General features: G+C 49.4%; 2 protein-coding genes and 1 long non-coding RNA gene across 3 annotated transcripts; 2 read left to right on the forward strand and 1 right to left on the reverse strand.

The window, feature by feature from the left end:
* Positions 1 to 326: 326 nt before the first annotated feature.
* LOC135288462 (TOG array regulator of axonemal microtubules protein 1-like) lies at positions 327 to 17369 on the forward strand. Its single transcript, XM_064401852.1, has 13 exons — positions 327 to 528; positions 1718 to 1932; positions 2777 to 2937; positions 4251 to 4294; positions 4497 to 4708; positions 6275 to 6327; positions 6866 to 6912; positions 8799 to 8887; positions 9851 to 10001; positions 11100 to 11261; positions 13396 to 13528; positions 15136 to 15241; positions 15980 to 17369. Exons 1-13 carry the CDS (start codon positions 489 to 491, stop codon positions 16217 to 16219), a joined length of 1653 nt encoding a protein of 550 aa, XP_064257922.1. The 5' UTR covers positions 327 to 488; the 3' UTR covers positions 16220 to 17369.
* Positions 17370 to 26602: 9233 nt separating this feature from the next.
* LOC135288581 (uncharacterized) lies at positions 26603 to 27688 on the forward strand. Its single transcript, XR_010351640.1, has 2 exons — positions 26603 to 26999; positions 27455 to 27688. It is a non-coding gene; the product is annotated as an uncharacterized LOC135288581 (long non-coding RNA).
* Positions 27689 to 47883: 20195 nt separating this feature from the next.
* On the reverse strand, positions 47884 to 54699 carry LOC135288585 (maestro heat-like repeat-containing protein family member 6). The gene is made up of 14 exons (XM_064401962.1): positions 54162 to 54699; positions 53803 to 53867; positions 53051 to 53697; positions 52646 to 52793; positions 52247 to 52437; positions 52027 to 52164; positions 51632 to 51746; positions 51323 to 51460; positions 50915 to 51091; positions 50628 to 50783; positions 50368 to 50469; positions 50050 to 50152; positions 49719 to 49775; positions 47884 to 48236 (listed from the first exon to the last, which is right to left on the reverse strand). The coding sequence occupies exons 1-14, from the start codon at positions 54277 to 54279 to the stop codon at positions 48196 to 48198; spliced, it is 2196 nt and encodes a 731-aa protein (XP_064258032.1). The 5' UTR covers positions 54280 to 54699; the 3' UTR covers positions 47884 to 48195.
* Positions 54700 to 69709: the final 15010 nt, after the last annotated feature.

Here is a 69709-nt window from a genome sequence, read left to right on the forward strand (position 1 = left end):
CCAATTCCCACACCAACCAGCTGCAACCCAGAACTGAGTGGGAATTCCAGAAATAAAGGACTTGAAAAGTAGCTTTGGAGAGGGTTTACTTCCTAGACAGTGTGAAACCCTCAGCTGTGGCCAGGCTGGGCTTAAGGCTGGCTGCCCTTGGGAAGGGAAGGGAAAGGGATGGAGTTGGGGTGGGGTTTTGCAGCCATGGAAATGAGAGAACCACTGGCTATTGCATCACAAAGGGGCAGCCCCATGGGCTATTGTGTCACAAAGGGGCAGCCCCACGCTGGGGCTGTGAAGGCTGTGAAGGTTGTGGCTGGCACGGCCGCAGCGGCAGCAGACGCGTCTGGCTCTGCCTCTCTGTGCCGAGCGCTGGCGATCGGAGTCACCCGGCCTTGTTCTGAGGCTGGGCACCAAGCTCCTGTCGCTGGCTACACTGAGAGTGCTCCCAAATTCAAACCCAGATCCTTCTGCCAGGCAGAAGCACGGGTTCAAACATGGAGTTTACTGGAAAAGGAAAAACCTCTGAAGGAAAAGGTGAGGATAGGAAGGAGCTGAAAGGCTGAAGCCAAATGGAAAAACAATCCCACCATATTTCAGGGAAAACTGCTCCATGGTGCTCAGTTCTGGGTCAGAGTAGGTGGCTGACAGATACAGATGATCCTACAAGGATGCCCATGGCATCACAACATTCTGTCATTAGTTTACTCTGCTTTCTCCTTTTTGACAGCAGCCAAATCACTCATACTGTCAGCCAGGACAGGGACTGTGGCCACAGCTGAGCACAGATTGGACATGGTCATGAGACGCAAGTCCTGTTGCTTTCCTTGCCATCAATGTCAGGTCTCACTACAGATAAATTTCCCGTTCTTCCTCTGCTTGCTGGTCAGGTCCAACCCTGAGGATGGTATTACAGTGCTACAGAAACACCAATAAGGCCTGCCTGTTGCTGACAGGACTTGGTGGTTTACAGAAATAGCAGTCACAGCTGTGTGGGTTTTTCCTGTGGATTCACAGGCCAGACTGAAGAAGGAATATCTTCTCCTCTTATCATTGGAGCCTTCGCCTTTTCCCTTCAGACTTGCCAGCTCCATACTGTTCATAGGAATTAAATGCAGGCTAGTTCCATGAAAAATGAACCCAAATAAATTTTCTCTAAAATGAAAAATTCTTCCCCTTGAGTGCCACACCCATTAGATATGTTAATGATAAAGGTGGGAATTCACCTAACTCACTTCTTCCCTTGTGAGCATGGCTCAGCCTCACACAGAGGTGAGGGGGAGCTGGGCCAATCTCTGTTGGGAGGAAGGGTCTTGTGGCAGCCCAGAGAGCCTGTGCACATTGCCAGGGAACAGCTGTGCCCTGCATGTGGCCCTGCAATGAGCTGTGCTGCTGCCAGTGCCTGTGGAGCTGGAGGGCTGCTCAGCTGTGGGGCAGGGAGAGGAGCAGGAGGGTGCATGTGCAGCTGAGCCATTGCTGGAGAGCACAGGGCTCTGGGCTCCCTGCTGTCCCAGGGCAGCCCAGAGGCCAGGGTGCTCCTGTGGCAGCCCTGTGGAAGTAGGTCAGGGTTTTCCCTTGGCCTGCCTCAAGTGTCTGCCAGCAAGAGAATGTAGCCCTGTGCAGCTGTTTAGAAGTTTGCAGGGAATGTGTCCCACGAGATATGGAGCTTCAGATGCTTTGGGTTTGCATTTTGGTTTCTCTTATATTTTGTGTCTCCACTTTGCAGGCCTGTCTGGCTACCCGCTTGCCAAGACGTTTTCCCTGGCCAGTCCCTCTATGCTCCTTCCCTCCAAGCCATTGCCTCCCATCCAGAAGAGCTCTCCTTCTACCAAGCCAAGCCTGATATGCAGCAGAGAGCAGGAGAATGGGAAAGATGGCATTGGCTATGCTGAGGGCAGGAGAAAAGAAGAGGAGCTGAGTTCAGAGGGACAAGGACATAAGGTAAGGAGACCAAGCTAAGTGCAGTGTGGTCAATTTCCAGTTTCTGTGCTGTCAGCAGAGCTCTCAGACCTTTTCCCTGGCTGGAACTGTCCCTTTCACTGAAGTTGAACAGGTCCTGATTTGGTTCTTTAGGTGGTCCAAAAATGATGGGATAGAAACAAAGGGTGTGCATCTGCCCCTGCTGCCTCCATTCCCATTCCTGGCCATGGCATGGGGGCCCTGGAGGAACTTGGGCAGGCAGAGACCTTGCAGAGAGCAGCAGGGCAGGGAGCTCTGCTCAGCATCCTAAAAGCCAGTGAGGCTGAAATGGTGGATGTGTGGGGGCTGGAGAGCAGCGAGCATCCCGAGAGCTCAGCAGCAGCATCTGGGCTCAAAGGCTGCTGGGGAAGTGTAGGAGGGAAGGGCAGCAGCAGAAGAAATGAGGGGCTTGGGAAGAGCAGGTTTTGGCCTCCTGCAGAATGGCTTTGTGGGGACATGACTGGAGATCAGCACTGGCTGTGAGGTACCTTAGAGGCAGGGAGTTATAAAGCCTCTCCCATGACATCTAAAATGCCCGTGGAGGCAGTGACACCTCAGAACACCTTGATGTCAAATATGTGAATGCCAGCTGGGAATGAAGCCACTTTTGGAGAAGAGTGAGCACAATGGGAGAGGTGCCAAATATGTGCCATGGTCTCTCCCTCATCATCTCCCTTTCCATTCCCCATCCTGGGCCAAGCTGCTCCATCAGTTTTCCTTGATTTTTCCTGCCAGGACACAGTTAAATGCATTCCTGAATATCTTGAGGCATGAATGGGGACAAGGCTGCATGCTTGATCTGAGCACTGTGTTCTACTCTTTGCAGGCTTCCTTGCTGTGTTCCAGTGGAGGGGATATGAAGAAGGGGTCATTGGGACCACCTCTGATCCCCCCCATAGGCAAGGCAGTAAGTCCCTCTCTTGGCAGTGCTGCGGGCTCTCTGCAAAGCTCTCTGCAGCTGGAATTCCAGGAGTCCCAGGGGATGAGGTAAGCCAAGGTGTCTGCTGCTGCTGCAGTGTGCTGTTCATCTCTGTGTTCCCATCCCAAAGTGTGGTTATTTTGCACAGCCAGGTGTCCCATGTATTTAGGCAAACCTCTGTGTATTCCCCATTTTGCCGATCTATGATGACCCAGCACAATGTCAAAGCCAGCACCAATGTGCCAAGAGCAGAGGTGGTGGTGGGGAAGAGGAGGCAGGGCTTCAAAGCACCTCAGGATTGGTCCTCTGCTGGACTTGGCTATTGATTCCCTTTGTAATGGTTGTGCTCTTTTTTGGGAAGTGAATTGCTTGGGTCTGGGTCCTGCAGATATTTGAATGCTGTCATTCTTGACTGTTAACTTCTGCACCCATGAGATTATGTATGGGCCAATACTGGCTACTGGAGAGGGGTCTGCAAATTCAGGTGCTGCTTCTGTAAACATCAGGAATATTTTCTCTGTGCCTGGGCCTCCACTGTGAAATGAGATGCCAGAGAAGTTTTGGGGTATAGATGTATAATCTGATCAATGTTTAATATTTTGATCTGGGCTTAAGATCAAAGCGGGCAAGGTGGTAGACAAGAGTTACAGGACCGTACCTGATGGAAAGATATTGGCTTGGATATGGGAGAGAAAATGTAGCTGTCAAGCTTATCCGAGTGATAACAATAAAGAAGGAGACACAGAAGTATCATTTGAATTGGAAATCTTTGGGAGGGCTTTTAAAGTGCAATCTGAATATCCTCCCCTAGCAGCTGAGTTGGAAAAAGCCTTTTTGTTCTTGAAAGAGCCAGGAGGTGTCATAGCATTCTCGGAGACAGCAGTGCTCTGACCACATGTAGCATGAGACTGTCACCAGGTTTAGGCACGAGCAGGCAAAGTAAAGCTTTGGCACCTGTACAAAAGTAGCTGCCCTCCATACAGTCTCGTGTCTCAGCTGAGCAGCTCTTGCTGCTTCAGTGTGGCTGTAGGAACCACTTGGCTCCAAAAGGAGAGACGGCAGAATTGGGGAGTTAGGATGCAAGTTGAGGAATGACTGATGGTGGTGAGGAAGAGGAGGCAGGGCTTCAAAGCACCTCAAGATGAGTCTTCTGCTGGACTTGGCTATTGTTTCACACAGAGCTTGGCCAGCTCTCTGTGACTCCCGCAATGGAAAGCTTAAGGAAAATTATTCAGCTTTGCATCCTGGTGTGTTTCTGTGCTGCATTTCCTCATTCATCAGAGTGCCCACGCTAAGAATGTTTACATCCTTTCATGGTACAGCCATTCCCTCCCTTCTCTTTCTACCTCCTCACATGTTCATTGTCCTCCATTATCTCCAGGTCAGGATGCAGCAGCAGAAGCAAGGAGAACTCTGAACATGCAGGTAGGTACAGGGCATGTCTGTCCTAAAATGACCATTTTGGTCTTGACTCAGAGGTGACATTTGGAATGTTTGGTTAAAACCCATTCTTTTTTTAATTTCTTTAAATGCATTTCAGTTTTTTGACGGGCTCAGTGGACTCTCCCAGAGCCCAGTCACTGGGAGTGTTCTCTGGTGGTGCAGTGAAAATTCCTCCACTTTGCAGGCGTGACTAGGTTCATTTTCTCCAAGTCTTTCCGGCCATGTCCCTCTTCGCTCCTTCCCTCAAAGCCATTGCCTCCCATCAGGATCAGCTCTCCTTCTTCTAACAATAATAAAATGTACAGCATGGAGAAAGAGAACAAGGACATTGGCACTGGCTATGATAATGACAGTAGAAAACACCAGGAGCAGAGTTCAGAAGAAAAATGTTATAAGGTAAGGAGACCAAACTACGTCCTGTGCAGTAGATTTTCAGTTTATGTGCTGGAGGCAGAGATTGGAGATCTTTTCCTGTGGTGTGACCTCAGGGAAGCAGCTGAGCCAAAGAAGAGCTCAGCTGGACACTGTGCTTCAGGCTGTCTCTGCAGTGGCTGTGGAGTGCAGACTTCATATCCTCAGCATGTGTCAATAACAGGAGAGGTCTTTGAATGGTTTCTGGGCTCTGTTGTGGTTCCTCCTCTGGCTCATGGCTGAGAAAACACCAGCAGCAGCTAAAGTTGAGCAGCTAAAGTTGTCCAATCTGGACAAGCTGTCCTTCTAGATTTAGTAACCTATGGGTATCTGTGAGCCATGTCTATGTCTTGGTGGTGTTTTTTGTCAGCTGTGTCTGGTTGGGATGGAAAAAGGTCTTTGCTGGAGCAGGCAGTCCTGCAAAGTCAGTTCCAGGTTGTCTCAGCTTTTGACTTGTACAGCCATGCCCTCTGCACAGTTGTCTCTGCTGCTATTTCTAGACATCATCAGCTTCTGCGCAGCTGTGTGCTGTGGCATGGCTTTGTCCAGAGGGAAGGGGTGGGAAGTGGCCATGGGGAGAGCAGCCCAGAGCCCAGGCACACAATTGCCTTGGCAGCAGGGCCAGGAGCTGCAGTTGTTTTGGGTTTGCCATGGGTTGCAGAGGAGGCAGATGAACAAGAGTTTTGGTAGACAAAATGTCCAATCAAAGGCTTGGATACTTGATTTCAGCCTTGCTGAGAAAGGGCCCAGTGTCTCCGTGACAGGAAGTGACCCTCTCACTGAAGCTGAACAGGTCCTGATTTGGTTCTTTAGGTGGTCCAAAAATGATGGGATAGAAACAAAGGGTGTGCATCTGCCCCTGCTGCCTCCATTCCCATTCCTGACCATGGCATGGGGGCCCTGGAGGAACTTGGGCAGGCAGAGACCTTGCAGAGAGCAGCAGGGCAGGGAGCTCTGCTGAACATCCTAAATGCCAGTGAGGCTGAGATGGTGGATGTGTGGGGGCTGGAGAGCAGTGAGCATCCTGAGAGCTCAGCAGCAGCATCTGGGCTCAAAGGCTGCTGGGGAAGTGTAGGAGGGAAGGGCAGCAGCAGAAGAAATGAGGGGCTTGAGAAGAGCAGGTTTTGGCCTCCTGCAGAATGGCTTTGTGGGGACATGACTGGAGATCAGCACTGGTTGTGAGGTACCTAAGGGGCAGGGAGAGAATAGTGATCTAAACCCATTCCCATGACACCCTATACTCCAGGTGGAGGCAGTGGCACCTCAGAACATTTTGATGTCAAATATGTGAATTCCAGCTGGGAATGTAGAAAACTGAGCACAAGGGGAGAGGTGCAAAATGTGTGCCCTGGGATCTCCCTCACCACTTCCCTTTCCTAGGTCAACATTCCCCATCCTAGGCCAAGCTGCTCCATCATTTTGCCTTGACTTTTCCTGCCAGGTCCAGTTAAATGCGTTCCTAAATGTCTTGAGGCATGAATGGGGACAAGGCTGCATGCTTGATCTGAGCACTGTGTTCTACTCTTTGCAGGCTTCCTTGCTGTGTTCCAGTGGAGGGGATATGAAGAAGGGGTCATTGGGACCACCTCTGATCCCCCCCATAGGCAAGGCAGTAAGTCCCTCTCTTGGCAGTGCTGCGGGCTCTCTGCAAAGCTCTCTGCAGCTGGAATTCCAGGAGTCCCAGGGGATGAGGTAAGCCAAGGTGTCTGCTGCTGCTGCAGTGTGCTGTTCATCTCTGTGTTCCCATCCCAAAGTGTGGTTATTTTGCACAGCCAGGTGTCCCATGTATTTAGGCATTTTGCCGATCTATGATGACCCAGCACAATGTCAAAGCCAACACCAATGTGCCAAGAGCAGAGGTGGTGGTGGGGAAGAGGAGGCAGGGCTTCAAAGCACCTCAAGATGGGTCCTCTGCTGCAGTTGGCTATTGTTTCACACAGAGCTTGGCCAGCTCTCTGTGACTCCCGCAATGGAAAGCTTAAGGACAATGAATCAGCTTTGCATCCTGGTGTGTTTCTGTGCTGCATTTCCTCCTTCATCAGAGTGCCCATGCTCTGGCGGTTTTCCTCCTTTCATGGTACAGGCATTCCCTCCCTTCTCTTTCTACCTCCTCACATGTTCATTGTCCTCCATTTTCTGCAGGCCAAGATCCAGCAGCAGAAGCAAGGAGGAGAACTCTGAACATGCAGGTAGGTACAGGGCATGTCTGTCCTAAAATGACCATTGTGGTCTTGACTCAGAGGTGACATTTGCAAAGCTTGACTAAAACGCATTCTTTTGAAAATTTCTTTAAATGCATTTCAATTGCTTGACGGGCTCAGTGGACTCTCCCAGAGTCCAGTCACTGGGAGTATTCTCTGGCAGTGCAGTGAAAATTCCTGCAGTCTGAAGTGTTGAGTGTCAGGAGCTGGAGTGGTACCTTGTGGCCCTGGAAATGCAGTGCAGGAAAAGGAAATATTCCTCTCCATTCTGCACATGCCTTTTATCTCCCTGCAGCCTTCCTAATGTCACAATTAGTAAGGAAAACAAGGCATTTAGCACAAAATGAGAAATGTTCCCACTTCTTCTTCCTGCTTTTGTAGCAGAAAACCTTTCATTGGGGCACTTTCTGAGCTGAACCCTTTGAGACGGGATGGACATTAATGGACATTGCCTGGTTTTGTATTGGCAGAAATAGAGAAACCTGCTGTGACAGAATGTCCTTATAAATTTTCCTATCAGGGAGAAGGAGCCTTCCAAATGGATGCATGCTATGCAGGGTCTGAGTTTGTCATCCTGTGACAGCACAAGCCCAAAGCCACCTATGGCAGGTTCACCATGACAAATCTCTTCCCTGGCTCTCTGCCTGTGTCAGTGTTGCAGGCTGAGGCTGGGGGAGGAGATGCCTTCTGCCTTGTCCTCCCTCCCTGCCTTGCCTGATCCCTGACAAGTGGCATTGTGCCAGACAAAATGCAGTGTCTGGTGCCTCTGGCTCAGCCAATGCTTTCAAGTTGAAAGCCCCAATGACACTGTTGTTGTTCCTTTGCCATCTCTGGCTGTATCATGATAGGACAGATGAGACTTGAAGAAATAATTCTGCTGATGCAGAAGAAGGGATCAGATGCCCTGGTCCCTTTGCTCCGGGTTAGTTCTGCCAAATCCTGGCTACGGCCCCTTTGGAATGACTCCTTAATTGCTGATGTGCAGCTGGAATGCTTAATGCAGCTAGGGAGAAGTATTGCTCAGTAAGGAAGGTGACTTTTTTTCTGGACTCATTCTGGACTAGAAATGACTTATGACATTAATCCTTAGCTGTCTCACTTTTATTACTGACTGAAGCATTCTACAGGGTGAAGGAATCCCATTTTAGGACAGGGATTCCTCTCAAACTGCTTGGCTGCTGTATGAATTTACCCTCTGTGAAGCCATGTAAAGAATTAGTTATCTTAGCTCTAACAGCTCTGTTGGAGAGTATTTCAGAATGAGCTCCATTGTTCTTCTTGCAATTAGAAAATCAGCCTTTAATCAGGCTGGCCCAAAATTGGCCCACTCTCATACAGTTCAGAAGGAAACCCTCGGGGAAAATGAATTATCTGGTGCCAAGAACACAGTTCATGTTTGGGTAACACTGCTGCAATGCTAAGTTTTTCTTTGCATGTCCTCTAAAATATTCCAACAAAGAGAAGAAAATGTTGATCTAAATGCATCCAGGTATTAGAACCTGGGACTTTTAAGAACCAAAAGAAGATGTTTACTAATATCAGCATGAATAAGAGCAGATAAGAATTGCTGTCAAGAGCAATCTCCATCTCTGCCCTTCTCTATCACACAGAGGCTCTCCAGCATCCAGGGGTTGGGGCCTTCATCATGCAGCAGGTTTCAGTCTGCTGGCCACCAGAGTAATGTCATGTCTGCTGCCAGTAGCCCATCCCTTGGGAGAGGCTCTAGGCATTGTACCTTGCTGCTCTCAGTCACAGTCTCTGTGTCTTCTGAGGGCTCTGCAATCTGGAACCTGTCTTGCCTGTTGTCCAGCATTGTGGTTTTGGGGGCTTGACATCTGCCAGAGATTTACACAAACCTTTGCTTTCATTTCCAGGCCTCCCACTGAGCCAGGCCAAGGAGATGGATCATCACACCGATCCTGGTCTTACGCGTGACACAGACCTGAGGGAAGGTTTTGGAAAGGTAAGGGAGAAGGACAGGGATGAGCAGATTTCCTTTCCAGTGGCTGTTTAGTGCTTGGCCCAAAATGTCACTGAAAATCATAATCATCCTCTCCTGGGCAATGTGGATTCTCTTGGGAATATATTTGACAACTAGAGAGGAATTGCTTGGCTGTTTCCAGTGGTGTCAAGGTGCCTGGTTTGGAGATGGTGCTAAGGTCATGTCAGAAGCATTCTTTATGTGCAAAGGCTGTTTTAGAGAAGTTCTGAATGACAGAATAAGCTACACATCAGTGAATGTAAGCAAAGTGCATCCTCGGAAGCAGAGAAGCAAAGATTCTAATGTTGTGTGTAAGCAAGGCTGCAAAAGAAAATGGGAGAGTTTGATTTTTCCTGGTTACCTTTCTGGCTGTATGTCACAGCCCTCTCATTCTCAAGTTTTCTGCTCATTAACAGCAGTGTTTCTGCAGCTTGTTTTCATATGACTCCCCATTTTGGTCTCCTGATGTCAGAGACCAAGTCCTTCAGAGTCCTTCAGAGCTGAGTCCTTCAGAAGCCAGGAAGTGAGAAACAGCTGCAATTCCTGGCCATGAGTGTTAAGCAACAGCTAATTACCCCTCCTTGCTGGATATTGCGCATGGTTTTTATTCTCCTGCCATGGCCCGTAGGAACTGAACTGCCTGCTCACTGGCCGTGTCAGCTCTTCCTCTGTCTTGGAGCACTCCTATGACCTTCATGCTTCAAGCAGGGCTTCCTGACATAGGCTGCAGTTGGAGCAGTGTAAGGTTGTGGCACAGAAATGTTCCACCTGGCTGTGTGTAATTGCCAAGGTGAGGATGGGAGTCATTCCTCTGAAACTTTTGGAATGGATATGGAGCTGCATTGAAATCTATGGCACTCTGTGGACTCTGTGCTCCTGAGGAGATGTTGTGTCTGGTTGATGTATCTCTCCTTACAGTCTATGATGCATTTTAATTGCACCTAGATCCGTGCTGCATTGTGCATGTTGGCTCAAAAGAACTTAGAGCGGAAGGATGCAGAGCTTTTGGAGAGAGACATGAAGAAAAGGAGGCAAAGGAAAACATCCTTGCAGCCCATTCTGGAGACAGTTGAGCCCAGGGATGAAGCTGAAGCAAGTAAGTGGTGGCTACACTTGTGGTGGTCCTTTTTGACCACTTGCTTGCCCTTTGCAGTGTTGCAGTCAGACTGGGGGACTGTTCCACTTGCATTTGAGTGGAAGCTTGCTTGGGATTTAATTCTGTTTCTGAAAGAAAAATACAGGGGCATGAAGTGTCTTGCCCATGGCCTCAGTGAGTCAGTAACAGAATATCAGTTTCCCCCCTTCACCTCGAAAGTCTTTCAGAGTAGAAAATTCTGTCTTGCAAAGCACACTGGAACTTCAGACTCTCTCCTGGAGAGCAGTCTTCAGGCAAGGTGAATTCAAAAGAATGCTTTTCAGCCAGGGTGCAACCTGGAAGAAACAAAATGCAACTCCTTCTCATGAAAACACCAGAGATCCTTCTCCTGCCACTCCCTGCTGAGGAGCTGGTGCTGTAGAGCTGTGCTGAAGCCCCCAGGCAGTGCTTCTGCTGTAGCCCTGGGAGCAAGCAGCGTTCCTGACTGAATCCCAGCCGAGGGGCTCTGCCTGCAGGGCTGTGAGCGCTGCCCGAGGGCGGCAGCAGGGCCCTCAGGAGGCAGCACTCAGCCCCAGGGCAGCACGCAAGGTTATCTGCACTTTCTCTGGTAACTTCCCCTGCCAGCCTCTGGAACAGGAAATCAAAAGCAAAGCAGTACTGGGTTTCCTTGTTTCTTAGGGGAAGCATTGCTGCAATTTGGTTTGAAGCTAGAAGAGAGTAGATTTACATTAGATATTATAGGGTTTTTTTTTTTAAAGGAAGGGGATTAAAAGCTGGAAGGGTTTGCCCAGAGAAGCTGTTGTTGGTCCATCTTTGAAGGTGTTCAAGGCCAGCTTACATGGGGCCCTGGGCAACCGGATCAGGATGAAGATGTCCCTGCTCACAGGGGTTGGACTAGATGGTGCCTAAAGGTGCCTTCCAACCCAAACTCTTCTAGGAATCTGTGATTCTTTTTCCCATATTAGTGTGCCATTGTTATATGTGAAGTTCTTTGGGATAACAAAGAGATGTTACCCAGCTCTGGCAAGTTTTCTCACCCTTTCCATCATCACCCTGTCTAGTGCCTTCCACTTAGAAGCTCCTCTTCGGTCCCTGCAGGCTTTAGCCTACCACCTGTTGATGGCACAGCTTCTAGAGTGCAGAGAAAACAGCCTGGTAGTGCCTTGAAGAAGAAGGTCTTGAAGAAGCAGGACAATGTGTCCTTACTGCCCAATAGGCCCATCATCCATGGGGATGGCAGCTTCCCATGCAGCTCCTCAGGTAAGCCTGCTCCATGGCAGCTTTCTCCACACAGGTTTTCCCTTGCACAAGGAGTACAAACTGCCTCCTGCCTCAGGCAGCACAGCTGGGATCTTGGGTCCATAGTCTGTCCTGAGAACGAACAGCAAATCTACTTTTGAATTACTCCAGCTTGGGAGTGCTGGAGCAGTGGTTCTTAGAGCTCTGTTGGAAAGTTGAGCTGAATCAAGTAGTGTAAAGGCCTGAGCTCTGGCTTTTGCCCATCCTGATAGTCCAAACTACAGCACTGGTGCCAGGAGGCAGCACTGTTGGCTGCAGGGTGAGCTGCAGGGCAGTCTGCCAGAGTGTGCTCACCGTGCACCTGCGAGAGCCACCACCATCAGTTGCTCACTCACCATCTGGCCCTCTGCCTGTGCTGCTGTCCAGTTCTGCAGCCAGCTTTTCTGCTATCCCAGCAAGGGCTGTCTCTGCAGGGCAGTCAGCAGCTTGGTGCAGTTGTGCTGCTGCTGCTCCCAGAAGTGCCCGAAGGCTCCTCGCTGCTGCCATCCCACAGCCTGCAGTGCCAAGAGGGAACAAGCAGTGCCTCCTGTGTCACCCAGCAAATACAGCGGCCGTGTGCAGCCGATGACACCAGGAGGGGCTGCCTGCTGCTCCCAGGCTGTTTGCTGCCTGCAGGAAATACACAGCAGACAGTCCCTAGTGGCTCCTGTCTCTCCTTTGTGGGCAGCCTGCCTGTGCTGTGATCCCAAGCAGGGTGAGATAAGAAGATGGCAGCTAGGAGTGATACTTCAATGCTCTTTTCTAGTGATGCTACTTCCATGGTCAGAATTGACCAGAACTAGCCTGAGGTGGCTCTCCATTCATACTGAATCCAGATGTGTATGCCTACATACTTCTGCAGTGACATCACTGGTGTCAGTGGCTGGGGTACCTCAGTGACATCCAGATTAGCTCCTGTCTGAATATTTTTCTTGTTATGGTTCCTCCATACTTGGTGAGAATATGCAAGGTAGCACAAAAACCCTATAAAGTCTAGGGCAGTTCATCAAGATTCTGTGCAATATTTATACTCCATCATTGTAGACAGCTGAAATGTTTTCATCTACACATTAGAAAAGGAGCTTTTTAGTGCACAACATGAAATTTTTGATTGACAGTGCTTTTGATGACAAATGGGTTTCATAAGAAATGCATTTATCATCTGATTTTCTTCATACCCTGTAAGTTTTTTTCCTTACCATAAAATTTAATTAAGGCAAACCCAGGTCAACTGATCAACAAGAGAGTGTGTCTGCCAACAATGTGGATCTGTATTTGCATATTTTTATCCTCAGAGTGCATTTGGAAACCTTTTTAATCAACTGTCTAGTCTGGAAGGTACATTTTTCCACAAGAGAAAGCTTAGAACCTACTGAGTTTGCAAACACATCCATTAGATGACAAATTTCACCTCAGCATCTTTGAAATACAGGCAGTGTGCACCTCTGAAAGAGTACAGATTGATGATGTTTGGAAAGAACAACATCCATAAAGTACTCCCTTCCCAATAGTAGGGATACTAAAATGTATGTGCACTCAGCTGCCTGCTGTCTAGAATATTTGCAGTCCGTGGGAACAGAGGCGCTGTCAGGTGGGAAGGGTCAGGTATGGCTGTTCCCTGGTAGCTGCTCCGTGAGGATTGAGCCGGGCCCAGCAGGGCTGGCCTGTTCAGGCTTGGCTTGGTGCTGTCTCCAGGCAGCTGCAGGTCTCTCCTCAGGGAGCTGCAGAGTGCCCCTGTCCTCAGGGCTGGGGAAATCAGGGTGCTGAGACAAGAGGGGCACTGAGGGGTTCCCTCCTGGGCAGCGAGTGCTGCTGCTCAGCGCTGTCTGGCAGGGAGCGGGAGCTCTGCGGGCACAGGAACCTGCCGCTGGCCGTGGTACCTGTGGCCCTGGGGAGCTGGGGCTGCGGGGCAATTGTCAGGTTTAGCCTGGAGCTGTGCCCAGCTGGGGGGCTGGGAGAAAGCAAGGAGCCCCAGGAGCCAGAGAGCAGGGAAGTCTCTGAGCCAGTGCCAGTTGGCACCACAGGGAACCCTGGCTGGGAGATGGGGCTGCAGGCCGCTCCATGGCGGGGTGCCTTGCCCGGGCCGCAGCGCCCATGGCCGACCCTCTCCTTGCAGTGACCTCGCAGACGGCCACTGGTGCCCAGCGCCGAGAGGAGCCGCTCCGTGGGCATGGGCAGAAGGACAGAGCCTCTCCAGACCCACAGCACTCCTTGCTGGAGGCACTCTCCTTGCTCGGCAGCGATGACTGGTAAGAAAGGCCTTGTTCACTCTGTGTCCCTCTTAGCATTAAGGTAGGTTAGAATCGTGTCTTGCTAGTGCCTCTGAGCCCCTGAGAGCCCAGAGTGGACAAAGGGAACTCTTGAAACCACTCCAGAGCAGTGAGAGGATAAAGATTTGAGAGCAGCCTTTTCTTGGCCTTGCTCTGCAGCACTGCTCCAGCTGCAGCAGCTCCGTGCTGTTTCCTCGCTTTGCCTGTTGTTCCATGGAGCTGCAAAGGAAACCTTGAGGGGATGGCAGAAGTTTTGAGTGTAGAGATTTGGGTGCCTTGGGCCACTGGCCCAGTGGGACTGAGTAAGATTCCTCTCTGCCCCCACTGCTGACAGCAATGGCAGGTGACAGCGTCTCCCTGTGACCTCCTGCATGGGAGTCCCAGAAGCAGCTCCAGGGAGTTCCTCCAGGGACTTGTGCTGTCCAGTCCCTCAGGCTGTCATTACTCCTGAAGGGCTGATGGCAGAAGAGAAGGAAAAAGAAATGAAATCCTCTAGGAATCTTGCACTTTTGGAATTCAACTTTTTCCTTCTCACTGCTTCATATGGGCCTGAGATGTTTTGTCAATACTCACCATGTGTCCCAAAATTATACACAGGCAGAAGGAGGCCCAGAGGTGATAACCCTACAAATGTTAGGTGATATTGGTTTCCTTTTTAATGTCTTTTTGATCACTCCCTGGTAGATGCTTCATTCACACAGGGGTAAGGACTCCATTCACACTGGGATGAGCATGAAAAATCTGCCACAATGCATCTCCTTGTGCAGTCACCTTTGTTTTGTCCTTTCTCTTCTGCTTTCTCTTCCCCATTTCTCATGGGTGTCCTGTGAGGTGCAGAGAGCTTCTGCAGGTGTAGGGGGTCCAGATGACGCTCAGGGGTGCCAGTGGGATCAGTGGCCAGCCCCGTGCTGCAGCCCTGATGCCTCACATTCCTTCCTGTAGCTGAGGCCCTGCACAAAGTGCTGAGAGACAGAGTTGTTTGCACCTTTTAAATAACACGTTGCTGTTGTGGGGGTTGTTTTAGGTAGGGGGTTTTGGGAAAAGCCAGAGTTTCAACAGTTCTTGCTCAGGGGTGGAATCTTCTGGGACATCCTGCTGCTTTTTGGGGGAATATGTGAGGTGGAGTGGAGGGGGTGACAGAGAGAGGCCTAGATGGCAGAGGGGAAACTCAGCTCCAGAGTGCCAGTGCAGACTCTCAGTGCTGAACTGCCTGCTGGGGCTGACAAAAAAGGAAAATGCCCCAATAACAGCTCGGTGGGACTGTGTCTCAGGGACAGGCACAGGGAGGTGACAAGAAACAGCAGTTTGGTCTGGTCTACAGCTTCTAGGAAGCAGTGCCAGGGGGCCATCATGTGCCAGAGATTTCAGAAAGGCTGTCTGCTTAAATGGCCACTCTGAAACCCCTCTATTCACCTCTTGGATTTGTGTAGGCTTTTGACAGCCACATCATCCTGTGGCAACCTTTTCCACAACTAAATTAAGTACTCCTTGAAAAGCACCTCCCATTGTTTGACTGAGCTGCCAGCCTGATAATCTCAGAGGGTGCTGCCTTGGTGGAGAGAAAAAATCAATCTTCTGCCTTTCAGGGAGATGAAGGAGAAGGGACTCTACAACATCAAACACCTGGCTGGGTCCCATTCAGAGGTCCTGCTGTGTAGACTTCATGACGTTTGCTTGGCAGTTACCAACGAGGTGAGAACATTGTTCTGAATTGTCCCACATACTTCATACATGGTGTGTAGAGTAGGTATCTGCTTGTTCGTCTCCATGTGTGCTCAGGGTCTGCCTTCATTTCTGCTTTTAGACCTTCTATTTCTAATGTCTGTCAGCTATCTGTACGATCTGTGGGTACATGTAGCTGTATTTACTGGTAAGTTGGGTATCTGACACGTGTCTTTGAGTGTGGTGCCTTTATAATGCAATGTGCAAATGCAGAAACTGAGACACTAATGAGGTTATTTGCCAGAGTCCCAGTCTCTGCCCAAGCTGTAATTCAACACTGCAAATTGGTCTCTGGGTCTGAGCCTGTATTTTCTGTTTCCTGGCTGAGTGCTTCAGCTGCTGGTGTTGTTTTTTGAACAGGAGCACCTGACTCTTCTATCTTTATGATTTGTGCTTTTATGATTTGAAAGCAGCCCTTGCTTCAGTTTTCTAGTCAAAGGGCTTAAAATCAAAGCTGTGAACATTTTAGAAGGGTTAAGTAGAACACTTGAATGAAATATTTTTTTTTAGGCCTGCAGTAAGCAGGTGTGAGACCAGAAATTGGTGCCAGAGTAAAAGCCTTTCTGTGCTTGTGCTCTCCTGCTCTTACTGTACTTTGATGTTCCTTTGGACACAGTGGGATGTGTTGTCATTTTCTGGGACTTCTGTTGCAGGCAACTGGTTTTCTTTTCAAGGTGATTCTTATGTTTCCCCTCATTACTTGTCCAGGTGGCCAACCTCCGTTCCAAGGTGTCCTACTCTGCAATTGTCACTCTGGGAGAGCTCTTTGTGACCTTGAAGAAGAACATGGACTCTGAGGTGGATGAGGTTGCTCGGGTCCTTCTGCAGATGGTGTCCAACTCCCCAGAATTTGTTCAGAAAGCAGCCAGTCAGACCCTGGGGATCATGGTGGAGAATGTGACTCCTGCACGAGCAATGACTGCTCTCATGGACATGGGAGTCAAGTAGGTTGTTCTTCTTTTAGTGATATTCTTCACCTTCTAGTGTGTGGGAGGGAGAAGGGATGAGACAGAGAATGGGAATGGTGGGAGGGAAGGGTCCTGTATGCTGCATCTTCTGTGAACTCAGTGACTTCATTCTCCAATCAACGTCATTTCTCTCTTCTTGTCACCTGTTTCTGCCCTCCTGCAGCCTATTAGTTCTCAGAATCCCAGAACTTTAGAATATGGGGAGTTGGAAGGGGCTCATCAGGACCATTGAGTCCAGCTCCTGGCCTTGCACAGAACAGCCCAAGGGTCACACCAAGTGCCTGAGATTGTTGTCCAAATGTTTCTTCAACTCTGTCAGGCTTGGTGCTGTGACCACTGCCCTGGGGAGCCTGTTCCAGTGCCCAACCACCCTCTGGGTGAAAAACCTTTTTCCTGATACCCAAATGAAAGCTCCTCTGACTCAGCTTCCTGCTGCTTCCTGGAGTTCTCCCAGGCTGTCAGATTTTCCTAGCTGTGGTGACTGGTGGGGAAGTGAAAGTGCCTGCAAAGCCTGAGGATAGAGCCTTGTGCTTTTGTGGCAAGAGGGACAATTGCAATTGCAGCTGTGAGTGGTGTTTGGTATTTCACAGCACTAACCACAGGGGCCCTGGGAAAACCATGTCTCCTCATGATGCCATTAGCTTGAGAAAGGAGGAGGGTACTTGCTGGGGTGTGGAGCACATGGGGGACAATCTGCTGGGTGTGGCACAGCCTGCACAGCAGGTGCAGCTCCTGCCAAAAGGAGTTTTGTATGACTGTCCTGGCCATAGAACTCTACTTTCTATTCAAACTCATGTTTCATGTTAGCCTTGGGATGATGAATCACTTTAAAGGCACCTTCACAGCCTGACTGCCATGGAACAGTTGAAGCACATGCTGCCTTAAATGTTGGTGCTGGGCCTGATAGTTCCCAAGAGACACTCTCTAGAACAGGACAGCCTGGTTAAACTGCCTGTCCCTCCTTTCCTCAGCTTTGGAATAGGGTAAAACATTCAGATGTATCCGTTGCCAAGCCTCTCAGAAGAAACAGGCTGCATTGCTGGATATTCTGCAACTTCATGGCCCACAACATGTTTTCCCTGCATTTGTTTCTTCCCAGAGGTCTGCAGATTTGGGGATCATGGGTGGAAAGAGCCTCAATCCTGCTGCAGCTCTGTGTACTGGCTGCCCTCTGATGGGTCAGCATGAGTTGTCTTTATTTTCTAAATCATTCATATGTAATCTATTTCCTTAATCTTTCTCAGAGTAAATACTGTGAAAGGAGCTGAGTATCAGAGAGTGCAGGGAAACTGAATTCCTCCCTCTGCCTTGCAGGCAGTCCTTCTGTACAATGCTAGCTTTGTGTTTACCTGAGTTCAGAACCTTCTAGCGGTGTCTAAAGTTGCAGGGAGAAGCCAGGCCTCCTTCCCCCAGCAAGGACAGGGAGCAGGCTCTGGCCAAGGCCTGTGCTGCTGCTGCTCCTTCTCCCTGTGCCCCAGGGTTTGCTCTCTTCTTCCCAGGAGCCGCCACGCCCAGGTGCGGAAGTGTGGGGCCGAGCTCCTCCTGTCCCTGATGGAGAGAATTGGAGTCACAAAGCTGGCAGGCACAGCCAGGGCTGAGAGGCTGGCACATGTGGCAGGGAAGCTTGCTCAGGACTGTCACCAGGACACAAGGTAATGATCTTCATTTCACCTCCTAAAACAGGAAAAGCCTTTTGTGCCTGGCTATAAAGGTAAAACCCCACAAGAGTGGAAACTAATGGAAATATGAAGTTCCCTCACTGTGTGAATAAGGTTCATAGAAGCATGGAATATGCTGAGTTGGAAGGGACCCATCAGGGTCATCGAGTCCATCTCCCGGCCATGTGCAGTGACCCCAAGAGTCACTGCATGTGCTTGAGAGCATTGTCCAAAGGCTTCTGGAGCTCTGTCAGCCTTGGTGCTGTGACCATTGCTCTGGCTTGCCTGGGCAAATGGCTGTACTGGGTAACCTGAGGTTGGCCAGCAGAAATGAGCATTGCCAACTTCCTGTGGCTTGAAGGATTCTTTACTGAGATCAAAAGAGCTCAGATGAGCCAGTCCAACAGTTTTCTTTGGCCTTGGGTGCACAACACAAAGCCAAAGTGTTGGCTAATATTTATCACTGAAGGATCCCAAACATCCATTTCTCCTTAACTTCAGACTTTCTTAGAAATATTTCAGGGGTCTTTAGCCAACATATTCAGTCTTTCTGAACTTGGTCTGCAGATTTCTAGAATGCTGTTTTCTGTGGCTCAATGACCTCCAAATTTCTTCTTGAAGAAAGCTGTGATTTCCTAGTGGCAAAATCAACCCAAACCACCAAAGTCCCCTTACTCTGATGATGAAATTCCCATTAATAGCTGCCAAGAACACCAGAGCAACTAACTGCCCCTGTGCATACATATAGTATAGAATAATCAATAGGATGCAGGAGGTGTTTTGTCCTGGCTTCCCTGCCAGTTAAAGAAAGGCAAATTATTGTGCAATGGCAGCAAGACATTGCTAATAGGCTCTGACAACAAAGCAGATGTGTTCTGCTTGTTCTCTGGGATCCTTTGATCCCACAGGAGCACATCCACAGTTTCAGAGTGAAATGGTATTTTTCTGTTGCCCACATTCTCCTCTTGCCTCCTGTGTTCATCTGACAGCACTGTGCACTATCAACTGGAGGTAAATCTCCCTCTTTGCTGAGTAGGTAATGCCTTCTTGTGCAAGGATTGCACATGATGAATTTAAGGTATAAGCCTCTTCTGTTCACACTCTTCCTTTCTTTGTTCACTTTTCTTTCCTTTCCTCCCTCCCTCCCTCCCTTCCTTCCTTAGGCATTATGGACAGGAGATGGTGAAGATGTTGCTCAATCATCAAAAATTTAAAATGCTTTTGGAACGATCTCTTTCCACCAGTGACCTGGAAGATATTCTGACAAGAATGAAGAAGAAAGTAAGTGCTTGGCAGGAGAAATGTCTCCTTTGTGCAAGTATTGCCACTGCTAATGTGAGATCAAACATCCCCAATCTGTCTTGATCTCATTCCTCTACTACTGAATCATTTTTCTCCTGGGAATGAGCTGTTAATCCTCAGCCTGTTCATCTGCAGACCACAAAGAAATTGATGTTATTAGGGAAAAAGTGGGGTTTGAATATTTTCAATATCATTCACAAAGAAGAAAGGGAAAGAGAGCAAATGGGTTTACATTTAAGTGTAAGGCCCCACCATGCTCTCCCTCCTCTGCCCAGTAAAGCAATTAAGTGAGAATAGTGCTTCTGAAGAGAACAGAGTCTTTGCAAAAGATACTGGAAGTAGTAGTACTAAAAATTTCCAAATTTACAAAAGATGGCCAAGTCAATCCTAGTTACTACAATTACAGTCTTTTGGGAATACTGCCCTGCTGTCAAGCTCTGTGGAACTGGAAAAATCTTGGTGAATTCAGCAGCATCCAGTGGAAACCCCTTTGTTTTTGGTTTTTTTTTGGGGGGGGGGGGGGCGGGGATTTTATTTTTTTTATCGACATTACAGAAGGGAGCATGCCTTTGTTCAGGCACAGGGAGAGTGAGTGTTGAACCAAATCCTTCCAACACAATGGGCCAATCCCCAGAGAGTCCATTTTTTTCTGTTGCTTCTGTTGTTTACGAACACTCGTTGCCTGCCAGTTTGCATTATTCCCATTTATGCTCAAGACTAATGAATTTGGGATTTTAGACTGCTGCTCAGTCTGGTAGCACCCATAACCTGCCTTGGGCTATTGAAAACAAAGAGTTGGCATCACTGAATCCCTGGGCTGTTTCCATCTGCAAGTTAGGAAATGTTTCCCTAAGCCTTGGTAGCAGTGATCCTGGTTCTAACTTGTGTTTTAAGCAGGGAATTTCCTATTTTATACTCTAAATATTGATGGGGTTTCTCTATGTGTTTGTAGGGGATGGAAAACCAGAAGGCTGAACGCCCATCTGTCAAGGAGCTGGTGAAGAAGAGGAACGATGGCTCCAAGAAGCCCCAGGCCACATTGTCTTCTAGCAAATGGTACTGAGCACTTTATTCAGATGTGACAAAGCACATGACAAGCTGTACATGTCTCTTCCTCAGGAAAATCTTTCTGGCAGAGATGGCCAGTGACACAGATTGTTCTCTTTCCCTACAAATGCTCTATGATAAAAAAAGTCTACTTCTGCATTACACTGAACACAACTTCTTTGGAGGGGTTTTCACAATTGAGAGACAAAAAGACCCCATTGGTTGCAGCTCAGATGATCCAGTGCAGTGGCAAGGGCAGTGGTATGGAGGCTATGACAGGGCCAAGTTTCTGCTGCCTGACTTGGGACAAGGAAATTCAACCAGGGCTTTTTTTTCATCTGAGTGGAGTCTTTTCCTGATGGGTGTTTTGATGAGAAGTCTCAGTCTAGAAGCAGGATGCCATTCCACAAAGATGCAGTTCTCATGCATGTGGTTTGTCCTGGCTGAATCATGGTTTTCTTGCCCTGAAACAGGATCAAGTTTGAGTAGTAAGTAGCAATGCAATTCCTGATCAACTTCAAACAACAGGTGTCTCAATGTGTACTTTTTGTCTTGATATTCCTGTCCTTCATATGATTTGCTTGATGGACAGCATGTATGGTTTATTTCATCCTGTGCTGTAATCAGCATTTAAGACAGGAATTTGGTCCTTGCTGTCTCTTCATGGCAGTTGCAGAGCTACTTGTACCTGTTCTCCTCTGATCACAGAGGGGATTTATTTAGCTCTGTCACGCTCAGCAGTGGCAGGAAAGTGACCACATGCCTCAGTAGCATAGCTAGCATCTTTCCATGCTCATGGAAGAGACAGGTTGATCCAGGAGAATTGTTCCCAGTGGGGTTGTTAAGCTGTGGATCTAGTCTCTAGGGAAGCAAATGAAATGTGAGCATAGTTCTGGGGTGTCTGGCTTCTGTTTTTATCTCTGTGACTGATTTTCTGAATCCTTCACATATGGCCCTGTTCATCTGTTCAGATGCATCTGAGCTATTTTTGCAGAGATTGTCATGCCTGGTTGTAGAGACACTTCTCCAGAGTGATTAGTTTCCTTATTATGAGACACAAACATTCCATATGAGGAGCCACTTAAACTTGGAAGTAGTGTCTCTCTTTCTCCACAAAGCAATGTGACCTGTGTGCCTTGGCAGCTATCTGAAGATAGATCAGATGCATCTCATCCTTGCTTTTCCTGAGTGAGCACTGGCAAGAATGTTCCTTGCAGATTGTCTCCCAAAATGATTGTCATTAGGTCCACATTGTTTTTCAGAGCCTCATGACTTTCCAGCTTGAAATCACATAATTAGAAAAGCTACTGAAGATGTTTTTCTCACAATTTACTGAAGGTATTATCACCAACAGGTCCTCATTTGGTTTTATTTTCCAGAGTGAAATCTACCTCTGATGGATGCCTCCTACACCGTGCACAAGCCCAGGTCACGTTACCTCCGGTTGAGGAAGAAACAGAGCTGCTCCAGAAGCTTTACAATCTCCTGGAGGCCAAGGGGTTTCAGACGCGCATGGAAGGAGTGTCACTCCTCCAAGACCTGTGCAAAACTAGCCCCCAGCTCATCTCCACTAACATTGTCCAAGTATGTAGGGTATCTTCATTGCTCCTTTCCTTTAGCTCCTTTCCTAAGCCTGTAGCAGTAAAGTTAATTCAGTGTGTCTTGGCACTCCATCCTGGCTGTTTGGGACATGCTGGTCCCTCTTACCCAGGCAAATTTAATTCAGGTCCAGGCTTCAGGACAAGTTATTTCAGTCCAGCTGTATTTGTCTGGCAGGTGCCTATTGATGCTGTTCATAGATGATGACAGAATTTTCTGCTGGTGTGACTGCTGCTCTCTCCTACTCCCTGTTGGGTTAAGTGAAGGCAATCCAGCCACTGAAAGCATGGCAATTATTCTCTAGACCAAAAATGGGTTTACCTAGGGAAGAGAAGATCAGACTGGGTTGGTTTAAACCCAGGGTTTTTTTTAAGAATACTTCCATATACTCCATCTAGTCTTGCACAGGCACAACTCTGGCTCTCATTTCCATCCTTGTTCCTATTCCTCTTGGTAAAGACAGTTCTCACCCTTCTTGAGGGGTCTTTTTTTCTCTTTGGAAAAGGAGGAAAACAGCTAAGGACTCATCTCTGCCATCTCCTCCCAGTAGCTGCTATTCCCCTTTCTCCAAGAAAAGGTGCCTGATGATGTGTCTGTCAAGGGACTGAACCTGCTCTAATGAGGGCTGTACAGCTCATTAAATTCCAGAAGTCTACCTGTTACTTAGAGAAATGATCTGCATCCTGGAAGAGTTGATCAGAGTCCTGCACTTCTCCAGATACTGCCGCTGAGACAAACAAAAGAAAACTTAGATCTCCTCCTGCCATAGTTTTGGCAAAATCCTAATTGCCCTCAGTACTTGAGGCAACTGTGTAGAAAATCGGGCATTGTAAACATCTGCTTCCATACTTCTAAAGCAAAGGTAGTCTTTAGCATGAATAAATGGAATGGATTTAATGATTTCTAGATGGAGAGAAATACCATAGGAACTATTCTGTCCCCAACCAAACCTCTTAAAAACAGAAGAAAATCTTTCTAGCAGCATGAGGTTGCGCCACCATTCCAGTGAGTGGCCCACAGGAAAAGAGTGAAATTGTGCAAGCAAGTGCTGACCTGACAGAAAGGATCACTCTCATCTTTTACATTGCTGACTGCTACATCCACTCTTCAAACAAGGACATGTGAATTCAGCTTTCTTGTTGTTTGTTCTCTTCACAGATTTTTGATTATTTTGTCCTGAGAATATCTGACAGCCACAAGAAAGTGAAGCAGAAGGCGCTGGACGTGCTGGCTGAAATCACAGGCGTCCTGAAAGATGCCTTGAACCCGGTGATCATTGGTTTGGTGGAAGGAATAACGAAGAACCTGAACTCCAAGGATCCCAGGGTTCGTGCTGCAGCTGTGAAAGCATTGGAAGAATCCATTGCTCATTTAGGTAAGGCTGAGCCCTGGCATGGACTCTCCTCACCTGTGTCTCTGTCTCTCTGACACAAGAGAGTGCTGAGTGCCTTGGTAGCTGCTGTTGTCTGTGGAAGGCTCCAGCTGGCATCCCCCAGAAGCTGTGCAGGTGCAGTCCTTATGCACCAGTCCCCCAACAGGCTTGAACGTGATCAGCATTTCCCAAAAGTCCCAGGAGCCCTTGGCTCTGTGCTGCCTGTCTGAAGAGCAAGTCCCAGACTACAGCTTTGCTACAGTTCAGAGGCAAAGGGGGTTTGGAGTTTGCTTGGGCCCCGTTTGACTTCCCAAATGAATAGCTTTGCTCTTGGCATGAAGGGAGACTGATCCATCAGAGCTCCTGCAGAGCAGCCACCGGGAATGCTCTACATGATAGGCATTAGCTGCCTATTTTCCCCTTTTCTTCTTTGTCTTCTATTTTCAAAGGGGAACTTAGGATTCCCCAAGTTCATTTCTTTATAACAAATAGGTATAAACCCAGCTGTCAATGATGCCCTGTTCCACATGTTGTTTTGCATGGGGCAAGATGTCTACAGCAGTTAACTACATAGGCAAAGGCTGCTCTCAATTCCTTTGCCACACAGATTTATGTCAGCTCTGAAAATGCCACACTGGGGAAATATACCTGAAAATAGGAGTGTTGAAGAGGCAGGTGTTCAAGGGGAGTTGCCACTTTCTCCTCCTCAGCTGCTCTGTGAACTCAGGAACTGCCTGACTCGGTGCCTTTCTGTGTCCCAAGTATGGGGTTCTTCCTTTTTGCTCTGGGATGCAAAACCATTTCACTACTTACATGTGACTGAACTCTTGATGTCCCTGATGGGCAATGTTTTAACATAGCTCCTGATACAGCAGACAACTTTGCATTTACAAATGTGAAAGGAGAACTTTTCTTTTGCAATTTAAATCCCTGCCAAGCAGGCTGGAAGGAAAGAAGACAGGATTCAAGAATCAGTAGAAATGTACTTTATTTTATAGAATGGGGTTGCCCCTGCCCTTTCCCTCTGCACTGTCCCTTGTCCTATGGCCTCAGAAAAGTGAGCAGAAACATGTGTTTCACTTGTAGATAAAGTGTCACTGCTGAAGGAGTTCAGCTACCAGTGGAATCAACTGAGTGGCCAAGCTCTGCTGGATGTCACGGAGTGTATCACAGGTATGGCCTCCCCTTCTAGGCCAAGAGGTCTTCTCAGGGAGTATTTACAGGCAATGCTTGTGAACAGACAGCAGAGTAGCTCCTCCAAACCAGGAGGTGCTGAGCTTGTCCCTCCAGCCCAGTGCCCAAGGCAGGTGTATTTGGCAGGTTTCCCTGGCTGCTGCAGAGCTGTGCAGCATCTGAGATGGGGCAGAGCTCAGCCTCGGGGCTGAGCTCCCACTGGGGCATCTCAGAACCCAGCTCCAGGAAAGGGAGGGGCTCAAAATACCCCAGCTGGCTCCTCTCTTGGAAGCTCAGGGACATCTGTCATCTTTTCGGGAAAATGGTGGCAAATGCTGTTTCAGGGGATCAGTTTGTTTTGTCCTCACAGAACTCTTGTTTTTCTCTTGGAAAGCTTTGAGGCTGAACTGTGCAGAGCCTGGGGTCACAGCTTAGGTCAAAACTCAACAGACGTATTAGAGGCAGGGATTTAGTGCAAGGCAGCCTTTGGGGGCAGAGGGGCAGAAGCAGAGTGCTGAGGCTCCCTGCCTGTGCTGTCAAAGTGGCACTGGACTGAGCATTTCAGGGTGTGCAAACAGTGTCTGCCTGTGTCAGCACTGTCCCAAATGTTACAAATGCAGCTGATAATTGATTCCTCAGAGGTGCTTGCTATGTCAGCAATACCCAAGGAATGGGAAAATTATAATCCCAATATATAGTAGAACAGACTATTGATAGCCTTGCTTTAACTGGGGCTAAAGCCACTGCTAATTAGGCCAACATCTTTGAATGCAAGGTTTAATACACTTTGTGTCTCCATTAGGAATCTCAAAAGGGCATGTTCAGTGATTGGGAATGTCAAAGGCCTTTTAAAGAGCTTTGAAAAAAGTAGATCTCCAGCAACAGGGAATTTAGTTTTACAGATCTTTTGATCTCTTTTTCAAATAAAGGAATTAAACATAAATTAGGACTACTTTAGAAAAGGTAGATGTTCTCTCTGAGATTTAATAGGAAGAGACAGCTGTTCCTTACCTTCAATAGTCACCAATATCTTTAATTGTATTTAAACTCAAGTGAATTCCCATGTTAAAATGGGTATCATAACCCTTTTCCTGCTTAGCACAATTGGGGTTTGGGTACTTTCAGGAGCTGTTTTAATATTGATGACTGCCAGTGGATTAAAAGCTTAGAGAAAATAAAGTCTCTTCCACCACAGAATAATAAATGGCTACTAGATAACATTTTGCCTGATCAGAAAATAAGAATGGTCTCCAGAGCTTTTCAGGATTTGATCTTTCAGCCAAATCTGCCATGCAAGGAGCCTGTTGGTAGTAAATTTTTGTCTGTGATATAGTTTGGTTCAGAAAATGAGCAGAGAGCAGATTTCAGAGACAATATGAGAAAACACTCGTGTTTTGGATGAATTTCAGTCCCCTGTGTAGCATTTTGTTCTTTCTATGCCCCTACGTCAGTGGACATTATAAGAAAAAATGCCATTAACATTGGGAGGGGAAATGGCATTAAAATGTGGAGATGCTCAAATGCCACAGCAATGGGGTCTGGATAATTCTCTAAGGCACCCTGAGGTTTGAAACAGCTGCTTGTTGGAAGCCCCAGAAGCATTCTGCCAAAGACACCAGCTAGTCACTGATGTTTCCAATCCAACTGCCAAGCAGCAGCCGTCTCTGGTGGGCTGGAGTTTTGAGGTGTGTTCTAATCCTGCCCTTTGCAGTGTGCCACTGAGCAAAGGGAAGAGCCAGATTAAACATGTGGCACTTGACATCAAAGTTATGAAAATGGAATCATCCCTTTTATTAGAAATCTCTCAATTTTCTGTCCACGGTGCATTTCCGAATCTTCAGTGTGGGTTTAGACAACTTCTTAATGGAAATAAAAAGCAACTGGACATTTCATTCATTGCTCATGCAGAAAGATAATGTGAAATAATTTAGTAAAGGGACAAAATCTGCCACAGGGACAAGGCTGTGGTTGGAGAAATTAATCCTGAGGGGTTGGTGGTTCTGTTTCCAGGATGATCAGCTGCTTTGCCCATTTCTGGATCATGGGGCTCTGTGCTATTTTGCTGATCTTAGCCAGAAGGCTTCCAGTTAGCAAGAGCAGAGGTAGATCCCTGTTTGCATTAGGCTGGTGGTTGAGAAGCTGTGTCTCTCTCCCGGCAGTGCTTGTGGAGTGGGTTTATGCCAGGAGCCCTGAAGTGGTCCAGCACGACGCCCTGCCCGTGCTCCGGTCCTTCCTGGAGAACAAGGCGCTGCCGGTGCGAAGCGCCAATGTCCGCACTGTGGCCACCAAGCTTGCCTCTGCCCTCCACAAGGTGATGGGCACCAAGCTGAAGAGATGTGCTGCCAGCCAGCCTCCACATGTGCGGGAAATCCTCTCCAAAATGTTGGGCTGGTGAAGGCATGATGTTCTCCAGAGAGATGACAACGTGCTGAGTTGGACACCTCCAGATCTGCCTTGTTAGCTGTGCCAAAAGAGACCAAATGCTAAGGAAGGGTGTGCACCTGCCCCCTCTCTCTCCATCGCCCTTCCTAGTCATGGCATGGGGAGCCTGAAGCAACTCCAGACTGAGGACAAGGTGAAGGCTGATCATGGCTCAGCCTCACACAGAGGTGAGGGGGAGCTGGGCCAGTCTCTGGTGGGAGGAAGGGTCTTGTGGCAGCCCAGAGAGCCTGTGCACATTGCCAGGGAACAGCTGTGCCCTGCATGTGCCCCTGCAATGAGCTGTGCTGCTGCCAGTGCCCCGTGGAGCTGGAGGGCTGCTCAGCTGTGGGGCAGGCAGAGGAGCAGGAGGGTGCATGTGCAGCTGAGCCATTGCTGGAGAGCACAGGGCTCTGGGCTCCCTGCTGTCCCAGGGCAGCCCAGAGGCCAGGGTGCTCCTGTGGCATTCCTGTGGAAGTGGGCCAGGGTTTTCCCTTGTCCTGCCTCAAGTGCCTGCCAGCAGGAGCATGTTTCCCTGTGCAGCTCTTTAGAAGTTTGCAGGATGTCTGTCCCATGAAATATGGAGCTTTAGCTGCTTTAGGTTTGCATTGTGGCCCCTGTTAAAATTTGTGTCTCCATTTTGCAGATCTGACTGGTTACAGTCTTACTGAGAAGGTTCCTCTGGACAATTCCCATGGTGCCTTACCCACAAAGTCCTTGCCTGCTGTACAGAAGAGCTCTCTTTTCTCCAAGTTCAGGAAGAAGCTGCTGCCTGTATGAATATTGTTTGAAGAACAGGATTTATATGTTAGGTTTTGTAGTAGATGTACATATGTTCTGATCCTTAGATGTAGTTTTGAATAAATGTGTTTTGATTGTACCTTTAAATCTTGATTACATATTTTAATGGTATATATTTTATACTGATGATGAAAAAAAAGTAAATAAATAAATTAAATTTAAATAAACCAGGAGAAGAATGTGAGACCAGGTCCTGCTAGCCTAGAGATGGTGGGAGTGCAGCTCACTCAATGTGCCAGTGTCTCACCACATCCTTTCCTCCTCACTGGGCCTCTCCTCTTCCTCTTTGGCCATGTTTTCTTTGTGTCATTTGTGCTGCTCTTTGTTACTTGGCATTATGACAGGGCCACCTGTTGACTTATTTGGGGGACAATGGATCCAAAAGATCCTGTATAGTCAAAAGCTTTCTACCTAGGTGTGTTCTGTGCTCAGAAAAGGCCGGAGAAAAGAAACAAAGAGAAGTGTGCCCAAACCCCAAAGCTTTGCTCCTTTGCAGTCTCACACAGATCTGGCTCACGGGTGTCTTCAATCACAATTTCATAGGTAAGAAGAATTCGTGTCTTTCACTGGGAAAAGATGCACTGATTTGGAAAAACCGTCTGTATGTATATTTACCCAGGACAGCAGCCCAGCTGTGTTGTTTGCACCTTGTTTGCAGAAGGATGAGTGCACTGGGAGGCCAATAACAAGTGACAAAGGTTCCTCAAATCTGTACTGCAGCCTGGGTGCCATTCAGCCCGAGCTAGGGGACAATTTGTTCATCATGGAACAGTGCTTGCCACTGAAATGAATTCCTGCACAGCTGGAAGAAGCAATTCTGGATGCAGCTCCAGCTGTGGGTGGGCTGCATGATCATTGACAATGCTGCCTTTCCAGAAATTATTCCGCAGTTTCCTTTTATAGGCATTTGAAGCTTTTGAACTTCACATTTCACTTTGCTTTGCCTTAGGGAAAAACACTTCTAGGCCCAGTGCAAAATGTAACCTTTTGCCAGCAAAGTTCTCATGGTTGCCAGCTTCTGATGTTACAGAAGAAACGGCATGGGATTGTGTTAATTAGGTCTTCTGAAAGAAAAATTCTATGTCACCTGGCTGCATGTGTTTGCTTAGCTATGGGTCTAGTCCTGGCCTAGTAAAGCCAGGGCAGGGTGGCATGTTGCAGGGAAAACTAGCCCGTGAGCTTGTGGGGTTGCCATCACCAGCAGAGTGAATGTGGCCTTTGGGGATTTCTATGGAGACAAAATTAGGGACCTACTCAATGCCACAATATTCTTTTAGATCTTTCTATAATGTTCTAGAAAAGGCTGTGAAACTTCACATCTCCTTGCACAGCCACTGTTTGAATTGGGGCATTTTTGTCCCTCCTCAAAGTCATTGCTCTTGCACACCAGAAACATGAACATCCACCAACAGGAATGATGCACGGTCCTCCTGCTGCTGCTTCAGAGCACTGGGAAGTGCAGACCTGGGTATGACCACCATGAACACTCAATTAGCATTTCATGCTCCTTCAAGCTATCCAGATCTCAGGGCTTTTTGTTTCAAAGCAGCCACTGTACTGTCTCTAGGGAAGAACAGGAAATGGGAAGCAGCAACTGCCAGCCTTGCAAGGGTGTAGGGGAAAACCGCATGTGTCTGCATCAAAAGATGAATGGGAAGAGTGTAATTGCCAAAGCAAAAGCCTCATTAGGATAGCAGGATCAGGTCTTTACTGCATGCTTGCATGAAGATCATTTGGTACCTCCTTTTTGCATCTCATGCAGAAAAGGAGCTCTTAATAATACCATAGTACTTAAAAGCGCATTGGGATGTAGCTCTGTAGTGGTTCTCAATGAAGCAGACTGCCTGCTTTGTCACTGCCAGCCCTGGTGAGCCTGCGAGGGATCCTAGTGTATCCCATGCCTGTTTTGCCTCCAAGCAAAGCTGGCATTTCCTTCTTAGTGTAGAGTAAATAGAAGAGTAATAAAATGGACAATTAAACTGGCCACTTTGGAGGATATGCTCATGCTTTCACATGTCAGTTCTGTACCTCATGCTCCCAAGGCTTGTTACTCATCATGAAATATTGCAATAAAAAAACACAGCTTTTATGTTACATCTTAATAAAATTGCATAAGATCATCAAGAATTCTGCTGGCAGGAACAAAACAAGAGCCTTCCAACACTCACTTGCAGCAGTCCTGGATTTCTGCAGCGCATTGTGAAAAGCTGCTGTAGACTGAGTGTTTGGAGTTGGTTTGGGCCTTTATGAAAGAGATGTGGAACAGAGTGCAGGGCTCTCCTAGCAGAAAACTGTTTGTCCAAGCCCAGGGACATGGTGCTGGCAGAAGCGGAGCAGCCCCGCTCCCAGCCCAAGAGTCTGTGAGCTGAGCCACGCCAGGGAGAAAAGGCACTGAGGAGCTCCAGCCCAGCTGCTTCACCTGCTGTGACTGTTCCATGGAGCTCTGCCACTGGGAGAAAGTCGATGCCAGACAAGCCACCGAGCTTTCATCAGCTGCTAGAACTACTCCATGACAGCTCCTGTTCTTCCTGAGAGAGATCCCGGCTCCACCTTGTAACACGTGTCATAGGGGGATCTGTTTGTTAATAAACTGTTGGGGTTTTTTTCCACTTTCATCTATTAGTAATAATTTCCTATTGCAGGAAAGGGATTGTTGGAACAGTTTAGAGGAGATGAACTTATTGCACAGTATCCTGTTTTAAGTTGTCTCAAACTCTGTGAGACAGATGGCTTCACATAGGAGCATCCCCAAGGCTGCTGAGGGAAGGGCACAGAGGAAGACAAACTGAGTATTTCTGAGGGAAATTCCTTGACACCAAACCACCCGAGTTGTCAAACAGTGGACCTGCCATTTTGAGACAGGGGGAAACCATTCAGTGTGTTTGGTCCAGGCTGGGTTATGCTCAAGGCAAAGGAGTGTCAGTGCACTTGATTCCTTCTCTCCTCATTGTGGCCAGCACGCACAGGAGCCCAGAGCTCCTCCAGAAACCATCACAGCACTCAGTGAGAGAAAACTTGTGCCCAGTTCTCACCTAGAGCTGTGGTGCCCAGCATTCCACCGCACTGGAATGAGGAACTGTTCCAGCTCTTTTAGAAGGAGCTAAGGAGGTTTGGCCTTCAGATCAGCTCCTTCCTAGCTCTTGATTTGCTGCCCTGGATAAGCTGCTGCTTGTGGCAGCACTTGTTTCACAGCTGACAGCCCTGCTCTGATGGCGAGCAGCCATTGCAGGAGCTTTTGCTGGTGACATTGAACATTTCAGATCTTCCTGAGGAAAGCTCAGGACAGAACTTGTCAAAGGAGCATTGCCTGGCCGATGCTTTTAAAATTAGATCTTTCCTCCACTGGCATTCATGTCCAGGGGCCTGTGACCCCAAGTGGGCTGCTGCCTCCTAAAATCCCAAATGCCACAGGATGTCTCCCAGACCCAAGCTGCCAGCACCTCCAACTCGGGCTCCCCTGGCAGCGCCAAGTGCCTCTTGCAAAGTGACACCATGAAACTGGGGTGGTGAGTTTTGTTTCCAATGGAAAATGGCCTGCGTTCAGCCAAGGGGCCTGTGGCCCCAACTAGTCTGCTGCCTCCTGAAATCCCAGACAGCGCAGGATATCTCCCAGAGGCAACCTGGTACCACCTAAAGCTCAGGCTGCCCTGGCAGTGGGAAGCACCTCCTGGAAAGGACATCAGGAAACTGGCCTGGTCAGTTTTGTTGCCCATGAAAAACGGCTGGCGTTCGTGTCCAGGGACCTGCATCCAGCCCAGGGTCCTGTGGCCCCCCATGGCCTGCCACCTCCTAAAATTCCAAATTGAGTGGCATGGGGCCTGTGCTGCAACAACTCCCCTGGGCCCTGGAGTCTCAGACCTCAGGCAGGCACCGATGACCAACAGGGAAAGGCAGGCAACAGGATGCTTCTTGCTTTAGCAAAAGCCTCGATCCTTTATTGTGCCAGCGACCAAGACAAGAAACAAGGGGGTAGTCATGGGTTTTATATGACAGGCTAGGGGTGGCATTTAGGGTCAGGGTCCAATAGCAGAAGGAGCAGGGGACTGCAAATGGGTGAATCCAGGAGGACAGCCAATGGAAAAAACCAAGGTGAGGACATTGCAGTAGAATTGAAACCAATGGGGGTACAGGAAAGGAAGAACATTCTGGAGCCATTCCTTCTTTGACAAGATGGAGTGGAATGCCTTTTTCCGGACTTCCAGGGACACGCCCCACAGGGTGGAGGGGTGGAATCTTCTTTAAATCACATCCCTCAACCGATGCTGTCTGTCTGGGTAGAATCCCTGCCACCTGGGGTGGTGGCACTACACAACTCCCCTTTTTTATTTCTTTTAGAAACAGGAGAACAATCTTTAAGTTATGGCCCCAGAATACTCTTCAACTTAAATTCCTTCATACTTATGGAGTAACTTCTAGAGGCATTAGGACAACTCATAAAGGGATTCCCGGGGACATAAGAATGAACAGTAAAACATTATTAACAAGACAATGACAATTATAGAACTGATAATTTTAGCTAAACTTCAGACAATAAACAATCTTAATGGAAAGATTAAACATGAAAGGGGTACACACAAGAAATTAATTTTGACATATGTAAAGATTGAAAGGTATAGGTAAGAAAATATGTTTAACGTCATAATCAAAGTAACACTTAAGGAAAGTATTTTCTTTCATTTCTTTGTTCTCAACTTAATGCCGTTAATCATAGTAAACTAGTCCTTTTTTCTCACTCTCACTGTCTCTCTTTTCTTTTTCCTTGTTTTCCTCGTTCTCTTCCCTTTAACAGTCTTTCAAGTATTCTATACTATCACTCCTTGTCTTACAATCAGACAGCTTACACACACCTTATTTTCACTTGCTTTTCACTCTCATTAAAACTTCTCTTACTTTTCTACTAACAAGAATTGTAATTTAACACATCAAGTACGAAAGTAAAACACACCATTTATAAAAACACAAAATAAAACTCATCATTTGTAAAAAAAACCTTTTCAACCAGTGAAAAATCAAACATCAAATTAGACACTGTTATGGTTTGAGGCTGGCACAGTGCCAGTGCTTCTATGAAAATACACTTTCTTGAGTGGCTTCTGTGCAATGTGATCAGGAACAGAGCAAAACAGGTTTCAATTTAGGAATAAAGGAGACAAACTTTATTAACTTCCAGCATTTAAAAAGGAACAGACACAAAACTAAGAATGAAAACTTTCCCAATACATTCCTCCTCCCCCCCGTCCCTTTCCTTCATGGCATGAAATGACACCACTGATTTTTACATTATAATCATCTCTCAGATAATCAACTTTTGAGTCTATCATCACCTTTCAAATAATCAACTCTCAAGTCTATCAGGGAGAGAGGAGTCTCCCCTTGCATCATAGGCTTCCCCCGGAAACACAATTGGAACTTCTTGTGTTTCCGTGTCACTCGTGGCACTGCTCGGAGAACATCTGCTCTCATGACTTCTTCCCTCCATGTCCAGTGCTCTCACCACTGCACAGGGACCAGAACTGCCTTTAGGGTTCTTCTTTTAAGGATGCCCCGCCTAGTTCTAACAAAAGCAGCAGTCTCTTAACTTCGGGACACCAGTCCTTCCCAAATTTCACCCCCTGGGGCCGAGGGGCCTCGTAAACAGAGATCTTCTTCTCTGAAGACAGAGGGCATCTCACACCCTCCTCAGCTGTCTCTGTTCTTGCCACTGCTTCACTGTACTCTCTTTGGCTTCAAGGCACTGCCTCCCGCTAAGTGCAGTTTCTGTGTCACAGGAAAAACATAGGTCTGTCCATGGCCATATAAGAAAGAGTCCAGCTCAAAGCTACTCTATTATCTCTTCCCACTTAGGATTCTTCTCACCTCTTGTAACATTTCTCACTTGTACTCACTTTCATCACACTTGCCCACTGCTTCATCTCTCTCTCCTCATTCAGATGCAGGAGGATCAGTGTTTGTAAGGTTCTTATTCTAGAAAGGGGTTAAAATTTTTGCCTCTGTCTGCCCAGAACTCCCAGGGCTGCTGGGCACTTTTTTTGTGCCACATCCCTTACTTCTCCTTCTGGCCAGCTGTGCTGTCAGGCTGTGATATTGAATTTTAAGGCAGCACAGGCACTGGCTCTCTCTCTCTCCTGGGGAGTAGGGGGTGGCTCAATGCTTTTCAGGGCTGTTCCACTTTTCCATCTCACAAGGCCTTCACCTCCCCTCCTTTGCCTGAAGCTCCAGCCTACTTCACCCAGCCGCAAGGCTTCGCCTCCCCCACCCAGCCCTGGCTGGGTAGGGAAGGTCTGACTTGCTTCACGGACTGGGACCAGGAAAGTTCTCTTAGGAGTTCTCTGCTCTTTTCACCCCTGGTGTTCTCAAAGGCACTCCATACCTTCAGTGGCCAAGCTAAGTGCCAATATTCAAATCTAAGCACTGATTGCTTTAATCACAGCTTCCCAAAAAAACTCACTTCCTTCTTAACCTATGACAGACACATACTTTTACAATATGATATTGTCTTTCTGCGGGGTTCCTTGCAGAAAGGACAATAGACAGGGTATAAAGAGTGCATTCTAAAAACTCGATTTTTCCAATTAATTAAAATAGAGGCATTTAAAGATTTAACATGAATAATGGGAGTTAGGATTGTTTCTGTCATATTAAATTCTTGTAACTTTAGTTGAGAACTATTTACATTTTTGTATATATTAAAATTGAAAGAGATAATAACAGTCTGTAAAAACTAAATCAACATTAACCAGCAAAATAATAGTACTGGTATTGAATAGCTTACATCACTTCAATTAATACTATTAAATCAAGTTACTCCTTTTTAATGAAGACTGGGGAGCTGTAAAAGGTTAATCAAACTAACATATCTTCAAGGTGATCTAGAACTTGGTTAAACTTAAAATTATCTAAATACAACTGAAAATATATTTACCAGGAAGGAGGAATAAAAGGGGAAGTGTTATGATTTCTATAGAAAACTTGTACGGTTACATTAATTTGCTGTCTGGAGCAGGCTTGGTGATGATTTCTCCTCTGCTGGCAGCACTTGGGAGCTCTAGGTGTCAAACTTTGTTGAATGCAGTTTGCCACAGCATGCTGGAGATGCCTGCCACTGCAATCCATGGCGGTGGTCACTGGCGCAGGCACAAATTCATTGAATATGAAGTTTCTTTGGGGAGTCCGGATGGCAATGGCTGCATTTAAAGGAGGCTCTCGACACTGGAACACATGTCCCAAACTGTCTGATGGATCAGCCTGGCTTTAGAGGGGCTGTATGGTGCTGGTGGAGGCAACTAAGGGGGAGACCCTCTCAGGAGAGGGAGTAGAAGCCCTGATGTTGTATGTTGGGTAACTGTAGCAAGTTGTCTGGGGGTCCAGTAGGGGGGTTATGGGCGCCACCATTTTGGCGGAGTAAAAAAAAGAATGGTTTCCGGAGCGGGGTCTCTGGTTCCATCTTCCCTAGAAGAGACGTGCCCTATGATGGAACGGTCAGAGCCTCCAGAGGTGGTGCATTCGGGAGAAGAGGCAGAGCCAGAGGCGAGATCAGAGCCAGGAAGAGAAGGTGAAGAGCTGGAAAACAGTTTCAAGGTGGTGTGACCATTACCATCTTGAAAAGGAGGGTCTGGGATGGCATGGCCCACACTACTCAAGATCAGGGACTGGGGAGGGTATGGGAAAATCAGAGAGGGCCAGAATAAGGGGAGCTTCACAGAAGCTAGAAGGGGTTTTATGGGAGACGTGACCAAAGGCAGGAGGCCTCCATGTGCTGCATGATGGTGTAAGGTCTCTTGGATGGCAGAGGATATGGGCAGCAATTCAGGTGCCATAGTGAGTGTTCTTCACACAAACTAGGTCCCAAAAGTTGATGGTAAATATGGAGTCTTGCAGATGCACCAGGAAAAGTGTTGTAAAGCCACCAAACAATTCTTTTCAGATCCCATTTAGAAAACTCTGTCCCTTAAGAATCTAAAAATAAATTAAAATGTTTATAAATGACCTGTTCTTCCTTTGTAATTATTGTTCCCATCTTTATCTTTGTCCCTGTAAACCTTCCCCCACGCAACACTAGGACTGGGGGTTCCTGCAATCTTGGCCTGAAAGCTCTTGGGGATGAGACCTGGGTCTTCTTTATAAAATTGTCCTAGCTTGACAGCACTTTTAAGAAAAAGACTTACGGGGCTGTTGGTCTTGACCTGCTCTCTGCTGCCTCTGATGCTCAGCTCTTCTCCTTTCTTACCAAGGGGAGCGTGTCTGGTACGCTGGCAATCAATGATCATCAGGGCCTCAGGGCCCTTAGCATTGCTGCCTCACATTGGGCAACACTTGTCGTGGCGGGTGGCTGTCTAGAGTACCTTCCCAAAGAAGTGTCTTGGAAAAGACTCCTCAGGAGCACAAGGCACGACTGCGCTCATGCAGGGTGATTTCTGCTCTTCTGAGATCCAGGCGACACAGAAAGAGAGATGGGGTCTTTGTGTGGGGTTCCAAGGAGAGCCTTCATTGAGCTTCTTCTTCAGGAAAGTCTGGGGACTAGGAGCCACTCAGGCAGGGAAAGCACAGCTTTATATAGGGTTCTTGAGGGGCGGGACAGTACACCAGGGCCAATGGGATGAGGGCACAGGGGTGGAGAGAGTGGGAAGGGCCAATGGGATACATTGAATCTGCATATCACAGCAAGGCATGCTGGAAGAAGCCTTTCTTCTCACCTTGACAAGAGTGGTTATTGCTTGAGGGGTTTTCCATCCAGGGGACAGTTGTAGACTTTTACCTGTTGGCCCACTGGCCTTCACAACTCCACTACCTTTATTCATTAAAAAGGCTTCTCACATGGCTTTTTTACAACAGCGTAAAAACCATGAAAATGTAAGCAAAACAAAAAAAAATTACAATTAAAATCCACAAAATGTTTTTAACTACATGTCCTGAGTTGACTATATAATGCTTTTATCCCCAATCATCTTGTTCTGTTTATACCAAATAATAAGTTTTACACCTTTAAGACTCTCCCAGACAGTGAAGAGGGGAGGGAAGAAGCGCGCAGTTTGTTTTCAGACTGCTCTCACTCCTCCACATTCCTGCTCCTGAACTGTGTTTTCTGCAGATGTACAAACAACCGGACAGAACTCCTTTTTCCTTTTTTTTTTTTTTTTTTTTTTTTTTTTTTTTTTTTACTTTTAGTTAGTTTTAGCTAGCTGAGGCAAAGAAGTTCCCTAGACTGTATTTTTTTTTTTTCCTTTTTTCTTAGACCGGTTCAAGCCTGCTCTGGACTGAACACCCAGAAGAGCACTGGCAGCTCCACCTGTGGCCCCCTGGCCAGGCCTGGGCTGCGGCGTTTCCAGCACCAGAGAGACTGATCAGAGACTGAGTGAGCCAAGCTGCAACCCGGGGAAGGGACTGTTCTGAGTTTGCTTTTTTTTTTGGAGCAGTGAGAAGTTTTATTGTTTAATATTGTTTGGGTTCCATTGTTTAATAAACAGGTTTCTTTCCACTTTTTCTCCAAAGAAATATTTTCTCCCGAACCAGTTAGAAAAAAGAAAGGCAATTGAATCTGCTTTTGTAGAGAAGCCCCTTTAAGAGTTATCTCCCAAACTTGCCCTAAACCAGGACAAATACAGGTAGTGGCGCCCAATGTAGGGCTTGAGAAATTAGAAAAACCCCTTTATTGATCGCAGGTTGGTTATGCTTGCTGTGTAGTAAGTTAAAGTACCCAGTAGCCATGTTGTTTGAATTTGTAATGTCTCTTGGGGAGGCCTTCATGTGGCTCTGGTCTCTAGACCTTTTTGAGGTTTCAATACCTTTCTGGTCACTAAAATTATTGTCCCTATCATGTAGTTTTTGCAGTAAAAAGACACGGATTAGATTAGCTATTGCGCTGGCCTTGGTGATAATGATTTATAGGGCGTTTACAAAGATACTGGCGTCTGTTTATGATATGTGTGGTTTATGGTTTCTTTGTCCTACCCTGCATCCCAGTTCTAACAGTATGTTTTGAGAATTTATTAGTAATTACACCCAGCTAGTTAGAGGAGGAGCGGGGAATGAGGCTTTCCAGCCTTTCCTTTCCTTCTTCTCCTTTGAATCTGTTACGTCACTTTTGGAGAATGTTCAGTTTCCCCTGAATGTTAAAGACACCATCTTTCTGGTATTTAATCTGGTAAGCTTCCTCTATATGGTCTTCAGCTTCTCTAGAATGAGGGCTGAGATGTCTAGAAGGGCTGATGAGACCCCTGACCCAGAAGTAGACCCACATGTGGAGAATCCTGAGTGGGGTGGAGAATGGGAAAATATGGGCCAAATCCTGAAAGAATTCTCTGACCCTATAGTCTGGGACTTTCCCCATGAACAAATTCAGAACCCAGCTACGGTGAAGAAATATCTGAAAGAGAAATATCATAATGACCCTAAGGAGAAAAAGATCATTGCAGTGAGCTAAGCCCTAGCATATGCTTATCACACACTGCTAGATACTCTAGGGCAGCAGACAGAAGAAAGAGGGCAGAGAGATACATCAAGAGCTATCGCAGTCACTCAGGCTCCAGCCAAAACCCCAGGCTCAAAGCCAGCAGCTAAACCACATAGTGAGCCTAAGCCAGCAGTTAAACCAGACAATAAGCCTCAAGCAATGGCTGTTGCTACTAGCACTAGAAGAGGAAAGTGCACAGACAAGACCGATCGACCAATGGATGATGATGATGATGATGATGCAGGAGAAGGACCCTCAACATTTCCTGACATAAAATCAGGAGTCAAAGCAACTGCCACAAGATCAGAAGCCAATATTGAGTCCTTCTCCCTGAAGGACCTGCGTGGCCTAAGGAAGGGTATACACCCGATGATCTGATGAATCCATAATTAGCTGGTTAGTCCGTCTTTGGGATGCTGCAAGCGAGGCTACAATTCTGGACGGCACAGAAGCGAGGCATTTGGGATCCCTGTCACATGATCCTGTCATCGACCAAGGCATGATGAGGGGGGCTAACCCTCACAGCCTCTGGGCACGGGTCTTGGACAGTGTAGCGCAAAGATACCTGTGTGCCTATGATCTCTACATGCAGCAAACACAGTGGAAGACCACAGAACAAGGGATTCAATGCCTGAGAGAAATGGCAGTGGCTGAGATTATCTTCTCAGATGACATAACAACTAGGAATCCAGACTTGGTACCATGCACATCTGTGATGTGGCGAAAACTGGTACGACTTGGGCCACATGAATATGCTTCTGCTCTAGCTATCATGAAGTGGGATGACAGGGATGAGACCATGCTTAACATGGCAAAGAAGCTCTGAGCTTATGCAGATGCTGTACATGGGCCCAACACATGCCAGAATCGCAGCAGTGGAAACAAGTCTGCAGAGATGGGAGGATAAGATAGAGGAGAATCATAAGAAGCTCAGAGAGGAGATTAAAGAAGACCTTCTCCAAATCTCGGCAGTACAGATCAGAGGTTCTGGTACCCAACGCAGACGTTCCCCAGATAGAGAGAGAAAGTACACCCCACCAGCTGAGCTGTGGTTCTTCCTGCGCGATTGTGGAGAAAACATGAGGCTGTGGGATGGAAAATCCACCGCTGCTCTGGCCCGAAGGGTGCGTGAATTGAAGGAAGACAGGGCTCAGAGAGGAAGTTCCACCACAAGGAAAGCAGCTCCAGTTGTCCGTAGCCGAACTGCCAGGTATGATGATGATGATGACATGTCTAATCCCCTTGAAGGAACCTCTAAGATATATGCCCAAGAAAAGAAGGATAACCAGGCTTAGAGGGGCCCTGCCTCTAGCCAGGTAGAGGCTAGGGAAAATCGTGTTTTCTGGACGGTGTGGATTCGTTGGCCTGGCACATCGGAACCACAAGAGTATAAAGCTTTAGTCCACACTAGTGCACAGTGTACCTTAATTCCATCAAGACACGTGGGGACAGAATCCGTTTCTATCGCTGGTGTGACAGGGGGATCACAAGACTTCACTTTGGTGGAAGCTGATGTGAGCTTGACTGGGAATGAGTGGAAGAAACATCCTATTGTGACTGGCCCAGAGGCCCCATGTATCCTGGGCATAGATTATCTGCGAAGTGGGTATTTCAAAGACCCAAAAGGACTGAGGTGGGCATTTGGGATAGCAACTGTAGTGACAGAGGGCGTCCAGCAATTGAATACCTTGCCTGGACTGTCTGAGAATCCATCTACAGTAGGGCTTCTGAAGGGAGAAGAGCAACAGGTACCAATTGCCACTTCCACAGTGCATCGTCGACAGTATAGAACCACTCGAGATGCTGTGATTCCCATCCATAAGATGGTCCGAGAGCTAGAGAGCCAAGGGGTGGTCAGCAAGACCCACTCACCCTTCAACAGCCCCATCTGGCCTGTGCGTAAATCTGAAGGAGAATGGAGACTGACGGTGGACTACCGTGCATTGAATGAAGTGACTCCACCACTGAGCGCTGCTGTGCCAGACATATTAGAGCTCCAGTATGAGCTTGAGTCCAAGGCAGCAAAGTGGTATGCCACTATCGATATTGCCAATGCATTTTTCTCCATTCCGCTGGCAGCAGAATGCAGGCCTGTTTGCCTTCACCTGGAGAGGTGTGCAGTACACTTGGAACCGGCTGCCCCAGGGGTGGAAGCACAGTCCTACCATCTGCCACGGACTGATCCAGAATACACTAGAAAAGGGTGAAGCTCCAGAACATCTGCAATATATTGATGACATCATTGTATGGGGGAAGACGGCAGCAGAAGTGTTTGAGAAAAGAGAGAAAATAATCCAGACTCTCCTGAAAGTCGGCTTTGCCATCAAGAAGAGGAAAGTCAAGGGACCTGTTCAAGAGATCCAGTTTCTGGGGGCGAAGTGGCAAGACGGACGACGTCAGATTCCCACTGATGTCATCAACAAGATCACAGCAATGTCTCCACCATCCAACAAGAAGGAAACACAAGCTTTCCTAGGCGCCATAGGTTTTTGGAGAATGCACATTCCTGAGTACAGTCAGATCGTGAGCCCTCTCTATCTAGTCACCTGTAAGATGAACACTTTCCACTGGGGCCCTGAACAGCAGCAAGCCTTCGTCCAGATTAAGCAGGAGATCGCTCATGCGGTAGCCCTTAGCCCAGTCAAGACAAAACCAGATGTGAAGAATGTGCTCTACTCTGCAGCCGGGAACCATGGTTTGTCCTGGAGCCTGTGGCAGAAGGTGCCTGGGGAGACTCGAGGCCGACCACTGGGATTTTGGAGTCAAAGCTACAGAGGGTCTGAAGCCAACTATACTCCAACAGAGAAGGAAATTTTAGCAGCCTATGAAGGAGTCCAAGCTGCCTCAGAGGTAATAGGCACCGAAGCACAACTCCTCCTGGCACCCCGACTACCAGTACTGGGGTGGATGTTCAAAGCAAAGGTTCCCTCTACCCACCATGCCACCAGTGCTACATGGAGTAAGTGGATTGCTCTCATAACACAGAGCGCCCGTATTGGAAAGCTGAACAACCCTGGGATTCTGGAAATAATTACAAACTGGCCAGAAGGTGAAAACTTCAGTCTCACTGATGAAGAAGAACAAGAAGTGACACGTGCTGAAGAAGCTCCTCCATATAACCAATTGCCAGCGGAAGAAACACAATATGCTCTTTTTACTGATGGTTCCTGTCGCATGGTAGGAATGAATCGGAAGTGGAAAGCAGCCGTATGGAGCCCCACACGACAGGTTGCAGAGGCCACTGAAGGAGAAGGTGGATCAAGCCAACTTGCTGAACTCAAAGCTGTTCAACTGGCCTTGGACATTGCTGAAAGAGAGAGGTGGCCAAAGCTCTACCTCTACACTAATTCATAGATAGTAGCCAACGCTCTGTGGGGATGGCTGGAGAGGTGGAAAGAGGCTAATTGGCAGCGTAGAGGAAAACCAATTTGGGCTGTTGAAGAGTAGAAAGACATCGCTACCAGGGTAGGGAGGCTACCTGTGAAGGTCCACCATGTAGATGCCCATGTCCCCAAGAGTAGAGCCAATGAGGAGCACCAAAACAATGAGCAGGTAGACCAGGCTGCAAAGATAGGGGTGTCCAAGATAGACCTAGATTGGGAGCACAAGGGAGAGTTATTCCTAGCTCGATGGGCCCATGATGCCTCAGGTCATCAGGGTAGAGATGCCACCGATAAGTGGGCACGAGACCGAGGGGTGGATTTAACCATGGACAGTATTTCTCAGGTTATCCACGACTGTGAGACGTGTGCTGCCATCAAACAGGCCAAGAGGGTGAAGCCCCTATGGTATGGTGGGCGGTGGTCCAAGTACAAGTATGGGGAGGCCTGGCAGATTGACTACATCACACTGCCCCAGACATGCCAAGGCAAGCGCTACGTGCTCACAATGGTAGAAGCCACCACAGGGTGGTTGGAGACCTACCCTGTGCCTCATGCCCAGAACACCATCCTGTGTCTTGAAAAGCAAGTCCTGTGGAGACATGGTACCCCTGAGAGGATTGAGTCAGACAATGGGACTCATTTTTTCCCTTTTTCTTGCTTTTAGTTAGTTTTAGCTAGCTGAGGCAAAGAAGTTCCCTGGACTGTGATTTTTTCCTTTTTTCTTGGACCTGTTCAAGCCTGCTCTGCACTGAACACGCAGAAGAGCACCGGCAGCTCCACCTGTGGCCCCCTGGCCGGGCCTGGGCAGCAGCATTTCCAGCACCAGAGAGACTGATCAGAGACTGAGTGAGCCAAGCTGCAACCCGGGGAGGGGACTGTTCTGAGTTTGCTTTCCTTGGATCAGTGAGAAGTTTTATTGTTTAATATTGTTTGGTTTCTATTGTTTAATAAACAGGTTTCTTTCCACTTTTCTCCAAGGAGATATTTTCTCCCGAACCGGTTGGAGGGGGGAGGGGCAATTGAATCTGCTTTTGTAGAGAAGCCCCTTTGGGGGTTATCTCCCAAACTTGCCCTAAACCAGGACACTGCATCAAATAAATCAACACATTTTGAGCAGAGGAGCAAGAGGATGCTCCTCTCCACAAATCCAGCCTGGGGACCAGGTATATGTCAAATCCCCTGGGGGAAAGCCTCTTATCCCAAAATGGAAAGGACTCTATTTAGTACTTTTAATCACTTATACAGCCTTTTAGGCTTGAAGCGTTAACCTCTTGGCTACACTATTCCAGAATTAAAAGACTTCTGCAAAAGGCAAGAGGAGTACACAAGTGGACCTCAGAAAGAACAGAAGAAACCAAGATGGGCTTCACCCCATCATCATCTTCCCGATATTTCTGATCGGAATCCAAGCCACAGTAGGTGACTGTCACTACCATCATGATCTCCTTGGCCTGCGAGATCCTGCTAGATGGAACATTCAAAAATATTTGGGACCTAATTGGCTAAAAGGGAATAATAAGGTAAAAACACTTTATGCTATTTTAAGGATTAATGACCAAGCAGTTGAAGATTGAGGAAAACCTGACTCCATGCTGGCCTTTCTTGTCCCACCTGAAAGCAGGACCTCTATGGCGTGTGAATTTGAAACTCACAAACCTCTTTTAGACGAGATTACTACAGTGACCATGCGCATCCGTGAGATTTCTAACAAGCAGCGTGTGAATCCATTTTAATGTGATTCCTATCAGGATTTTTGTGCTATGCAAATTAAAATGGGAGACTATAACCTAGCACAAGATAGTTCCCTTCTTCTGCAGGGCACAGGTGGGGTGGGAGGACCATCATCACACAGAGATACAGGAATTGAGCCTGCCAGGAATGCAACCCAACACATATTGTTTACAGCAGGCAGCTCTTGTGCCACTAGAATAATAAATTGTCCTGTTGGTATGCTTAGTACATGGAACAGGTCTCACAGAGGATCTGCTTTTGAGAACTGAATTTCATTCTTGGCTTATTCCAGGCCATCAGAAATAATAACCAATCAAGTTGGAGGGGAAGCCAGAAGCACAATCATCCTGTTAGGGTATATCATGCCCAATGTCATGACCGTGTGATGGCAACCCAGATATGCATGGACTCCTGACAGCACAACTACATCCTCTTGTGGGCTGAGGTACTCAGAATACTCAGCCATTTGTACTGGGAAATTTAGTAAAGTAAGTGTCCTTTGTAATACTACCAGGGGCCAGTGTAAGGTTTCTGAAGGTTTCTGAAACGCTTGCCTAAAGGCAGGCAATGTATCTGAAGAAACCAGTTACCATGCCTTGGGTACTCGACAAGGAGCAAAACAGAACGGGTCACACAACAGGCATTTAAAATTAAAACAAACAACTTTACATGAGCAAACAATGGCATAGCACGGGACCCATGTGTGAAATAATATAGTCTTTCACTCTGTGGTAAGAAAAATAAATGAACAATTGTTGCTTCTAAATCCAAGGTACTCTCTGAAAATGCTGGAGGTAAAGATACAGGCTAATAGATCCAAAATTAAACAGCAATACTACCCGTTCATACAGCAAAGCCTAAAAGGCTGGGAGACATGGATGCATTCCCAGACACCAAATCATAGGTCTAAAAAAGGCTTAAGGGGATGGTTTGGGTCTGAACTGGGAATATGAGATTCTATTGATCAAGAAGTCTTAATAAATGAAGCACTGTGAGTTCTTATATTGGACAGACACAAACTCCTCTCAGATCAGCCCTGCTAACACTTGCCCAAACCCACAGTCTGGCAGCTAACCTATTAACCACCCTGGCCAACAATACACAGCAGGATTGTTTCCAGCAGTCGTCGGCTTTATGGGGAAACTACAGGGTAACATTTCTTTAGCATTTCAATGTAGACCAGCTCAGCTGTGGCTATGGTCTGTAATCTCAGGAAAACTTAAAAAAAGCAGACCTGGGGGAAATTACCATGAGAATTAACTAAATCATGCCTAAAAATGAAACCACAAAGGAGTTTGAAAAAGACTTCCACACTTGGTGGCAATTGGTCAGTTTCACATAGAATGAACAGAACCCTGCAGTCTTTTACATTAACCATTAAGAATGCAACAAAATACTGTGTAATTCCAATTTTGGCCTGTGTGAGATCTGCTTGCACAACAATGACAACAGATTCATTTAATGAAACTGCTAATGGTACTACCTTCTCTATTTGTAATTCACAACCAAAAGCGGATATGACTTGAGCTGCACCACACAATAACTTCTCTTCAGATTATGCAGAATGCGTATGATGTGTATCATGAAGCACCCAAATTCCAAACTGGAAGGAACATTGATGTACTAAAACAAATGCTGTACCAGCCTAATATAGAATGGCTAGTGGCAGAAGTCAAAAATGCATCTCACAGAGCCTTATGGACACTCAAATTGCTATCAAAGAAGTTACCAAAATCATCACTAAAATAGAGAAAGATAGAGAACATCATGAGTCAGATGTCTTCTTGTGATGGACAAATCTTCAATCACCAACAGCTCCTCAGATTTTTAGCTTCCTCAGCAAACCCGTTCTAATTTTTAAAAAAATGAACCCTCCTCTAAACCATCATGAACCTATGGATGTGGTAGAAAATTAAAAGAGCAGCATAACAGTACATATGTCCTGTGGACTGTGGAGGGAATCTTGCAAAAGAATTTGCATCAGGGTAAAGAGAAAGGGAGGATGAAACAAGGCCTTTGTTTGACACAAGCACAAGCAATTCACATAAGCAAACAAGTACTTAGCACAGACCCAGGTAAGTACTTAGCACCAGTTAGCATAAGAAAAACCTGGGGGCCTAACTTGACAGGAGAGGGACTTGAAAAAAGCTTTAGACACATTCTAGCAGAAGAAGGAAGGGCAAGTAGGCAATGAGCCCTGTGCAGGGAAGCCATGAGGAAGAAGTGCTGCTTTAGGGCATGGAGACCGCTCTGGCCAGCGTCTGGACATCAGCTTCAAGTACAGGAATCTGACAGAATGTATTTCTAACCCCCTGCCTATGCAATCACCTCAGCAGGGTAAAGATGGATGGTATTTTTGATGCAATTCCTACATCAACCCACTGAAATTTATACATGGCAGAGAAGCATTTTGGTGGGGTGCAGACCCCTGCCCTCCCGTCAGCTCAAGAAAAGGGCTTTTGGTGGACAATGCATTTGTCTGCAAATTTCTTTGAATTAGGGAGACCCCTCGGGACTGCTGTATCCTGAGGGAACACCATTGGCCATCCCCTGTGTATATCTGCACAAGCTTAAAATCATGTGCCTCATCTTCCAGGGCCTCTCTTGGCCAGCATCCTGACGTGGATGCAGGACTGCTGCGAGGCACTGCTGGGACCCAGCGGGACAGGACCGGCTGTCTCGTGTCCACGTAGCAGCCCTCACACAGCCAGGGCCATCCCGAACCCAGACAAAGGCTCACATGTCAGCAGAGAGGAGCAAGGAGCACTGGGCTCCTCTCTGGGGATCTCAGCTGTGCTTGCTCCACAACACGCCCCCATTTTAAGGCCTGCTGATGCCCAGCTGCCAGAAATGCCTACCGTGTTCTCTGCAAGATGCACAGGGAGGCCCAATGAGCAGGTCACCTTGGGAGGCAAACCTTGCAGGCCTTTTCTGAGGCCAGGGACACACCAAGATCAGCCCAGATACTCCACGCTGCCTGGAGAGAGAGACCAAAGAGGAACACTTGCACCTATCTTACTGGGAGCTCCCTGGGGAGCACTTTCCTTGAGAAGGAAGTTCCATTCCTCCTAAGGCATTTCCCGAAATGTTCAGTTTTCCTGGGAAACACCAACACACCATTCAGCAACGCTGGCAAAGCTGAATGACTTCAGGTCCTTTCAGGACAGGCACTCCAGCTCTAGCTGTCATTGCCCCAAATGTGTTTCCAGGTTCAGATGTGCAGCCCCAGGCCCTCTACAAACACAAGCTTCCCACTGCCTCTTCCCTTGCCTCAACTCCTGCCTGCGCTCTCGGCACCAAAACCAGGCTGTTCCCGGCCAGGGACCAGAGCCCTGTTCCCGCAGGACGCTCTTGCCAGCACCTTCCAGGACTCTCTGCTGTGCACACTGCGCTTTTCATGCCCGCTCCCAACGGGCTTTGGAACGCAGAGCACAAGCTGGCTGCCTCTGCCACCAGCACACCCCAAACACAGGCGGAGAAAGAAGCAGCAGGGGCTGTTTTGCGACCATGGCCAAGAGAGACTGGGAGGGTGCCCTCCCTCTGCTCTCACCTGGTTGGCTTTCTGCCTGGGGCTGAGCCTGGGGCTGCCATTCCTCACTTATGGGGACCAGAACCACAGCCGGGATCCCGGCACTGCCTGCCAGCGCTCCGGGCACCGGCACGGTCGCGTGTCCGAGTCTGGGGCACTGTGCTGCTGCTTCATTTGCTCTTGGGCACACCCAAAGCTGCCTGTTAAGCCTGGATGGTCTCTGGTTCTGCCCTCTTCCTGATCCTGCTGTGCATGGATGGAGCACTGCCGTGCTTTCAGGATGCTATTCTTGAAAACTTCCAGCATTCCCAGCCCCTGTGCTCTCCATGGATGCCTGCCATGGAATCCCTCTCAGCTGGGTTCAGAACATACTCAGATTGGCTCTTCCCAAATCAGGGGTGTTACAGTTTCTGGAGGATTCCCATGCAGAAAGACTTAATCGTACTTGTGATTGGAAATCCAGTTTTGTTTGATCAGCTGCTCTTGCAAAGAATATGTACCAACCCCTGGAATGGTGAAAAGCCGCTGAGCAGGAGCAGGAGATGGAGCATGGTGCTTCATTGGGAGGGGGAGGCAGGCCACCCACATTCAGGGCATCCCCTCCATCAGAAGGACATGCATGTTGTCCCTCTCATCCCTCCACCCCACAACTAGGCCTGACATCTCCTCCTCTGGAGCGGAGTTTTTCCTGTTATAACGTCATCTCATGCTTGGTCAGCGCGTGAGAAGAGGCTGCAATGGCTTGTGATGCCACCTCCATGCCAAACACAGCTCCATTGGGTGTTGTTCCTCTTTCACAGGTTAACTTCCCATCGATTGACCAATCCATTGTCTCCTAAGGGTCAAATTCCCCCGAGTTAAACCATAAGGTTTCCTTCACTGTCTGTTCTTCATTATCTTGCTGACGTGCACAACAGCAGATCAAATGTGGCAGGGCCTTAGACACGACTTCACTCCTGACACACAGGCTCCTTGTGCCACTGCTGGCCTTCTGTGTGCTCAGCAAGATCTGTAACTGCACAGGGTTGTGGAACTGCACCTTCAGCACAGGGACCGTGCCAGCTTGACCTGCCCTCGTTCATGTGCACAAAGCAGGGCGTGGAAGAGAACGGCAGCAGGGGCCTGTGTGTCCCAGGGCCCCGGATTTGCGGCGCTTCAGCTCCACAGGGATGCAGGCAAAGTGAAGAAGCCAAACCGTTTATTAATGAAATCCAAAAACAAGGGGTGATATGGGAAGGGAAGAGGGAATGGGCAGTGTCTGAGGGCTGGAGGGAGGGAGGTATCTACAGGCAGGGAAAGGCCAGAAGCCATGCGAGCTTCCCACAGGCTCAGCTGTGCCAATCATCAGCTGTGCCTGGAGCTCCAGCGGCAATGGGAGATGGTGTTCTGTTCAGTGTCTCCTGGTGCTGTTCTTGGGACACTGGTTCACCGCATCCTGAAGATGGACCTAATTCTTCAGCTCTTCTGGCAAACCGGGCGTGAATATTCAGGTTTCAGTGGGACAGACTAGTGTCTTTCCTTGGGACTGAAATGGCTGGAACAAAGAAGAGAGCCACAGTCAGCACCCACATCTGCATGAATCCTAGGAGACCCTCCTGCCAAGGTGTGCTGCTTTGTGCACCCCAGACGTCATGTTTTGGGAGAAGCTGCTGGCAGCTTCCTCCGTGTCTGCTAGGAAACCAATCAATGGCTGCCGTTGGGAATTGATAATCTGGAAAGCTGTACACAAAAGCCTCTGTGAAAAACACATCTTAAAAACAAAAGAAACTCGGGGAACTTTCTCTTTTCCCTTCTGGCCGACAAAGAGGTAACACTGCTGGCCCAGCCAAGGCCTGGCTGACGTCCGTGAAGAAGAAGTCAAGTCCTAGACAGGAAAGATGAGGAGATGCCTTTAGTTTTAGGCCAAAATTCTCTTGTAATTCTCCTGTATTATATATTCTTCCCGTTATAGGGAAAAAAGTATCATTCTCCTCCATAAACAGGAGAATGATACTTTTTTCCCTATAACGCATGAAGGTATGGGGAGATGAAAGTGTTCAAATGGTATTGAGCAAAGACCTCCATGCTAAAGTCAGCAGATATTAAAGTAGCCGTGATTCTTTGAGAAGTTTCAACAGAGACGGAGAGAAGAGTGATGAAGATCCTGTGTCCCCAGGAACAGAAGATCTCTCTTGCTAGAGATGAAGATGATTTTAGAGAACAAGAACTTTGCTTTTGAACAGCTCATCTTTAAAACAGTTGCCCATAAGTTGACATGCCACATAAACACAGCTGTGGGAAAAGCTTGTGGAAAATGGGAGTGATTTCAGCATTGCACATTTCCCTGGGTGGCTGCTATTCATGGAAATTGAGAGCCACAAGAGAACTGTTTTCTTATGGAAAAGTCTCCATAACATTAATAAGAGGAACTTCTCTCCTTAAGCAAAGAGACAAAAGACTATTGCAGAGGTAGTAAACTGACTCAAAATTTTGGTTTGGTCTCTTTACATTGTCAGTGGGAAAGAAAAGGTTGCAGGGGGAGGAGAAGTGTTCTGAAGGTTTTGTTCTGACTCTTATTACTCTTTCTTTTAGTTTCTCTTAATAAATTGTTCTTCATACCCTTTTAAAGGCTCGAGCCTGCTTTGGCTTTCTCTTAATCCTATCCAAAGGGGAAATGAGTAAATACATTCTAGTGAGCGAAATGCTGATTAACCAGCACTGAACCCACCACAGCAATTGGCACATTGGCCAGGAAATCCTAAATTGGCAAACCAAAACCACTACATACATCAAGGGTGTCCCACTCAGCTCTTCTATCGGCCAGAAGAGAGGAGGGGCCCACGGGATCAGCCACAAGACGCTGGCCATGAATCCCCCCAGCAGTGTCCCTGCAATCGCTCTGTGTGCTCTGGCCACGCCATCCCTCATGCACACAAGGAGCGAAGCCCACCGCAGCCGGGACAGGGATGGCAGCTCTCTGCCCGGGCATTGCAGCTCTCCCTGGCAGCCCCGCTACCAGCCCGCTGCCCTGACTCACCCTGACTGTGGAACTGGAGCTCTTCCCTCTTCCTCGACAGGTAGCGCGCGGCCACCCCTGTGAACACAGAGCCTGTCAGGGCGGCAGCGGCACAGCTCCCTGCCAGCGGCGCTGCCAGCGCTGCGGCCACACGCCCTGCTGGCCCGGCAGGGCTCAGCCCGGGCCCTTGCCGCACGCTGCCGCCCAAGGGCACGGCTGCCAGAGGGCGGCAGCAGCGCCCGGGCCAGGCGGGGCTCCACGGCGCCGGGCCCGGATGGCGCTGCCGGGGCAGCGGGCGGGGCTGGGGCCGAGCTGCGGCGGGCCGGGGAGAGAGCCCGGCCTCGGGGCTCACCGATGATCCTGAAGGCCGCCTCTCGCAGGGACTCCTGTGGGCTATCCAGGAACCGCAGGGCCCATTGCATGCGCTCGCTCGCTTGTCTCCTGTCCTCTAGCAGCTGCAGAGAGCGGCAGCAGGGAAGGCTTGGCGCGGGCTCAGCCCCTGTGGCGGGCGCTCCCTGCGCCCAGCCCCGGCCTCCCCTGCCCGCACAGCCCTGAGGCGCGGCCTCTGAGTGCAGCAGCGGGCAGGGGCACATCTGCCAGCCCCGCACACTGAGCACCGCGCTCAGGGGCCTTCTCCAGGCTGAGCTTGGGGCTTCCAGGCCCTCCTTACCAGGCACTCATCAATTTTCAATGGCTGCTCTGTCTTCAGAACCCTCTGGAGATCCCTCTTCTCCAAGAAGCCAGCCGCACAATACAGCGTTTTCATAGAGGCCTGGAGAGCAGCAGAGAGCCAGAGATGGCCCCACAGCCCAGGGCACCGGACTCACATCCCTGTGCCAGGGCCTGGAGGAGGCTGCAGCCCACCAGGCACCGGGCAGGAGGCAGCTGAGCCCCCTGCCAGAGATCCACCAGCATCACAGAAAACCTCACCTCTGCCACACGCTGGTTCTCCTCATGGCAGTGCAAGAAGAGTGGGAGCAGGCTCTGGCTCACAATTCTCTTCAGGGGCTTTTTACCCTCTTCCACTACCAATTCCATCACCTTGCAGAAGAGGGAAATGGAGAGCAGCTGCAGATGGCTGTTGTCCTGGAGGAAAGAAGGAGAAAAAGGCCTAAGCATCACATATGCAGTACTCCTGGGCAAAGGCCTGAATATCCAGAGAGCACAAAATTTCTGGCCAGCGGCCAGTGCCCATGGCTGGGGCCACAGAGCCTTACACGGTCAAAGAGTGGCAGGAGTGCCTCAGCTAGCTTTGAGGCAGAAGTGCTGGATATCATGAGATGTTTTTTCTGGAGCATCTTCTTCAACAGAGAGAGGGACATGCTGACCACCTGTCCATCTGCATCACCCAGCAGCTCCAGAAGTCTTCGAGACACGCTGCGTATAGGTCTGGCCTGTGTGGAACACAAGGCTGAGCTGGGAGGCCATGGACGGCTGCACCGCCAACAGCGCCCGGGCACTGCGACCCCACCCTGCTGCTGCAGGGCCCACGGGCCAAAGGCCTGACCCAAAGCAGTGGGGCAGGTGAGGCAGGAGAGCTGGGAGCAGCTGCCTCAGCTGCTGAAGCCCTGCCAGCCCATGGGGCTGCCTTCCCCAGGGCAGCTTCAGCCGCTGCCCCTTCTCACCATCAAGGGATCCTTGCTGAGCACCTCGAGGCCTCTGAGCGCCAGGCGACGCCTCTCCCTGCACTTGCTGTGCAGGCAACTTGACATGATCTTCAGGACAGTGTGAGCACATTTACTCAAGTCCAGGCACTCGAGGACCTGAAAGGCACAGGCAGTGATGGGGGACCCGGCCAGCAGCAGCCCGGAAACGCACAGGGCTGGGCCCAGGCAGCACCACAGGGCACGGGCACCGTCCCAGGCAGCTGTGGCTATGAGAGGGCAGAGAGCTGGGAGGCAGCTCAGCGAGGCAGTGCTGGCCACCAGGCTCACCTCCACAAGGAATGCCAGGAAGGGCAGATCCCACCTTGGCTTTTCACAGCTGAGCACAAGGAGAAGGCGGTATGCGACATGGGAACACATGGAGGTCAAGACATGGCGCATCTCCCTGGAAGGGGGAAAAAGGCACCAAGACCCTGAGGTGGGGGGACCAAACCTCTGCCAGGACTGACTCACGGAGGTCTGGTCTTTCCCCAGCCTCCCTGGAGGGGATGTGAGCGCTGTGGGAGGTGGCCCCTTCGGGGCACCCTTCTCTCCCAGCCTTTTCCAGTCTCCTTGGCCGTCCCTCGGCGTCAAGGCCCTCTGGCCCCTGACCACAGGGACTGTGTGGGGCACCCGGGCACAGGGCAGAAATGCTGAGGGCAGTGTAGAGGAGAAGGGGATCTCACCTGGCCAGCAGACCCACGGCATAGTGCTGGGTGTGAGCAGTCAGCAGCGTGTCCCAGCCACACTTACGCTCCATATCCATCACCTCCTGGTCACACTGCAGTCGGTAGAGCAGAGCCTTCATGGCCTGCACTGCAAACCTGTGTGCAGAGCAAAGCCCAGGTCACACTGGGAGCACTGGCACTGGCCACAAGGGCATGGGAAGGACAGGAGGACTGGGACCTGTTGGGCCTGCAGGGAAGGCGATTTTCCTCCTGGCATGCTCTCCAGAAGTTTTCAACTTCCTCTGGTGGCATCTGCTGTGTGGTGATGACAACGTGGAAGAGCAGAGCCGTAAACAGAGGGTAGAAAGAATGAATCCTTGTCTCATGGTACAGAGGCACCTGGACAATCACCCAGATCACCAGAGCTGCCTGCAAGAGAAGCAGCCCAAAACGGAGCTCAGTGCCGAGGTGTCCTTGGGGCAGGGCCCAGGGGCAGATGCAGGGGGAGCAGTGGGCCTGGTGGCCCCTGAGCCTGGCCCTAGCCCAGGTTTCAGCCCAGTGACTGAGGCAGGGAGAGGATGGAGAGCTGCTGGAGAGGCAGCCAGGGACTGAGAAGAGACCAGTTCCAGAAACTCACAGCCAGGGCAAAAACATCCTGATTGTCCCCATCGGAGGTGCACATTTTGCTCAGAGGCCAATCCTCCATTACACGGACCAGTGTTGGCAGCACTTTCTCCATTGTTAGTCTTGACGAAGCAATGGCTCTCCACATCATTGCAGCAGCTCTGTGGGATCAGGGCTCTGTGTCAGGGGTGTCTCAGTCACAGTACCATGCCCTGTGCAGCTGTGGGGGCACAGGTGACAGAGCCCCGGTGCCCTGAGGGGCAGGGAGGGAGCATTGGCAGCAGGCTGGGCAAAGAGAGGGGCCCGAGGGTCCTGGAGCTCTCTGCCTGTCTGGCAGAGCCCATTGGACAGGCTGTGATGGGCCACGGGCCCTAAAGGCTGGTGAGCCCTGAGCTCTCAAGGCACGTGGGCCCCGTACCTGTCACACGTTGGGGCACAGCGCAGGAGGGTCAGCACCACATCAACAGGATGCTCTTCAGCCAGCCTCACAATGTCAATTTTCAGCCTGGCATCCACAGTGTCATGGGACACCAGCCTCTGGTGGATGTTCCTTACAATGGCTGGCACCTGGAGGACACCTGGGGGAAACTTGGAGCGCTCTTCAAGGGAGCAACTTCCCCAGCTTCCCTTCCCGCCACAATGTGCTGGCCTCAAAGGCTGAGGGGCCCCAGTGATCACGGCTTGAGGGGGCACAAAGTCCTGGGAGGCCTCCAGGCCTGATCCCAGCCTGCTTAGCTGCTCCTGAGACGAAAAACAAGGGTCCCTGAAATACTCTGGTACCAATTCCTCAATCAGAGTCGGAGTGGGCGTGGTGTCAGGATTTGCGGTGGCTTCAGTCTCTCCAGTGTTGGCATTTGTCATGGCCACGTCCTCAGTCACTGCCTTGTCTCCGTTTGCTATGTCCTCTTTCATTATGGTGTCAGAGTCTTGTGAGTGCTCAGCTGAATCCAGGCTGACATCAGGCTCTGCCTGGAACTCGGTCAGCCCCGAGTCAGGCTCGGCTGGGCCCTCAGCTGCACTGGTCCCGGTCTCTCTGCGTTGAACTCGCAGAAACTTCCGGAACATCTGCAGGACAGGGAAGCCAGAGATGCTCCATGGCATTCTCCAAGCGTAGTGCTCGGCTGAGCAGGGACAGCAGGCCCAGCGCATGGATGGGATGGCTGCAGGTACCTTCAGGGTTCTGTGGAAGCGGCCACGGCTGGATTGCTGCTCTTGTGTGTGCTCCACGGCTGCATCTGGCAAAGAGCGAGCACAGCCAGAGCTGAGGGGCTGCGGGAGAGGCCGGAGAACACAGCCCAGCCCTGCGCTCCCCAGGCAGGGACAGCCCCGCGATGCCCCAGGGGGATGGAGCACGGCCACTGCGGGGTGTCTGCCTGGGCCCTCTTCCGTCCTGTCCATGGGCATGTCCCCAGGGGATGGGATGGGATGGGATGGGATGGGATGGGATGGGATGGGATGGGATGGGATGGGATGGGATGGGCCCACACTGGCTGCAGCCATCAGCCCTGTGGCCCAGCTCTGACACTCACCATCCTGCAGTGTCTGGATCTGCTCCGGCTCTTCAGGCTGTTCTGCTGGGGCAGCTCCAGGGCCTTTGTTTTTTTTCCCCCTGAGCACTATGAACAAGCCAAGGAATCTGCCTGCCATGTCAGAGTCTGGCCTAGAGGGCACCTTAAATAGAGGTTCCTCGGGATATTGCCAAGTCAACAAGTCTTGCAGTTGTTGAAAGCACCTGCAAGAGAGAAGCCTCAGGAAGGCAGCAGGACAGCAAGTCCTGCACTTTGGTCTTGAGGACTCCTGCCAAAATCACAGGAGACTCCTCAACAACGATTCAGGTCACCAAATCCCACGGTCTGGCCTGGAGTGCACAGGCCACAGGGATAGATGTCTTGGAAAAGATCCGAGTCACCAAATGCCACAGTCTGGCCGCAAGGCCAGCTGCAGGAACAGCGTCTGGAAAAAGCTCCGGGTGGGACACGAACGAGTGCGCTGTGCAGGGGCTCCTCACAGCACCGCTCTGTCCCGTCCTGTCCCGTCGCCTGCTCCGAGCGCTGTGGAGTGTTCTTGTCACCCCCAGCTCCTATGTCACCACGTGTCACAAAGGACACCCTGTCCCGTTCCATGCCAGTGCTGCAGCGTGTCACAAAGGGCCCTTGCACCCACTGCCACCTGCCCTGGGGCCGCCCCCAGCCCACCCAAAGTGGCCCCGGTTGGAAGGAATCCCTGGCCCCAAGTGTCTAAGGCAGCCCGACAGGATCTTTAGGAAGGGCTCAGCCCATCAGCAAACGCTGCTCTGCTCTGCGGGCTCAGGGCAGCAGAAGGAGCCCCCAGGGCTGCCGAGGCAGCTGCGCTGGCAAGGGCACGGGGCCTTCCACGGAAGCTGGCACGGCCTCCTTGGGACATGTCCCGGCTGCTGGCCATCCTAAACCCGCGGCTGTGACAGGCACAGGGAACGTGTGGGCCAGGGCACCAATGCTGCTCTGAGCCCTGGGGGCCGGGTAGCGCTGCCATCAGCAGGTGTGGCAGAGTCCCTGCCCAAGCAGAGCCTCCACCCCCCGAGCCCTGGCAGTGCTGCTGCCCCTCTCCTGCCCCAGAGACGTGTGCCCCGGGGGGCTTGTGTGCCACAGGGAGCCAAAGCCCACGTGCACTGGGAGCTGTGCTCCTCCCTGCAGGGGCTGTTGGCAGGAGCACCTGGAGCACTGCTGCAACACTTGGTGTCTGGGAGAAGGCAGAGGCTGTTAGTCATGATTTTTTTCATAGAAGGGATTGCAGTGTGAAAAACAAGGTTCACTCTCCTGTAAAAAAATTAGAAAATGTAATAAAGTACAATAGGAGAGAATAAAGCAAATATTTTTGACTGGATGCCTTTTGCCATTCAGCCTAGACTATCCCAGCTATTTTGAAAACACTCTTTGTATACCATTTCTATTGCATCTGCCTGTTACATATTCACAAACAATTATGCATGTTGAACTTTTCTCCAAACCAGTTTCCATGTTTCAAGAACTGTTCCATGGCTCCTCCTCACGTCTGCCTTTTTAGAGCATGCGTATTCCTTGTTTGTGCTTTTAGTTCGTTCTTATAATCACCTCCATTTACGGGCTTTTGTGGATACTGACAGCCTGGTCAGTGAGAAGGCCACATAAACATTCCCAGGAATTGTTCTGGGGAGTTTTGAAAAGGCTGAGAGAAAGAATGAAAACAATCTTGCGGCTGGTGTTTTGAACAGTTGTTTTCTGATAAGATGGTTACCAAAGGGCATCTTCTTAATTAGCCAGTGGTGACGGGGTGTTGATTAAATGACCAGTCAGGTCCAGCTGTATTGGAACAGTGTATAAAAAGGAATGGCTTTCTAATAAACTCAGCATTAACCTGCTGAAGAGAGTTAATGTGTCACTTCACTTCGGTTCCTGACTCAACGGTGACAGGTTTTGGTCCACATTTTCTTCAGACCGTGAGTGCTGATAGTTGACATATCTGTAGCAGGTGTCCTCATCACATGTTCATTGGATGGTATCCCATGCAAGCAGGCATTTCAACACAAGCATACTACATCAGCTGTTTCTAAGTTTTAGTTAACAACAGAAATGAAAACGAGATCTTTATAGCAAAGTTCTTTTAACACCACACATATAGAATCCATTTCAACATTTGAAAAGGCCAGTATTGTACTGTGTATCTATAACAGCAGCAGCAGCACCTGAACACCACCAGCTGCTGAATTTCACAGGACAGTCAGATTATACAGAGGCACTGCCATGTTTCCTTGTGTTCTGGGAAAAACGTCAGCTCAGTCTTTGATGTTCAATGCTCCAGCTGCTGCGTGTCTGGCAGTGGTAGCTCATGTCCAAACACAACTGGGTGCCTGCTAAGCACGGCACTGGGGAGCCACAAACAGGGAAGTTCAGGCATCGCAATATATCAAGCTTCCAACAATCTCTTCTCCATTTCCAGATGCAAACATCAGCAAACACATGCTGAAAAAGTCAATGAGTTCCAACATTGCCAGGATATAAATTTCACTACCGAAACCAAGCAAGGATTGCCCACAAAGCCTTTGGAAACATTTCCTGGATGAATTAATGTCTCTCCCATGTAGGGCTGTAATAGCTGAACATCTGCAGTGCTGGAAGATTCCAGGTAGAGTGGGAACAAGTCCACAAAATTTCTGTACAGTCTGAAATAGGGATGCAGGGCTGGACCAAAAGCTTTCCTGGGATGATGCTACTGAAATTCATTGCGTAATGATGCCCAGAAATTAATCAAAGCAAACAGTACTGCGTAGTATAAGGCCTATGGGGCAGGAATTTAATTTATTCGACATGGGGAGTGAGGGGCTTCAGTCTACCACAAATTCATTCTGGAATGAGACTCCCAATGGAGCCCCAGTGCTGCGGGGCGGCCCCGCGGCTCCCCGGGCAGCAGCCGGCCCTCTGCCCCCTGCGGAGCCCGGCGCCGGCGGCTGCTGGCCGCGCCTCAGGGCTGTGCGGGCAGGGGAGGCCGGGGCTGGGCGCAGGGAGCGCCCGCCACAGGGGCTGAGCCCGCGCCGAGCCTTCCCTGCTGCCGCTCTCTGCAGCTGGCAGAGGACAGGAGCCGAGCGGCCGAGCAGCTGCGCCGGGCCCTGCGCTACCTGGAGAGCCCCCAGGAGCCCCTGCGAGAGGCGGCCATCAGGTTCATGGGTGAGCCCCGAGGCCGGGCTCCCTCCCCGGCCCGCCGCAGCTCGGCCCCAGCCCCGCCCGCTGCCCCGGCAGCGCCATCCGGGCCCGGCGCCGTGGAGCCCCGCCTGGCCCGGGCGCTGCTGCCGCCCTCTGGCAGCCGTGCCCTTGGGCGGCAGCGTGCGGCAAGGGCCCGGGCTGAGCCCTGCCGGGCCAGCAGGGCGTGTGGCCGCAGCGCTGGCAGCGCCGCTGGCAGGGAGCTGTGCCGCTGCCGCCCTGACAGGCTCTGTGTTCACAGGGATGGCCGGGCGGCTCCTGAGGGGGCAGCCAGGAGAGCTCCAGCTCCTCACTGAGAGTGAGTGAGGGCAGCGGGCTGACAGCGGGGCTGGCAGGGAGCGCTGCAGTGCCTGGGCAGGGAGCTGCCATTCCTGTCCTGGCTGCGGCAGGCTCGCTCCCTGTGTGCATGAGGGGTGGCATGGGCAGAGCACAGAGAGATTGCAGGGATGTGGGAGTGTGGATTCGTGGCCAGCTGATCCAGTTGACAACCCCTCTCTTGTGGCCATGGCCAGAGCTGGGTGGGATGGCCCTGGCAGGACGGTCTCCTAGGATTCCCACAGATCCAGGCTCTGACTGTGGCTCTGTTCCTCTCCGTTCCAGCCCTTCAAGCCCTGAGGAGAGATGACAGCCCTTCCCAGGCATACATGTTAGTTCAACAGATAGTCAGTGGGAGAGCTGCAGAACTGGCACAGAAGAACCAGAGTTTGTAGAAGACCTGCAAATGCCATGGAAGATGAGACTGCCTTGAGACCAGAAGAGACCAGCTGGATCTCCAGGCACAGCTGATGATTGGCACAGCTGAGCCTGTGGGAAACTTGCATGGCTTCAGCCCTCTCCCTGCTTATAGATAGCTCCCTCCCTCCAGCCCTCAGACTCTGCCCATCCCTTCTTTTTCCCTCCATTCTCCCTCCCTGTTCACGGCACTTTCCCTCTAGTCCTCAGATTTTGCCCTTCCCCTTTTCCCCCTCCAAGCTCAACCCTTTGCTTCGCCTTCCATGAATAAACAGTTTGGCTTCTTCACTTTGCCTGCATCCCTGAGGAGCTGCAGCAGAACAAATCCGGGGCCCTGGGACACACAGGCCCCTGCTGCCGTTCTCTGCCACGCCGTGTTTTGTGCACAGACCCAGAGGAACGAGGGCAGCTCAGGCTGGCACGGTCCCTGTGCTGAAGGTGCAGTTCCACAACACTGTGCAGGTACAGATCCTGCTGAGCACACGGAAGGCCAGCAGTGGCACAAGGAGCCTGTGTGTCAGGATCCAAGTCGTGTCTAAGGCCCTGCCACATTTGGTCTGCTGTTGAGCACGTCAGCAAGATAATGAAGAACAGACAGTGAAGGAAACCTTATGGTTGAACTGGTGGGAATGTGACCCTTGAGAGAAACAATGGATTGGTCAATTGATGGGAAGTTAACCTGTGAAAGTGGAACAGCACACAGTGGAGCTGTGGTTGGCATGGAGGTGGTATCAGAAGCCATTGCGGCCTCATCTGATGCACTGGCCAAGTGTGAGATGACGTCCTAAGTGGAAAAACTGCAGAGGAGGAGATGTCAGGCCTGGTTCTGGTGTGGAGGGATGAAAAGGACAAAATGCACGCCCTGTTGATGCAGGGGATGCCCTGAAGGTGGGTGGCCTGCCTGCCCCTCCCACTGGAGCACCACGCTGAGATCCCCTGAGAGGAGCCCAGTGCTCCTTGCTCCTCTCTGCTGACACGTGAGCCTTTGTCTGGTTTTGGGGTGGCCCTGGCTGTGTGAGGGCTGCTACGTAGGCACGAGACAGCCGGTCCTGTCCCGCTGGGTCCCAGCAGTGCCTGGCAGCTGTCCTGCATCCACGTCAGGATGCTGGCCAAGAGCAGCCCTGGAAGCTGAGGCACAGGTCAGGGCCCATGGTGTTCCCTCAGGATACAGCAGTCCCGAGGGGTCTCCCTAATTCAAAGAAATCTGTAGACAAATGCATTGTCCACCAAAAGCCCTTTTCTTGAGCTGACGGGAGGGCAGGGGTCTGCACCCCACCAAAATGCTTCTCTGCCATGTATAAATTTCAGTGGGTTGATGTAGGAATTGTGTGAAAAATACCATCCATCTTTACCCTGCCGAGGTGATTGCATAGGCAGGGGGTTAGAAATACATTCTGTCAGATTCCTGTACTTGAAGCTGATGTCCAGGCGCTGGCCAGAGCGATCTCCATGCCCTAAAGCAGCACTTCTTCCTCATGGCTTCCCTGCACAGGGCTCATTGCCTACTTGCCCTTCCTTCTTCTGCTAGAACGTGTCTAAAGCTTTTTTCAAGTCCTTCTCCTGTCAAGTTAGGCCCGCCAGGTTTTTCTTATGCTAACTGGTGCTAAGTACTTCCCTGTGTCTGTGCTAAGTACTTGTTTGCTTATGTGAATTGCTTGTGCTTATGTCAAACAAAGGCCTTGTTTCATCCTCCCCTTCTCTTTACCCTGATGCAAATTCTTTTGCAAGATTCCCTCCACAGTCCACAGGACATATGTACTGTTATGCTGCTCTTTTAATTTTCTACCACATCCATAGGTTCATGATGGTTTAGAGGAGGGTTCATTTTTTTAAAAATTAGAACGGGTTTGCTGAGGAAGCTAAAAATCTGAGGAGCTGTTGGTGATTGAAGATTTGTCCATCACAAGAAGACATCTGACTCATGATGTTCTCTGTCTTTCTGTATTTTAGTGATGATTTTGGTAACTTCTTTGATACCAATTTGAGTGTCCATAAGGCTCTGTGAGATGCATTTTTGACTTCTGCCACTAGCCATTCTATATTAGGCTGGTACAGCATTTGTTTTAGAACATCAATGTTCCTTCCAGTTTGGAATTTGGGTGCTTCATGATACACATCGTACGCATTCTGCATAATCTCAAGAGAAGTTATTGTGTGGTGCAGCTCAAGTCACATCCACTTTTGGTTGTGAATTACAAATAGAGAAGTTATTACCATTAGCAGTTTCATTTAATGAATCTGTTGTAATAGTTGTGCAAGCAGATCTCACCCAGGCACATCCCCTTCCCACATAACATACCTGTGACTGTGCATGGGTTACTGGGCTCATTTCACAAATACAAGGGCTGCCCTCAGTGTGCAGACACCGATCCTCTCTGTCAAGCCCTGCATTTTTGCACACAAAATTCAGTGCATCCCTTGGCACACATGCTTTGATACTAAGAGTTTGCCAGTTTCCAGTTTTCTTGTTGAAAATGACCCAGACATTATGCTGAACGGGACCGAGAGTTACATGAGTTCTTATAACTCCAAGGGCCAAAACTGGAATTACACAGTATTTTGTTGCATTCTGAATGGTTAATGTAAAAGACTGCAGGGTTCTGTTCATTCTATGTGAAACTGACCAATTGCCACCAAGTGTGGAAGTCTTTTTCAAATTCCTTTGTGGTTTCATTTTTAGGCATGATTTAGTTAATTCTCTTGGCAATTTCCTCAGTTCTCCTTTTTCTAAGTTTTCCTGAGATTACAGACTGTAGCCACAGCTGAGCTTGTCTACACTGAAATACTAAAGAAATGTTACCCTGTAGTTTTCCCATAAAGCCAACAACTGCTGGAAACAATCCTGCTGTGTATTGTTGGCCAGGGTGGTTAATAGGTTAGGTGCCAGGCTGTGGGTTTGGGCAAGTGTTAGCAGGGCTGATCTGAGAGGAGTTTGTGTCTGTCCAATATAAGAACTCACAGTGCTTCATTTATTAAGACTTCTTGATCAATAGAATTTCATATTCCCAGTTCAGACCCAAACCATCCCCTTAAGCCTTTTTTAGACCTATGATTTGGTGTCTGGGAATGCATCCATGACTCCCAGCCTTTTAGGCTTTGCTGTATGAATGGGTAGTATTGCTGTTTAATTTTGGATCTATTAGCCTGTATCTTTACCTCCAGCATTTTCAGAGAGTACCTTGGATTTAGAAGCAACAATTGTTCATTTATTTTTCTTACCACAGAGTGAAAGACTATATTATTTCACACATGGGTCCCGTGCTATGCCATTGTTTGCTCATGTAAAGTTGTTTGTTTTAATTTTAAATGCCTGTTGTGTGACCCGTTCTGTTTTGCTCCTTGTCGAGTACCCAAGGCATGGTAACAGGTTTCTTCAGATACATTGCCTGCCTTTAGGCAAGCGTTTCAGAAACCTTCAGAAACCTTACACTGGCCCCTGGTAGTATTACAAATTACACTTACTTTACTAAAGTTCCTACTACAAATGGCTGAGTATTCTGAGTACCTCAGCCCATAAGAGGATGTAGTTGTGCTGTCAGGAGTCCATGCATATCTGGGTTGCCATCACACGGTCATGACATTGGGCATGATATACCCTAACAGGATGATTGTGCTCCCGGCTTCCCCTCCAACTGGATTGGTGACTATTTCTGATGGCCTGGAATATGCCAAGAATGAAATTCAGTTCTCAAAAGCAGATGCTCTGTGAGACCTGTTCCACGTACTAAGCATACCAACAGGACAATTTATTATTCTAGTGGCACAAGAGCTGCCTGCTGGAAACAATATGTGTTGGGTTGCATTCCTGGCAGGCTCAATTCCTGTATCTCTGTGTGATGATGGTCCTCCCACCCCACCTGTGCCCTGCAGAAGAAGGGAACTATCTTGTGCTAGGTTATAGTCTCCCATTTTAATTTGCATAGCGCAAAATCCTGATAGGAATCACATGAGAATGGATTCACACGCTGCTTGTTAGAAAGGTCACGGATGTGCATGGTCACAGTAATAATCACAACTAAAAGAGGTTTGTGAGTTTCAAATTCACACGCCATAGAGGTCCTGCTTTCAGGTGGGACAAGAAAGGCTGGCATGGAGTCAGGTTTTCCTCAATCTTCAACTGCTCAGTCATTAATCCTTAAAATAGTGTAAAGAGTTTTTACATTTTTAATCCCTTTTAGCCAGTTAGGTCCTGAATATTTTTGAGTGTTTCATCTAGCAGGATCTCGCAGGCCAAGGAGATCATGATGGTAGTGACAGTCACCTACTGTGGCTTGGATTCCGATCAGAAATATCAGGAAGACAATGATGGTGTGAAGCGCATCTTGGTTTCTTCTGTTCTTTCTGAGGTCCACTTGTGTACTCCTCTTGCCTTTTGCAGAAGTCTTTTAATTCTGGAATAGTGTAGCCAAGAGGTTAACGCTTCAAGCCTAAAAGGCTGTAGAAGTGATTAAAAGTACTAAATAGAGTCCTTTCCATTTTGGGATAAGAGGCTTTCCCCCCGGGGATTTGATGTATACCTGGTCCCCAGGCTGGACTTGTGGAGAGGAGCATCCTCTTGCTCCTCTGCTCAAAATGTGTTGATTTATTTGATGCAGCTGTTTTGTCAGTTGCACAGCATGGTTCTGCAGATACCCCTCCCCAACTTGTACAATGTCTTCCCCTTGACAGTTATGCTTATATGGTCTTCTGTACAGTATTTCAAAGGGATTCAGATTTTCTTTTGTTCTTGGTCTTCTCAAATCCATAATAAAGCCGAAAGTAGGGCCTGGGGCCAAGGTATGTTGGCCCCTTGTCCAGTTTTGACTATTTGTTGTTTTAGGAGATAATTCCTCTTTTCCTCTTGGCTGCTGGCCTGCGGCCAATACAGCATGTGTAGGTGCCCGTTGATTTGGAGCTTATTGCAAAGTTGCTGTGCAATATTTGCTAGGAAACGTGGCTCTCGATCAGAGGAGATGTCTAAAGGCACTCTGAACCAGGGCATTATGCTGTTTAACCAAATGTTGACAACTTCTTTAGCTTTATTTTTTTGGGTCGGGAATGCTTCAGGTGACGCTGAGAAGGTATCAGTGAAAGGTGAAAGGTATTTATAGCCCCATTTTCTTGGCAATTGAGAAAAGTCAACTTGCCAGTGCTTTCCAGGATATTGTCCCTTGTCTACTATGCCAAGCTCAACTCTAGTCCTAGTTTGTGGATTGGTTCTAAGACATTATTTCACACCCTTGGGTTACCAGCTTTCCACTAGAGTACAGGTTGCATCTTACTCTTGTCCTTCTCAAATAATTATGTAAGGCATCCTCTTCCCAGTGTATACAATTATGTTCATCTGTAATTAATTTTCACAATGCTTTTTCAGGTATAACTGTCTATACCTGAGGAGTTGCAAAAACAATATGTTTCCATTCTGCTCATAAATTCCTTGCTAATTCTAGATCTTTCTGATTATACGACATACATCATTGTCATATTGTTCCTTACCTTTGGGAATTAGTGCCCAAAACTCAGCATGGCTTTGTTCTGCTGCTCTTTTTGCAACCTGTTACCCCTTTTGGGGTCTGTTTCTCCTTTCTGATGTCCTTTGCAGTGCATAACTGCAACCTCTTGAGGTACTAGTACTGCCTCCAGCAATTTTAAGATTTCTTCTTGATGCTTAATTTGCTTTCCTTGAGCTGTCAATAATCCTTTTCTTTCCAAACTGATTCATGGCACGTATTACTCTGAAGGCATACTTGGAATCTGTTCATATAGTGATCCTTTTTCCTAAGGCTGGTCAGAAGGTACGGGTTCAAGTATCTATCTTCTATCCCCTATTGCTCCATGCTAATTGTATATCCCAATTTTCACTGATCTGCTCTTACAAAGCCACTCCCATCTGTGTACTGAGATTCTCCTGCTGGATTTGGGCTTTCTTTAAGATCTGGGCAGCTGGAATAAAGTGGACTTCATGGTTTTGATAGAGTCATGCTACAAAGGTTCCTTGTCTGTCTGGTGAACGGCCAGGAATGCTGCTGGATTAACTAGAGAAGACATTAGTTTGGTAATACCACATTGTTCCACCAAAACTGCCTGATGTTTAAGCAATCTGGAGGGTGAAAGCCAACGCCCACCCTTTTGCTCAAGAAGTGCTGCTACTGAATGTGAGATAAATACAATTATTTGTTGACCTCGAGTGAATTCTCAGGCTTCTTGGATGTTTGAAACAAGAGCAGCAACTGCTCACAGTCAGGCTGTCCCCTACTCACTTCATCCAGTTGTTTTGAGAAGTAGGCTATTGCTCTCTTCTATGGGCCAATTGTTTGGGCCACTACAAGGACTACAATCTCTACGCCCCCTACACAACAAACAAGGGACCAGAGGGTTACAAGGAGCATAGGGCATCAGCCACTTTGCTTTCCCTGCCACTCCCGTCATCAGAAAATGGAAATGCAGGTAGAGCTCCTGCACTTGGTTCCTGTCAGACTGTAAGTCTCATTCGTGTCAGAGTCACTCTGGCCTTTCTCACCATCTACTTCTTCCTTGTCCCTCACCTGCCAAGCCCCTCTGGGTGACAATGCAAATGCAGTTCCACATATTCACACTCTTTCATACAACACAAAAGGGTACTTAGGGGCTTTCCCACAAACTAGAAAATTGTCTGAGCGCTTAAGGTGCTCCGAGCATCCAAAAGATATCATCCTATTGCTGGAAAAATTCCCCGCTAGGCTGCCAGGGACCTATGTCCTCCAGAACCTCCTCAGAGTATTTTAAGTTCTCTAGACAATCAATTTCAATTTCCAATCTGCAAGACCATTGTCCTGGTTCGGGGCTTGTTTGGGACATAACCCCCAAAGGGGCTTCTCTACAAAAGCAGCTCCAATTGCCCCTCCCCCCTCAAACCAGTTTGGGAGAAAATACCCCCATGGAGAAAAAGTGGAAAGAAACCTGTTTATTAAACAATAGAACCCAAACAATATTAAACAATAAAACTTCTCGCTACTCCAAAAAAAAAAAAAAAAGCAAACTCATAACAGTCCCCTCCCCGGGTTGCAGCTCGGCTCACTCAGTCTCTGATCAGTCTCTCTGGTGCTGGAAACGCCGCGGCCCAGGCCCGGCCAGGGGGCCACAGGTGGAGCTGCCGGTGCTCTTCTGGGTGTTCAGTCCAGAGCAGGCTTGAACAGGTCCAAGAAAAAGGAAAAATCACAGTCCAGGGAACTTCTTTGCCTCAGCTAGCTAAAACTAACTAAAAGCAAAAAAAAAAAAAAAAAAAAAAAAAGAGGAAAAAAGGAGCTCTGTCCGTCTGTCTGTCCATCCGCAGACAACACAGTCCAGGAGCAGGATTGTGTAGGAGTGAGAGCAGTCTGAAAACAAACTGCGTGCTTCTTCCCTCCCTTCTTCATTGTCTGGAAGAGAATCTTAAAGGTGTAAAACTTATTATTCAGTATAAACAGAACAAGACGACTGGGGATAAAAGCATCATATAGTCAACCCAGGACAACCATACAACGCTGTTTCCCTCTGAGACTGTGTCTCCACTTCTTGCATTCTTAGAGATGAACCTTGGAACACACACTCAATTTTCTGACTACTTCTACTCCAATTAATAGCATTCCATCCCCAAAGGAAAAAGGTAACAGTGTTGAGCACATTCCCTTCCTTATCTTCACATAAGGAAAGAATAAACGATGTTGCATTGACAGATTTAACACATGGACACACACACGATATTATACCAGACTTAATAAACTCTCTAAACCAGCTCCCAATCCAAATTCCAGCCACATTTAATCAATGCCAGTTAGCACACCACTCCCGAACTCTGGGACTCTAACCCACCAAGGGGACGCTCGCCCCTGACCCGGGACCGTGTAGGTGGGATTCCATGTGCCACCTGTGCAAGGCACCCATCAGACTTGAACCCACATGGTGTGAATGAGCTGTGTAGGCGGGGGCCTCTGTGTATGACAAACGAGTGAGTATTGCTTTATACCACGGGTAACAAAGGAACAGACAGAACAAATGCGAGTGGTTAGTGATAAAGAGTTTTTCCATATGACATACTTCATGTCCTTGTCTGTCCCAGCATGGATCCAGGGTCTGTGGAGGCACCAGTTTCTTGCCTGTGGAATGTTCTACCTCCCCCAAGAGGAAAGAGGCAGCCGGAGGAAGAGCTTGCCAGGCTGCTCTCCATCCTTTAGCAGCAGCCCTGGCTGAGTGGAGAAGTCCCAGCCAAGCGCAAATGTGCCAAGGGAACAGCCGTGCACAGGAAGGCTCGGTGGGAAGGATGATCCAGGAACCATGGGCCTGGCAGCCTGAGCTTGCTCCCGGGAAAGGCCTTGGAGCAGATCCTCCTGAGGGCCATCCCACGGCACGTGCAGGGAACCAGGGGGTCTGCTGGAGGCTGGGAAAGCTCTGCGGAGGGACAGGGACAGCTGGGGGTCCTGGCGGGGTGTTGAGGGCTCCTGTGCGGGTGTTTGGGGGGATTAGTGTTGGGGGGCAGGTTGGGGAAAGAGTTGTCTGGAAGGGGAGAGGTCTAGGCTGGAATTGGAGTCAGTTTGAAGACAGCATCTGTGGTTTGGTGGAGCATTGGTTATGGAGGGCAGAAAGAATACCTGTGACTATTTCTGTTCATGGTCCTGATTATCCTGCAGGGAAGAAGAGGACTTGCATTCTTTTAGAGCTTCTATTCCTTAAGGGAATGAGGATGTTACCATCCGTTCATTGAAAACCATTTGAAAGCAAAGAATGGCCTTCTGTTCACCTCTGGGTAGTGTAATGTTTGTAAAGTGACTCCCAATGCATGACATCAAGGCACATGAGTTGCTGCTTTGAGAGGGGAAGGCAATTTCCAACTCTCATGTTCTCAGGCCATCACAATTGACTGGGGGAGTTTGCAACTGTTTTGGAACTACTTGAGTTGAGAAATGGAAAGTAAAGCTTTCCTGAAGTGAGGAGTCTTTAATGCCAGATTCTTCTGTGTCATCACGGTAAAGAGGCTTTTGTGCTGCAGGAAATTACTTTAATGAGAAAACACTTCCAGCATGTAGTACGAGCTTCTGACAGACACCAAGTGTTGCAGCAGTGCTCCAGGTGCTGCTGCCAACAGCCCCTGCAGGGAGGAGCACAGCTCCCAGTGCACGTGGGCTTTGGCTCCCTGTGGCACAGAAGCCCCCCGGGGCACAGGTCTCTGGGGCAGGAGAGGGGCAGCAGCGCTGCCAGGGCTCGGGGGGTGGCAGCTCTGCTTGGGCGGGGACTCTGCCACACCTGCTGATGGCAGCGCTGCCCGGGCCCCAGGGCTCAGAGCAGCATTGGTGCCCTGGCCCACACGTTCCCTGTGCCTGTCACAGCCGCGGGTTTAGGATGGCCAGCAGCCGGGACGTGTCCCAAGGAGGCCGTGCCAGCTTCCCTGGAAGGCCCCGTGCCCTTGCCAGCGCGGCTGCCTCGGCAGCCCTGGGGGCTCCTTCTGCTGCCCTGAGCCCGCAGAGCAGGGCAGCGTTTGCTGATGGGCTGAGCCCTTCCTAAAGATCCTGTCGGGCTGCCTTAGACACTTGGGGCCAGGGATTCCTTCCAACCTGGGCCACTTTGGGTGGGCTGGGGGCGGCCCCAGGGCAGGTGGCAGTGTGTGCAAGGTTCCTTTGTGACACGTTGCAGCACGGTCACTGTGGCATGGAATGGAGGAGTGTGTCCTTTGTGACACGTGGTGACGTAGGAGCTGGGGGTGACAAGAACACTCCACAGCGCTCGGAGCAGGCGACGGGACAGGACGGGACAGAGCGGTGCTGTGAGGAGCCCCCGCACAGCGCACTCGTTCCTGTCTGACCTGGAGCTTTTCTGAGGCGTTGTTCCTGCAGCTGACCTCGAGGCCAGACCTCAGGACCTGGTGACCTGTGGCCTTCCGAGGCTTCTGTTTGGCAGTGCCCTCGAGGGCAGAGCGTGGGACTTGGTGCTCCGGAGCTTTTCCAAGGCATCTGTCCTGCTACTAGCTCCAGTCACTGACATGGAGCAGAGACCCCCAAGAGACCCTAGGATGGCCTGGGTGGAGGAGGAGGAAGAAGGCTCTGGAGCTGACCCAGGACAGGAGACAGAAGAGGTGGTGCCATTCCATCCACCACAGGAGGGTGAGTGGCAGAGTTGGGCTGTAGGACTGGAGCCTGCAGCCAGCTTGGCCCCATCCTGTGGCATATCCCATCCCATCCCATCCCATCCCATCCCATCCCATCCCATCCCATCCCATCCCATCCCATCCCGTCCCGTCCAGTCCCATCCCATCCCATCCCATCCCATCCCATCCCATCCCATCCCATCCCATCCCATCCCATCCCATCCCATCCCCTGGGGAAATGCCCATGGACAGGACAGAAGAGGGCCCAGGCAGACACCCCGCAGTGGCCGTGCTCCATCCCCCTGGGGCATCGCGGGGCTGTCCCTGCCTGGGGAGCGCAGGGCTGGGCTGTGTTCTCCGGCCTCTCCCGCAGCCCCTCAGCTCTGGCTGTGCTCGCTCTTTGCCAGATGCAGCCGTGGAGCGCACACAAGAGCAGCAATCCAGCCGTGGCCGCTTCCACAGAACAGTGCAGGTACCTGCAGCCATGCCCACCTGGGCTGGGCCTGCTGTCCCTGCTCAGCCGAGCACCGTGTGTGGAGCACTCCATGGAACATCCCTGGCTTCTTGCCCTTCTCCTACAGCTCGTTTGCAAATTCATCAAGAGGATTCGTCAGGAAGAGACCATCAGCAGGGGCGCTGCGTACAGACCATACTCGCCCATCTTCCAAAGCAAGACCAGTGCTGCCCTGCTGTATATGCTTGTAGAGGAAGATTGTTACCATCCAAAGCAAGTAAGCAGCCTGTGGCCAGCGTTTGATCCTCCCAGGAACTCCTTGGCCTCCCCAGCCACACCTGCTGGTCCTTGTGAGCCTTTGAGGCCATCACAGTGTGGTGGGATGGGAAGAACATCTCTGGGGAAGCTGGGGACATTGCTCCCTCTGGCAGCTTTCCAAGTCTCCCTGTGCCTTCTCCAGGTGCCCGCCATGGTGAGGTACATCCACCAGTGGCTCCTGGCCAATGATTCCGCTGAGCACAGGCTGGACATGGCCCTGCTGGATCTCACTGAAGCACTGACAAATGACGCAGTCATGACGCTCCTGCGTGTGGCCCCGTCCTGTGACAGGTAAGGGCCCAGCTGCCCAGAGGGCTCAGGGCTCCCCAGCCCATCACCCTGCACAGCCTGGCCCAGGTGCCTGAGCAGCAGAGACTTCCAGGGCCCTCTGGCTGCTCCCTTTCCCAGCCCTGGCATGTCAGCCCCCGAGCCTGCTGCCGTGCTCCCTCCCTGCCCCTCAGGGCTCTGTCCCCACAGGGCTGGGCTGCCTGGCTGCTGCTGGCCAGGGGCAGAGGGCAGAGGCAGAACTGGCAGCCAGCTCAGCTCCCAGCAGTGCTGTGTCTGACACCCCCCTGAGACAAAGCTCTAACCCTGCAGAGCTGCCGCGGCCATGTGGAAAACCATCATGGGCTCAAGCAGGACTGCGGAGCTGGCACAGCTGGTGCTCCTGGATGTGCTGGGGAGCTGGCCGGAGCACAGCACGTGCACCTCCGATGGGGACAAAACGGGTGTCTTTGCCCTGGCTGTGAGTTTCTGCAAGTGGCCTTTGCTGGCCCCAAGGCTGCC

Source organism: Passer domesticus, chromosome 33 (assembly GCF_036417665.1).
Source record: "Passer domesticus isolate bPasDom1 chromosome 33, bPasDom1.hap1, whole genome shotgun sequence".
Lineage (NCBI taxonomy): Eukaryota > Metazoa > Chordata > Aves > Passeriformes > Passeridae > Passer > Passer domesticus.

Coding starts and splice junctions, on each gene's coding strand:
- LOC135288462 (XM_064401852.1), top strand. CDS start 489: ATGGAGTTTACTGGAAAAGGAAAAACCTCTGAAGGAAAAG. Junction 4,709..6,274: donor CAGAAGAAAAATGTTATAAG/GTAAGGAGACCA, acceptor GCTGTGTTCCAG/TGGAGGGGATATGAAGAAGG. Junction 13,529..15,135: donor TTGCTCGGCAGCGATGACTG/GTAAGAAAGGCC, acceptor TCTGCCTTTCAG/GGAGATGAAGGAGAAGGGAC.
- LOC135288585 (XM_064401962.1), bottom strand. CDS start 54,279: ATGGCAGGCAGATTCCTTGGCTTGTTCATAGTGCTCAGGGGGAAAAAA. Junction 53,868..54,161: donor GATCCAGACACTGCAGGATG/GTGAGTGTCAGA, acceptor GCTCTTTGCCAG/ATGCAGCCGTGGAGCACACA. Junction 51,461..51,631: donor TCCTGGCATTCCTTGTGGAG/GTGAGCCTGGTG, acceptor TGTGCCTTTCAG/GTCCTCGAGTGCCTGGACTT.